General features: G+C 39.8%; 1 protein-coding gene across 1 annotated transcript; it reads left to right on the plus strand.

The window, feature by feature from the left end:
• Positions 1 to 14,657: 14,657 nt before the first annotated feature.
• LOC148023280 (putative calcium-binding protein At1g02270) lies at positions 14,658 to 56,126 on the plus strand. Its single transcript, XM_087696318.1, has 10 exons — positions 14,658 to 15,568; positions 15,868 to 15,966; positions 16,092 to 16,197; positions 35,823 to 36,040; positions 36,122 to 36,198; positions 36,284 to 36,392; positions 36,646 to 36,771; positions 45,594 to 45,698; positions 55,478 to 55,588; positions 55,673 to 56,126. The coding sequence occupies exons 1-10, from the start codon at positions 15,002 to 15,004 to the stop codon at positions 55,973 to 55,975; spliced, it is 1,821 nt and encodes a 606-aa protein (XP_087552444.1). The 5' UTR covers positions 14,658 to 15,001; the 3' UTR covers positions 55,976 to 56,126.
• Positions 56,127 to 72,089: the final 15,963 nt, after the last annotated feature.

Raw genomic sequence — 72,089 nt, forward strand, 5'->3', positions numbered from 1 at the left:
AAGCAGGACCCGACTCCACAAGAGCGCGGCCTGCCTCCCCTATTCTTTGACCCTAATGCTATAGATAATTATGCCATGGCTCGTCTCATGATGAGGGCTAGTCTCCTTCCCTCTTTTTGCCTAGCCCTCCTAGAGGACATGAACGACAGCCAGTTCACTAGATGCAACCACCCCTTTCTCTCCACTACCTCCCTTCATGTCCTCATAAATCTAAAAGATTACATGCAGAGTCACCAATTTTTGAGCAAGTCTCTCGTTGGGATAGCTCATCTTTCATGCAAAGGATAGACAAAGACATTATCTATAGATCACAGATACTCCCAAAGACTGTATAGAGGCTTCAAAGTGAGAGCTTGTGACAGTTTACTACTATCTAAACTGGGTATACATCAGGGTATCTACTGTCCATAGGGTTTTCTAGATTGATCTATGGTCTTCAAAGAATCTCTTTAAATGCTACTAATGCTCTATGGTGTGGAAAACCAAAGTTGCAGTAAGAAAAGTGTGCACAAGAGGGAGATGAGAGCTCAAAGTACAATAACAAAATCTTGCTTACTAAGTTGCTCAAAGTACAACTTGGGTACACTCTATCTCACACTTGATAGTGACCCATAGGTTGTTTATATAGCCTCTGCCAAGCTAGGGTTAGGGTTTCTTCTACCCCTTAAGGCCATTTACATCCATCTGCCCTCATATACCCTTGGCTAGGGTGAATTCTCGTGCCTATAGTGTAACACCCCCCCTCAATGCTAGGGTGGCATTGCATCACAAGACATGTTAAAATTCTCCCCCTCGATCAAATGGGATGCCTTTATAAATCAGGCTACAAGGATATTCATAGGTAGAGGATGTTACAAGACTCAAAAGAGTCTGTCATCTATGGATTGGGAGGCAAAGTTGGCCTCCAATTCCTTAGATACTGGTGGAACATTGGGACACTTACTAGTGATATGCCCAGTCTTTTTGCATTTGTTACACTTCATTTTGTCAAGGTATTTCTTCCAGCAATTGCTTACAATATGCCCTTTTTTATGACAGAAGGAGTACTTAGTAGAAGCGGTATGGACTAACACTTGCTCACAAGAAGTGACTGCTGATGTTCCTTCGATATGGTTTCTCTTCTCTTCATCCAGGCAAGACTGGATGCTACTTGCTAAAGTTGGGTTTGGGATATTAGTTAGGGTAGTCACAAGGTTTGGAAAAACCTTCTTCACAGACTTTAGCAGGATGGCAATGGCATCTTCATCATGGATGGGTGCTTGAATGGAGGCAAGCTGTGCCATAAGCCCCTTCATATGTGAAATAAACTTGCTTAGATCTTCTCTCTGTTTGTATTCCAAGCTGAAAAACTCAATCTTGAGAAATATCTTGGGGTTCTTTCCTGTAGCACCATAGAGCCTTTGAAGCTCATCCCACTTTTCCTTGGCACTGGATAATTGGTCAATATGATGGATTAAAGATTCATCTTGATGAAGCATGATGATGGCCTGATCCCATTCATCATCTTCTACATCAAGGTTATTGGATGGGTCAATTACTTTGGTCCCTTTTATGAAGGGCTAGTAGCCTCTTTCCATCATTTTGTATTTCACCAAGACTTGCCAAGGATGGAAATATTTTCAATTAAATTTGTGAATTTAAGGCGCCATTACATCAGCATAAGCTATGGCCATTATAGGAAGGTCTTACCAATTGCCTTAAGCAATGGCAGCGTCTAATCCTTTACAAGTGGCCAAGTACAACCGAATAATAGAATTTATAGCCAAGTTTTAAAGTTGCAAAGTTGAAAACGATTGGAAATGATACATATGCAATATCTCAAGATAGGATTTAGGAGGTCCTACTCTTCAAGCTACCCTTGATTTAGGTTTTACTATTTTTCTAGGTTTCAACAAGGTGAGCTTTGACTGGACTTTAGGCTCTTCCTGATAATGTGGCCTATTAGTGGAGTTCTTGGTGGAGCATGGCTTATCGATCAATTCTATGATCTTGGATGAATAAGAGGAGAGTACAATAACACTAATATTTATGATGTACCAGTAGACTAGTATTGGGATATGGTCTATGTGTTTATAGCTGTACACATAGCCTTACAACCAAACAAAAAGGGATAAATCTTATAAGGCACTTTGATGAATTTGATTTTTTGATTTAAAAAATAGATTGAGTCAACATCCAACTAGCAACATGATTGTACAATGCAGCATTAGTGCTTACAAGCACTCATCTCAAGGTTTATGCCACTTGAGATGTAAGATGCTGAGTTAAAGAGATCCACCAACTATAAGAACTTTGAAATGGAGCTGCCCAATTGCGTGCTTTGTTTGTTGCAATTTTGGTCTTCTATGAACCTACACATCCTGGTCAGCTTTGGGATAGGTTTATGACACCAATGGTAGAGGATATTCTGTATAAATTAAAGCTAAAACATGTGCATGTATCATCTACAGTTCTACAAAAAGTGGTGCGCAAATCGGATGTCGTATGCGTACATAGCGAGAGCCGGAAGGTTCCCAAGAACAGAGAACTCTACTTTTTCCTCAAAAACCAGGAGACAAAATTTGCACGACATGAAGCAAGAAGACTAATTGGGTACAATCTCTCCCCATACCTTGTGTGAGCGCTCCACAAAGCATGTATTTAATATATTATTCATCTCCAAGCTAAAAAATAGCCCAATTTTACAATTGGCACGCTTTAGCTTTTGTGTTTGCTTTTGTCCAAATAAAGAATAAAGCGGTTGGGCATCCAAAGAGTCGCGTTGTGCCCAAATACAATGTCCAATAACGAATATTTAAATCATGCGCCCATGCGCATACAAAATAATAAATATATGTCAAGTACTTTAATAAATAAGCACGTCAAAATAAATATTGGCGACACGCCTAAGATGCGTGCCCATCAAAAATGATAATTTCTTCTAAATAACTTGAATACACGCTATCGTCCAATGCTTCCCAACGCCACCGCCACATGCTCTACACATCAACTAAAACATTCATAATTGTTAGAAAATAATAAAATTAAACCAACAAAAGTGAATTACCTAGCAGTCTTCAGCTACAAAATAAATAAATAGGTTGGAACTCAGTCCTAACCTTAATTTATTACGAGTACGCACTCAAAACTCATAAACATCCATTAATTTAAATATGTATTTTGCGAAATCACCCGCTATGGAATCACCCACTTGCACACTAAATTAACGAGACGCCCGAAAAGGACAGGCGTCCCCATCGACTTTTTGCACAAGGAATCCACCTTGTATACGAGCCTCGGCAATAAATATAAATTTACGAAATCCACCACAAAGCCTCACGGAATCAACTATGGAATTTGCCTCCTGGCATCATACCCCCAGGGTGGGATAGCAATTTTCCATAATTGCTATTAGCTCAATGTCGACCGAGCAGTGAAGGGTAAGCACTTAAGTCACGAGCGTGCATCCATTGGGCCTCTTCAACAGGATGATTTTTAAATTTCACCAAATATCTGGAATATCTACGGTCGGTTCCAGTGGTCATAAAGTCGGTATCTAGAATAGTCTCAGGTTCAAGAATTTGAATTTCTTCTTCTAACAAAGAAGGATTTTCATAAACAGGATGGACAAGTAATTGGCCTTTGAAAGGTCGTAACAAACTAATATAAAAAGTGTTGTGGATTTTCTAGTGTTGGGGTAGTTCTAGTTTAAACGCATTATCATTGATTTTGTGAATGATTTTGAAAGGTCCATAAAATCTAGGAGCTAACTTTACAACAGGGTGTTAGTCAACACTTTGTAGTCTATGCTTTTCAATGTGTAACCAGACATAATCATCAACTGTAAAATTCATAGCTTTTCTTTTCTTATTTGCTTGTATAGTATATGATTGCTAGGCTTTCGCAATCATATCTCTAACTTCATCGAAAATAGTAGCATGCATGTGGGCAATATCATCAACAGCTTTAACTTTGTTTGACAATGAAGTAAGAGGTATAGGCAATCTATATCCATAAATGATTTGAAAAGGTGCTTTTCGTGTAGCTGTATGTGGTGTGTTATTGTATGCAAACTGAAGTAAATGCAAGTGTGTATTCTAGGTTTGTGGTTTTGAAATTGTGTATGCACGTAAAAGATCTAAGATTGTGTTGTTTGTAGCTTCTGTTTGCCCATTTGTTTCAGGATGAAATGCAGATGAAAAATCAATCTTTGTTCCTAAGTTAGCAAACAAAGTAGTCCAAAAATTATTGCAAAATCTAGAATCTCGATCAGAAATAATAACTTTTGGTAAACCATGGTTAGTGAAAACAATTTTTAGAAATAATTGAGCAGCTTAAGATGCGATTAATGTTTTCTTGCATGGAATAAAATATGCATGTTTGCTAAATCGATCTATAATAGTCCATATTATATTGTGATTAGCTTGAGTGAAAGGCAGACCAGTAATAAAATCCATTGAACTATACTCCCATGGTCTTTCAGGGATTGGTAAAGGCATTAACAAACCATATTGCTTACCATGGTGTCGCTTAACTCTTTGACAAATTAGACACTCAGATACAAAGTTAGAAATATCGGATTCCATTTGAGGCCAATAAAAATCTTCAATCAAAGTACGTAAAGTAGAAATAATACCTCGATGGCCTTGATATGGGGGACAATGAATTTCGTGCCACACAAAGGATCTAAATGGAACAGTTACACATAACCTTTTCTCATAAAACATAAATCCATCGGCATAAGACAATGAATCAATTGAAATCCAGTTATTGGTAATTAATTTATTCCAATCAACTTGAAAACTAGGGTCTTGGTCATAAGTATCTTTCATAGGGATAAGAGAATCAAAAGATATCACACAGATATTATGAATAGTCGGTCTTCTACTTAAGGCATCGGCAACAACATTTTCTTTTCCGGGTTGATATTGGATAAGTGGATGAAAACTTTGAATAAAAGCAGCCCATTTAATGTGTCGGTCAGATATCTGTGGCTGATTAAGGAGATGTTTAATACTTTGTTGGTCAGTTTTAATCATGAATTCAGATCCCATTTAATGGTGTTTCCATTGACGTAAAGCTTGTACTACAGCTAGCAATTCCTTATCATAAGTAGAATACTTGAGTTCAGAGGGTTTAAGCTTGCAGCTAGAGTAAGCTATGGGATGGGAATCTTGCATAAGAACAGCTCCTATTCCAGATCCACTAGCATCATTGACTACTAGGAAAAACGGTCTAGTAAAGTCAGGAAAAGTTGCAATACAGGAGCATGAGTTAAAGCATGTTTAAGTAAATCAAACGACTTTTGCTGATTTTCGGACCAATGTTCTTTAATAATTTTCTCAAATGTAATGCAAGTAATGAAAAATTTCTCACAAATTTTTCGTAAAAGCTAGCAAGTCCTAAGAAAGAACATAATTCATGTATATTTTTAGGTATCGGCCAATTCAAAATTGCTTCTATCTTTTTAGAATCAACTTTAATACCTTCAGATGAAACAATATGTCCTAAGTATTCAATTTGTGTTTGGAAAAATTCACTCATTTCAGGATTAGCATATAATTGATTCTCTTTCAGTAATTTGAAAACCAAAGATAAATGTTCATAATGCTCATTTTCATTCTTACTAAAAACCAATATGTCATCAAAGAAAACAATGACGTAATGCTGATGCTTCAAAAATATGTGATTCATCATACGACTGAATGTAGCTGGTGCATTAGTTAATCCAAAAGGCATAACTAGGAATTCATAATGTCCAAATTGAGTTCTAAATGAAGTTTTGAAAATGTCAAATGTGTCTAGTCGTACTTGATGGTATTCAGATTTAAGATCTATTTTGCTAAATATTGCAACCCCTTGTAGTTTGTCCATAAGATCGTCTACCCTAGCAATGGGATATCTATTTTGGACAATGATTTTATGTAGGGCACAATAATCAATGCACATCCTATAGAGAAGTTAAAATCGGCTCAGGAGTTGCTGTGTATGAACTCCTGCTATGGGAGAGATTTAGAACCTTGGGAATTTAGTCTTTATAGCTTAGAAGATTTAAGCTTGAAGCTTCTTTTTTTTTTAAATGTCTTCAGTCTAAATCAATTTGACCAGGACGGCGGCATGTCGTTTTGCCGAATTCATCGCCAGGTAGTACGTCCTCCCGCCACCGATTGATGAAAATTCATAAGCTTAAGCTTTTTAAGCTTATTAAGCTTTAGTAATTTTTAATTGACACTTTGTTTGTCTGAGAAGAATAAGACTTAGCAAAGGAACTTCCTAGGTGATCCTCCGCTGAAGAGGCTAGTCCTTCGCGATCTGAATGCGTAGCAGGGGGTTCTTCACCGACAAGAACACGCTGATATTGACAGATTGCCGCGAGACTGACTGTAGAGTTTGATTGTTCCAAGAGCTTCACCTTCACATGAGATGGTAAGCAATTCAAAGTCCTCGATCTCAGCTATTATCTGATACCAGTGGTGCACAAATTAAATGTCATATGCGTATGTAGCGAGCGCCGGAAGGTCCCCAAGAACAAAGAACTCTACTTTTTGCTCAAAAACCAAGAGAGAAAATTTGCACGACATGAAGTAAGAAGACTAATTGGGTACAATCTCCCCCCATGCCTTGTATGAGTGCTCCACAAAGCATGTATTTAATATATTATTCATCTCCAAGCTCAAAAATAGCCCAAATTTACAATTATCATGCTTTAGCATTTGTGTTTGCTTTTGTCCAAAAAAGAATAAAACGGTTGGGTGCCCAAAGAGTCGGGCTATGCCCAAATATAATGTCCAATAATGAATATTTAAATCATGCGCCCATGCACATACAAAATAATAAATATATATTAAGTGCTTTAATAAATAAGCACGTCAAAATAAATATTCGTGCCATGCCTAAGATGTGTGCCCATCAAAAATGATAATTTCTTCTAAATAACTTGAATACACGGTATCGTCCAGTGCTTCCCAACGCCACTGCCACCTGCTCTACACATCAACTAAAACATTCACAATTGTTAGAAAATAATAAAATTAAACCAACAAAAGTGAATATCTAGCAGTCTTCAGCTACAAAATAAATAAATAGATTGGAACTCAGTCCTAACCTTAATTTATTACGAGTGCGCACTCTAAACTCATAAACGTCCATTAATTTAAATATGTATTTCACCCACTATGGAATCACCCTCTTGCACATTAAATTAATGAGACGTCCGGAAACGACAGGCGTCCCCATTGACTTTTTGCACAAGGAATCCACCTTGTGTACAAGCCTCGGCAATAAATATAATTTTACGAAATCCACCGCAAAACCTCACAAAATCCACTGTGGAATATGCCTCATGGCATCATATCCCCGGGGTGGGATAGCAATTGCCCTCAATTGCTATTAGCTCAATGTGGAGCAAGCAGTGAAGAGTAAGCACTTAGGTCACGAGCATGCATCCATTGGGCGTCTTCAACAGGATGATTTTTAAATTTCACCAAATATCTAGAATATCTACGGTCGGTTCTAGTGGTCATAAAGTTTGTATCTAGAATAGTCTCAAGTTCAAGAATTTCAATTTCTTCTTCTAACAAAGGAGGATTTTCATAAACACAATGGAAAGGTAATTGGCCTTTGAAAGTTCGTAACAAACTAATATGAAAAGTGTTGTGGATTTTCCAGTGTTGGGGTAGTTCTAGTTTAAAGGCATTATCATTGATTTTGTGAATGATTTTGAAAGGTCCATAAAATCTAGGAGCTAACTTTACAATAGGGTGTTTCTCAACACTTTGTAGTCTTTGCTTTTCAATGCGTAACCAGACATAATTATGAACTATAAAATTCATAGCTTTTCTTTTCTTGTTTGCTTATTTAGTATATGATTGCTAGGCTTTCGCAATCATATCTTTAACTTTATCGAAAATAGTAGCATGCATGTGGGCAATACCATCAGCAGCTTTAACTTTGTTTGACAATGAAGTAAGAGGTGTACGCAATCTATATCCATAAATGATTTCAATAGGTGCTTTTTGTGTAGCTGTATGTAGTGTGTTATTGTATGCAAACTGAAGTAAATGCAAGTGTGTATCCCAGGTTTGTGGTTTTGAAATTGTGTATGCACGTAAAAGATCTAAGATTGTGTTGTTTGTAGCTTCTGTTTGCCCATTTGTTTCAGGATGAAATGCATATGAAAAATCAATCTTTGTTCCTAAGTTAGCAAACAAAGTAGTCCAAAAATTATTGCAAAATCTAGAATCTCAATTAGAAATAATAACTTTTGGTAAACCATGGTTAGTGAAAACAATTTCTAGAAACAATTGAGTAGCTTGAGATGCAGTTAATGTTTTCTTGCATGGAATAAAATATGCATGTTTGCTAAATCAATCTAGAATAGTCCATATCATATCGTGATTAACTTGAGTGTTAGGCAGACCAGTAATAAAATCCATTGAAATATGCTCCCATGGTCTTTCAGGGATAGGATTGACGTGGCTGCAGTAGACAAACCTGATTTTGGCTATTGGTAAAGGAATTAACAAACCATATTGCTTACCATGGTGTCACTTAACTCTTTGACAAATTGAACACTCAGATACAAAGTTAGAAACATCGGACTCCATTTGTGGCTAGTAAAAATCTTCAATCAAAGTACGTAAAGTAGAAATAATACCTCGATGGCCTTGATATGGGGGACAATGAATTTGGTGCAACACAAAGGATCTAAATGGAACAGTTACACATAACCATTTCTCATAAAACATAAATCCATCAGCATAAGACAATGAATCAAAATCTATTTTTGACAATGATTTTATTCAGGGCACGATAATCAATGCACACCCTATAAGTGTTGTTTTTCTTTTTAACTAATAAGACAGGTGCACCAAATGGAGAACTACTGGGTCTAATGAGTCCTCAAGTTAACAATTCTTCAACTTGAGTTTGAATTTCTTTCTGTTCAATTTGATTATGTCGATAAGGTGCTTTACATGGTGGTTGAGAACCTGGAATTAGGTCTATTTTATGATCTTCAGGACGACATGTGGGTGGTAAACCAGGTGGTAAGTTAGCATCAAAACTGTCTTTAAATTGTGAAAGAAATTGTGTGTGCCTAGGATGCATCTTATTTTTCTTAACTTCAATTTCATTCACCCAGATTAAATAGGATTTGCTACCTTTTCTTAATGCATGTTTAGCCTGTGTATGACTAAGCAATGGAAAATTATCAAAAGTGTGCATACCATGCAATGTGATTTGTTTCCCATGAGAATGAATCTTCATTGAATGTGTGGAATAGTCTATATCGGGATTATACTGATGACGCCAAGGCATTCCTAAAATAATGTCACTAGATTGCAAATGCACAACTAGGAAATTTCTACGTTCAACATAATCACCAATTTTAATTTCTAAGTCATGCATTTCTTGTGTTCCAGCCTTGATGAGATAATGAGTAGAAACAGTATGTAATTTCAATTCTTTGACTAATTTTGCAGAAATAAAGTCATGTATAATCCCATCATCATGTAAAATAGTCTTTTATTTACCATGCACAAAACATTTCATCGTTAATAAAGAATGGGGATTTGGTATACCTGGTAAAGTATCTAAAGTAGTGTCGTTATCATCATCGTCTTCCATGAAATCTAGCATTTCTTCATGGTCTTGATCTTTAGTCACTCCCAAATAGTTGATGTGAACAATTGGCTTTTTGGATTGACGATTCGCTGCTAGATGTCCAGGTTGATGGTATTTGTAACAGACTATGGATTTGACTTTAGACACATTATTAGTAATAGCGGAAAGTTTGGGAATGTTGGGATTTGGCTGAAGAGATGGCTTAGGATTTGGATTTGTGTTTGATGGTAAAGCAGGGGGTCGTGTCCAAGATTTACGGAATGAAGATGGAAGGAAACGGTTTTGATTGAATCTTCAAAAATTAGAATTGAATTGTTTTGTACCGAACTTACCATTGTTTGAAAATTGTTGTGGTCACTTCTCTCGTCTTCGAATCTTGTCTTCACCATCATGGGCCAAGGAAATTGCATCTTCGAGAGTCGTTGGCTTGAACATGTTCACTTCCGCATAGAAGTGACCAAGTAACCTAGACATAAACTTGCGCTTATGAGTCGCCTCAGGTACATCTTCGAGCATTCCTAGTTGCAATAAAGCATTCCAAACATGCTCGGTATATTGGGAAATAGGTTCGCGATCTCTTTGTTGCAGAAGATCCCACTGTCTGATTGCTTTTTTGTGGAATTGGGGTGGAAGGAAATTCTGCAAAAATTTCTTTTGAAAAGTCTCCTAAGTAGTAGGACAATCAATGCTTTTGCGGACAATAGTCCACCATAAGGATACCCTGTCCACTAAATGATTAGTGACACACTTAATTTTGTCTTTTTCAGCATACTGTTCTTCATGAAAATAATCATCAAACTGGCTTATAAAAGCAAGTACAGTCTTTCCATCATGTGACCCATTGAAAGTACAAATTTTGAAATTTCTTTTACTTATCTTTGTTTCTTTCCGAATAGATTACGCTTCAAGTGTTGCATTGATCATATGTCGTACAATATCTTTAGATTGCGGTCCATCTTGATCGACAATAGATCGTTGCAGACTGGCCAATTGAGCTTGCAAACTTTGACATGCTCTTCGTTTCTCTTGAAGGTGCATCATAATTAGGTGTAGTTTTCACTCCATTGTTGGTTCCGGTAAATCACCTTTGGCCACAAAATCTTCCATATTTTGATTGGTCATCCTGTAAAATTTCAAACAACCTCACACGCTCGAAATCCTGTTAGCAGGATGAGCGTAGCTCAAGTTTGGGATTTCAAGGCTTGTTTTTTTTTATTAAAAAAAGTGGCTTTTGATGATCTTTCTTTTTCACGGCTATGGAAATTGATGTTGGCCTTCTTCCAAGATGATATTTTGTCTGTGTAGATTGCATATAGCAATCTGTGTGCTAGAATTTAGCTTTATCAAAGCGCAAGTGCAAATGGGGGCTTGCAGAGAAGTTAAAACCGGCTTAGGAGTTGCTGTGTATGAACTCCTACTATGGGAGAGATTTAGAACCTTGGGAATTTAGTCTTTATAGCTTAGAAAGCTTTAAGGTTGAAGCTTTTTTTTTTAATGTCTTCAGTCTAAATCAATTTGACCAAGATGGTGCCATATCGTTGTCGAATTCATCGCCTGGTAGTACGTCCTCCCATTGCCGATTGATGAAAATTCATAAGCTTAAGCTTTAGAAATTTTTAATTGGCACTTTGTTTGTCTGAGAAGAATAAGACTTAGCAAAGGAACTTCTTAGGTGATCCTCCGCTGAAGAGTCTAGTCCTTCGCGATCTGAATGCGTAGCAGGGGGTTCTTCACCGACAGGAACACGCTGATATTGACAGATTGCCGCGAGATTGACTGTAGAGTTCGATTGTTCCAAGAGCTTCACCTTCACGCGAGATGGTAAGCAATTCGAAGCCCTCGATCTCAGCTATTCTCTGATACCAGTGGTATATAAATCAAATGTCGTATGCGTACGTAGCGAGCGCCGGAAGGTCCCCAAGAACAAAAAACTCTACTTTTTGCTCAAAAACCAAGAGAGAAAATTTGCACGACATGAAGCAAGAAGACTAATTGGGTACAATCTCCCCCCATGCCTTGTGTGAGTGCTCCACAAAGCATGTATTTAATATATTATTCATCTCCAAGCTAAAAAATAGCCCAAATTTACAATTAGCACGCTTTAGCATTTGTGTTTGCTTTTGTCCAAATAAAGAATAAAGCGATTGGGCGCCCAAAGAGTCGGGTTGTGCCCAAATACAATGTCCAATAATGAATATTTAAATCATGCGTCCATGTGCCATACAAATTAATAAATATATGTCAAGTGTTTTAATAAATAAGCGTGTCAAAATAAATATTGGTGCCACGATAAAAAATGATAATTTCTTCTAAATAACTTGAATACACGCTATCGCCTAGTGCTTCCCAGCGCCACCGCCACCTGCTCTACACATCAACTAAAACATTCACAATTGTTAGAAAATAATAAAATTAAACTGACAAAAGTGAATACCTAGCAATCTTCAGCTACAAAATAAATCAATAGGTTGGAACTCAGTCCTAACCTTAATTTATTATGAGTGCGCACTCTAAACTCATAAACGTCCATTAATTTAAATATGTATTTTGCGAAATTATCCGCTATGGAATCACCCACTTGCACATTAAATTAACGAGATGCCCGAAAAGGACAAGCGTCCCCATCGACTTTTCGCACAAGGAATCCACCTTGTGTACGAGCCCCGGCAATAAATATAATTTTACAGAATCCACTGCAAAACCTCACAGAATCCACCATGGAATATGCCTCCTGTATTTTTTGGAGGGTGGAATGATATGCTTGCTTTTTTACAGAGATGTATCTATTGAAATTTAGCAGCTTTGTAGTCCCTGCTTGGCACATATTTGAAATAGCCTTTATGCTATGTTTGATTGGCATATACTCAATGGTAACTAATTATTTCTTACACTATGTTTAAGTGTTTGCTCAACTTTTGCATATGCCTACTCCAAGCTGGGGCTATTATCTAGCTTCTAAGTATCAGAAGGAACTGTAGTGTATCTTACGTGCAGTAACAACGCATGGTATTATAAGAAGAACGCTTACAAGGGTCATTGAGCATTTATATGATGATGTCAATATAAAGATTTTACTTCTAGTTTTTATTGAGGTGGTGCATTGTGGATATACTCATTATTTTCGAGTGCATATGGGTGAAGGTGAATAGGATAAGAGGTTTTGACGATCTTACATTGATAGAATACTAAGGGGTGGCCAATGTATGAATTTAAATACCTCGGTTATTTTGTGACGCTACATCAAGCTATGACAATGTCTACTGACTGGTTTGTGGATGTGAGGCCAGGTATTGCTATTCTAATGTAAAGTAATCTTTGTCAATTATTAGAAGTGTTTACATTTATGTTGTGGCTTTCTAAAATTTTAGGTGCATGAAAGAGAGGAAAGACTATCATGTCCCCTATACCATCACCAAGATGAAGAGTGGTGACAGGACTTGCTTCACCTAGCCATGCTATGTTAGAGAATGTAATTTTTTCCATTGATTCCTCAAAGAAAAGAAAGCTTCATTTTGGTTAGGCTCCATGGGAAGTTTCTAAAATTTTGTAACATTTGGATAAAGATGCATAGTCACAATCAAGGACTAACACTTTGTGGTTTGTTGATACTTGACTTTGTGGTGCAAAGTTATTAGTGCAGTCTCTATAACAAACTTTGGTTTCGGGCTCTACTTCACCTATGTGGATTATTAATACTAACAATATATTTGTAATGCTTGGATACACTTAGACTTTGTGGTGTATTTCATGTATCTTTCATTTATGGTTCATTTTAGCGTAGCAATGTTATTTCTCAATGTAACATCCAAGGATCATATAGAGCTACTTCTAACTATTGCATAGAGCAAATATGGATACAAGTTTACAAGTTTGGTGCATGGTCATTGCATGTATATATCAGTCTATTTACTCCTAGATGCAAATGCATGTCCATCCTTTTATACACACACATGAGAGAGAGAGAGAGAGAGAGAGAGAGAGAGAGAGAGAGAGAGAGAGAGAGAGAGAGAGAGAGAGAGAGAGAGAGAGAGAGCTAGCATTTGTGCGACTTGGGAGAATGCAAGTAGGTGGAGAGAGAGAGACATTTGGGATTATTATATAGTTGTCGTACATGTTTGGGTTCATGTTTGGAAGATGGTCCATTATAAGTTTATATAGTTATAGATCTATATATAGATATAGACAAATATATGCCTAATTATCATGCATATAGAATATAGATGTGGATGATAATCTAGATTAGTGTTCATGGAAACCAAGGAAAATTTTTGGTAGAAAACACAAAGGACTTTGAAGGGTTTTGCACAAGGGCATAGTTTCTTGTTTACCACCTTTGTCGAAACTATATTCTCACTCTCAACTTTAACCTTTGAGGGTGGATTTGCTAAATTGTGCCCATAAAGGTGCCAGAGTGGTGGAGAAAATCCATCATTAATTGTAGCACCGTTTTCGTGCAAAGAGGCTCTTTAATATTAAATCTAGAAGGATTATGACATTTTTGCAAATTCTTCTTTGGAGAAAGGATGTAATATATTAAGGAAAGGGAAACCATATTGAGAGGTGGCTTTTTATCGTGGAAGCCTAACCAGAACATTAAAGAATGTAACAAAATTTGGGAGCTTTGAAAAATTTTGTCTAACTTTTAAGTATAATTTACATTTATAACCGTTTTAGAACCTTGATTTTTGGTTCAAAATATGACTCATAGTGGAAAACCTCTAAGATTAATATAATTGCACCTTTGAATTTTGAAATTGACCTCTAAAACTAAAAGGGATAGGTGAGGAAAACTTTAAAATTTGAAGGATTTTGGAATAAAAACCTTTAAATAAAGGCATTTTACCTTAGAAAATTTTCACGGAGAGGTTTTCCACCTTTTAGGAATTTTTATTTTATTCGGAGCACTGAATTTTCGGAGTCAAATACGACGAATTTAAATATTCAAATTTGACATAGAATTTTTAAAAACATTGAAATTGTTTGTGTGCTCTCAATCAACGAGCGGAACGATGTTGAAGGAATAGAAAATAATTCATGGACAGATCGTCAGCATCAGGGATCAATCATAAGCATCTGATTCCCTCCCTGGATCCATCCAATATGCTTTGAAGAGTTAATTTCATATCTAGACCAATAAAGATCATCAGCATCCAAGCAAAGATCTTCCATCAGTGCCTCTCTCTCTCTCTCTCTCTCTCGCTATCAGGTTCTGTGTCTATCCCTCAATCTACTGAGAGAGAGGAGGGGGTAAAGGGCAGAAAGGGCGAATTGCAATCATAAATCATAAAAGAAGATAAAGAAGAAAGAAGAAGAAGAACAAACAGAGGAAAAGAAGGGGAGGTTGAGGAAAGAGAGCAAGTGCCCTGTGTGGCATCTGCCTCATATCCTCCTTTCACTGATGTGGGCATCTTCCTTGCATCTTCTGCAGCCTTTTCACGTCTCTTCTGATGGTTGCTCACCTTTGGACCACTATGCCAACTCGGCCAGAATGGCTTCATATGCCCCGTTCCATGTCCTCAGACAGAGCCGTTCATGCTATACAACTGCAAGGATTCTCGCCCATAGACAGAAGGTTGCCATGGCTCCCTTCCCACCCTTGCAATCAGTCCACTGTTCCTTGAAGCACCCTGAATCTGCCTCGGAACACGATCAGCAATTCGGCAGGAGCTCAAAGGATGCAGAACATCTTCAGCCTTATCAGACCTGTCATCATGGAACACACATAGGTATATGTCGCACGACCCAAACGCATGTCGGCAAACATCGTCCTATTCCAGCTGTTCATGCTGTGGGCAGTAGACATGTCGGCAAACGTTGTCCAATTCCAGCTGGTCGTGCTGTCTGCTTTCGGCAAGAACCCTCGATTGCACAATCAAACGCTCCTGCTTCATCCATTGCAGATACAGTGCTATCTTGCACTACATTCAACATATTGGCACCCATCTACAAACGCATCAACAATGAGGTGCATGTGTCGACAGCATTAATTGGTGTGTCAAAAGGATGCATAACAAATGTGATACATGGTTTGGCAGGATTGCATTGAAGAGTGAATTATGGTATTTATCAAGCTTTGCACAGATTTTTGATTGGGCTGAGAAATGGCAAGGATTGCATTCTGACAAAGTGTATTTCTAAAATGATAGATCGAACACAACCTATGTTTACTTGCTTCTTTTGAGAAGTGTCTATTGCCAGTGGTAGAAAATCTGGGATCAGTATTTTCTCCACTCTCACCAAAATTGTATTGTCTTTGTTTCTCAGGGTTGTCGAGAAAGTCAGTTTCGCGACTGCTGGATGAATAGAAATCAAGGAATTCTTGAGATGCTTTTGATAAATGGGTCATCCATAATTTGTTTGCAGGCAAGCACATGCTGTGCTGAAAATAAAGTGACATTGCAGAATGTCTGTCTACATATCTTCACATACTGCTAACTTGTATTCATACATTGCTCTTATGTTTTCACATTGCTTTCCTTCTGCTGCAGGAGTTTTGGCTTGGAAATGATGAGTTGGTACAATTGTATGATGAAAGTTTGGCTCGTGCAGGCTACCAGACCTACAAATTGGTTCGAACCAATAATAGAGGGGATGGTGTGTAAATTGTGATCTGTATGGATGCTACTTAGACTGTGGGAGAACATAATACTTGCCTATTAAGTATCAAGAAATTGTAGACATGCAAATTTCCTTGAGATAATTTAAGCATATGCTTGGTAACTTGATGTTCAAACTTTGATAAGTTAACCACTAGTGGTTCCTTTGAAATAACTTAGGATGGATATTACTAGTAACAACTCTTGGTGTTCCAGTTGTCCAAGATAGCTTAGGTAGTCTCTTCTAGCTGCAAGGATATGCTGTCAATTTGGGAGACATATTCTTTGCTCTATATCTTGTCGCGTTGAACCTATAGGATGATCCTTTTATTAGCCTATGTTAGGTGTGCAGCCACATGAGTGCTATACACGATGCATGGTCAAGAGGTGCATGATACTCTTCAAGAATTTGTAAATAGAAAGGAGTGCCTTACCTAGTTGTCAATGTGGATGGTCATCCTTTGATGTACTAGTGTGCAAACTTGACCCTTCACTGCTATTATTGAATGAGGTGATTATAATCATCCCATGGAATGTGTTATCATGGGGAGAGAAAGAATGCTTCTTCTTCTTCAATTAACAAATTAGAAGGCTATAATATTCTTGGGGATATTAAGAACCAAGTTCTCAAGTACAATTGAGAAGATCACATCAACAAGGAGATGCGTAGGAATGAAAATTTTAGCCATGTAGTGCTAGGGTCCCTCCCTCTTAGATCTAAGTCTAATATGCTTCAAATGTGGTTCAAGTCTTGGAGACCAAACCATTGAAGTTCATGGCCTCACTTGAAGTTCACTTCTCATGATTGTGGTGGTAAATGTCACTAGGATGTGAAATCTTCATTCTTTGCTTAGGAATACTTGGGTAATAAATTGAGCTAGCCAATTTAATTGTTGGCTGGTCAGATTATTTTTTTGAGCATGAAATAATAATAATCTGAAAATTAATTTAATAATGCAGGAAATTGCTGGAAAATGGATCAAGAAGGCTGCAACTTGGCAAAACTTGCCTAGGTCAAGTAGGGAGAAGGCTGGTGGGCTGGGAGGAGCTCATTCCAGTTTGTGGGAGCTAAGAGAGAGGGAGAGAAGGCTGTACATGCAGTTTAGAGGCTGTAACAGCCATCGGCTTAGCCCTGAAGTAGTAGGCGACAGCCCTATAAGACCCTAGGACAGCAGGCGACAGCTAGGGAGGCTGCTAGACCAGTGGTGACTACAAGTTGGGGTCGGTGACAACCATTTTAGGCCTCTTGGCAGTGACTGCAGGAAATCTAAGACATGGCGGTAATTGATTTAATCAATTTTTGGCAATGAAATTCTGAGTCTTCTCTCTCTATAACATTCTCTCTCATCCTCCAGCCATTTTTCATCCTTCCTCTGAGAATTCTAGTAGTTCTAGCCATGGGAGGTGGAGATTTTGATGAATCTGCTGCAAATCCAAATTCACAATAGAAATTGTGTTTTGACAACCACCTTGGGAAGTGCACTTAGATTTGAAAGCCTAGAGACTTGAATTTCAGTCATTTAAATTGGGAGATTTCAGGAGATTCAAGAGGCCATTCAACAATAATGATTTGAAGCTGGATCTGTCATCACCAAGGACCATGGTGAAGGCCAATTCCTTGAGCAAACCAAGGGGCAAGTTGGTTTGAAGGCTTGCTGGTCATTTGTGATAGCTAGAGGCAATTGAAGAGTGAAGCGGATTTAGGGATTCTCAGTGTACTCCACGAAAACAGACAAGAGGGAAGAGAGATGAAGAGACCAATATCACAAACACAAAAGCAATGGAAACTTGAACATACGGAGAGATAGGGTTGAAATCTTCTCCTTCTTCTTTCTTCTTCCACACGAAGGAACTAAGTCTACAACATGATAAGAGACTAATATGAAAGCAACACAATGTATGTACATGTGGTTACTAAGTGTGAACTTGCTAGGAGAGAAGAGGTTGCACAATAAATATGCCATAACCAAGGATGGACTACGTGGGTATAGTCTAGTTGTAGAATCATTGGCATATCCTTATGTCGGCCACCTAACACGCCAGTGAATAATATTGTGCCACTAGTCTTGAAGGGTTGAAGCTTCTCAGCTTCCAAGGCCATGGTGAAAATATTAGTAGCTTGATTCTCTATGTGATATAAACCAAGTCAATATTACTTGCCAAAAACCGCTCTCGAATGAAATGATAATGGGCCTCTATGTGTTTGGTTTGCACATGATACACTGGGTTTCTAGCCAATTAAATGCTACTAAGGTTATCACAATAGTTGATAATCTTCTTGTTCACCTGCACTTCCAAATCACCAAGTAGCTTGTGTAACCAAGCTATCTCACATGCTGCAATTATAACACCTTTTTACTTTGCCTTTGTACCGGACAAGGCAACTGTTGGTTGTTTCTTGTTGCTCCAAGTAACAACACCACTGTCAAAAGAAAACATAAAACCATTGGTAGATCTCGTGTCTAAAATACTACTAGCCCAATCTATATGTGCGTAATCATGCAAGCTCAATGGTACACTTGTACTATAGAACAAGGCATAGTTAAATGTGGACTTAACATAGCGCAATGTGTGTCACATTGCATCCAAATGTGGCTTTTGTAGAAGTTGCATAAATTGACTCTCCAAACCAACTGTGTAGTTTACGTTTAGTCTAGTGATTGTCAAATAGATTAGGTTGCCCATAATCTTCCAATACATGGTGACATTCTCAATCAAGTCACCATCATGTATATTCAGCTTAGCATTAATATCCAAAGGTATAGAAATAGGCTTGCAATCAGCCATACCATACTTTTTCAACATATCCAACGCATATTCTCTCTATGACAATCATATACCCTCTGGAGTCTTGATTATCTCTATGCCAACATCACTCTTATACATAGAGTGAGTGATTAGCCTGTGCTTCACGAAATCCAATGTTGACAAGATATTTTGCAATTTTGTCATCCCATGCTCTAGATGCTTGCTTCGGCTCATACAAGGCCTTATGAAGCTTGCATACATAATCTGGATAATTCTCATTCAGATAACTAGGTGGCTGCTCGACATAAACTTCCTCTTGCAATTCCCCCTATAAGAAGGCATTCTTAACATCCATTTGATGCATGATTCAACTTTTTGATGCAGCCAATGTTATGAGAGTCCTTATAGTGGCTATTTTAGCCACTGGAGCAAAAGTCTCCTCATAATCAATACCATGAGTTTGTGTATACCCTTTGGCAACAAGTCATGCCTTATAGTGCTCAATAGATCCATCTGACTTATACTTAACCTCGTAAACCCATTTGTAGCCAATAGCTTTCTTGCCTTCAGATAAGGGCACCAACTCCCATGTGTCATTATCTACAAGTGCAACCATTTCTTTATCCATAGCACGATCCCAATGCTCATTACCCACTACATCCTTAAAATAAGTGGGTTCCATATTCTACACAACCTTAGCCATATATGCATAGAGATGAGCTATATAGCTATCATATGTTAATCGATGCATTGGCTTTCTTACTCTACTTGACCTGTGTGGACCTGAATCACTACTAGGTGCTTTAGCATCCTCTTGTGCCTTATACACACCAGGTGCTTTAATAGATGGAATCCCAAACTTCTCATCCAAGCTCTGCTCAGAGCCATCTAAATCAATATCAAAATGAGAGAAGCCTAATGATACAATAGGTGAGCCCCCAACTTTCTCTTTACATTTTCTTGACATTTGTGACGTACTTGGTGGAGTAACTTGTGACATCAATCTGCCACTCAAAGGTCTGTGAACAGAACTATGACTAGGAGACTCTTATGGTTCACTCAATGTCTGTGACTGCAGACCTATTTTCTGCACAACCACACTCTCATGCTCATCAATCCCAACCGCGTTCTGCACATTACTATACTAGCTACTCATTTCATAAAAAAGATCCGTGCTAACTCTCTGTTCATGTGTAACAAAATTATAACATCTATATTCCTTTTGCTCAAGAGAATGTCCAACAAATATATATATATTTGCTTTGGGATCCAATTTACTGCGCAACTCACTACGAATATGCACATAAGCTATATATCCAAATACTTTCAAATGGGACAGATTTGGCTTTTTGCCCGTAAACTTCTCTTTGGGTGTTATACCGTGTACTGTAGCAGTAGGCGTTCTGTTTATAATATATACAACAATAGTAATTGCTTCAACCCAATAGTAATGAGGTAAGTTTCTTTCTGAGATCAATGCACAAGCCATCTCTGCAATATACGTGTTTTTTCACTCAGCAACTCCATTTGGCTACAGAGTACATCGATATGTATACTAGCTCTGTATACCAATTTTTTACAAAAAATCAGAAAACTCATTGGAGAGATATTTTTCCCCTCCATCTGATCTTAGACATTTAATATGCAGCATTGCCTCATTCTCAACCAAAGCCTTAAAGCTTTTAAAGTAAGTGAACACCTCACTTTTCTTATGTATGAAGTAAATGCATACTTTGCAAGTATGATCATCAATGAAGAAAATATGATACTTGCAATCACTCAAAGTTGCGGTCTTTGTAGGATCCCACACATTAGAATGTATTAATTTTAGTGGCTTCTTGTATACATGCTTTTCATGTGGAAACGCGTGCCTTGCTTGCTTTCCAAGTTGACTTGTTTTATATACTTTGTGCATCCCATCAACTCTAAACTTAGATAAGCCATCCACATTCTATTTTGATTGCATGTCTTTCAGCTGCTGTACATTCACATGACCGATTCTCTTATACCAAATTTCAATATTAACTCCAACATTTGAACCTTTTGTAAACATGGCAAAATCCATTTTAGGTAGACTTACATCAAGAGTAAATAATCTGCTAGGATGTTTTTCTTTTGCAATCAACATGTAATTATTTTTTAGATCTTTTACATATCAATCATCAGATGTGAAACGAATTTGTAATTCCAACTTTACCATCTGACAAACAGAAATAATTTTCTTTGTAATATTTGGTATATGCAGCATATCAGCCAAGCACTTAGTTTTGCCATTCTACATACTCAAAGAAACATTTTCAACATGAGTAATGGGACGAGGTATATCATCCCCAGTCTTCATATAGGCTAGAGACTTTGAACTACGCATCTTTCTAAACCATTCTCCATGAGAGGTCATGTGGTTAGAGGGACTTGAATCTACATACCATACATCATTCTTTGATGAACCATCATCAGCCATAGTATTCATAAAGTGTTACATGACAAACAAATGTTTACTTTTGTTATCATTGTTTCTGCTACTACTGGATGCATAGCTACGTTGCCACTTTTTTTCATTTCTAATTTTAACATTCTTTTTGAAGCAATTTTAAAAAATGTAGCCGTTTTGGCCACAATGCTAGTACACTTTGTTATCACCAGAAATTTGTTGTCTATTAGATTCTGCAGCTTGCTCTCTTTGGCTTCCCCTTTCTCAGGACTATCCTCCTCTATTTTGTTGTGTATCATAACCTTGACCACGACCACTAGCTTGACCTTTGTTATGACCTTTACCTCTGGTAGTAGAGTAAAACACCTGTTCAGACTTGTTTTTGCTTTGAGAAGAAGAGGAATCTAAGCCAAGGTTCTTCTGCTCAAGTATCAACATAGAAATCAAGTCTACAAAATTAGGGATGTCATCCCTCGTATTCATAGATGACCTAAAGCTCTTGTATTCATCTCTAAGTCCATCTAAGCATGCAAGTAGAACATCATCATTATCAACTACCACACTGAAAGATCCAAGAGCTTTCACAATACTCTTGATCTTCAAGGCATAATTATTAATGGATAGGTTCCCTCTTTTCACTTGGTTTAGCTTTGACTCGAGCTGCAACTTTTTGGCCTTTGTATGTACTTCGAATAGCCTTACCAAATTCTTCCATGCAATAGCAGGGGTTTCAGATTTTTACAAATAGCCCATCATGCTATCTGTGACATTGATAGACAGCCAATACAATATTTTACTCTGTGTTTGCTCCCATTTTTTCTTAGCCTTTAACTGTTTTGTAGTAGCATTTCGTGCAGGAACTTAAGGTGCCACTGCCATGCTTTCTTCAATGTAATTCCAAAAACCTCTGCCCTTAAAGAAATTTGCCATCTTGAACTTCCATGCATGATAATTATTCTTATCAAGCTTCTCACTAACAATCTGGTTGAAGTTGTCAGACATTTTGACAAAATTGAAAACTTGCAATCTGCAAGTAAGCTGATACCAGGTGCACCACAACTAAACACGGAGTCCTGCCGAAACTATAGTATATCTAAAAACTATTGTCGGGACCACTTACAGGTCCAAAACGAAGGTCCAACTGACCTCAAAATGTAAAAAATCGCACCTCTGCAATATATACACCATTTTTCTTGCTCACCAAGTTTCACTACAATCAGAGATTGCAACCCTGTCAGCCTCAGGAACCTCTTGCGGCTATAACCTAAGGCAAATCAAACAAGGTGGAAGATCTTTTTACTTGTTGCTTGCTTTCATGCTCCAACGCTTTTACTTCAGTTTTCAATTGAGCTTCGTGCAACTGTGGGACGGCTTTGATACCATGAAAACAAACAAGAGGGGAGAGAGGTGAAGAGACTAAGAGCACACACACAAAAGCAATAGAGACTTGAGAACACAGAGAGATAGGGCTGAAATCTTCCTCTTCTTCTTCCACACAAAGGAACTAAGTCTACAACATGATAAAAGAGTAATATGAAAGTACCACAATGTATGTACATGCGGTAACTAAGTGTGAACTCACTAGGAGAGAAGAGGTGGCACAATAAATGTGCCATAACCAAGGATGGACTGCGTGGACGTAGTTCAATTGTAGAATCACTGGCATATCCTCATGTCAGTTATCTAAGATGCCAATGAATAATATCGTGCCATATCACCAAGGCACATAGTGAATGCCAACTCATGTAGAGCTCGACATCTCAACACTCCATTCAGATTGCAATACAAGATAAAGAAATATCGCAAGGGGTGCTAGTTTTGGGGCCTATAGGTTGTCCATTGTCCAAGTTTAAGTGGCAAATTTGTATTTTTAGTTTATGTGGATTCCAATCTTGCTTTAATTACTACCCTATTCAAGAAGGAAGGCTGGTTTCATGGTTCCATTATAGGGACACCATTAACTCCCTTAAATTGGTGGGTCTGAGGCATGTGATTCAAGGTTAGAAGCTTTGATCTAGTGCTGAAATTGTATTCAGCCGAGCAATTACAGCAAGGATGTCTTCTTACAGTGAGATGGGATTAAGCAGTGATGATGCATCTCAATCTGAAAATGCACATAATGAAGGGAGAAATGCAATGCCTAATCTTGGAGCCGGTTCGCATTATGAACAACAAGAAGAAAGTATGGGTATTGACCAAGAAATGTGTCCTTCTAGGCCACAAGATGCTAATGACTAGTAAAGAAGTGAAGAATATGAAAGGCTTGGTTGAGGGCAGTAGTTGACATCTTTGTGTGGTTGGCTAAGGATCCACAATTTTAGAGATTTTTGAATTTTCCAAAGAAGGACAACAAGGGCAAGAAGAATATGTCATCCTCAAAGGCTTTGGGGTAGCAAGAAACTCCCAAAGAGCAGCCATCTTAGCCTCAAGTTGCACGAAAGATTGGTAATGGGCAAAAGCAATTAATGCTAGTGGGGCTAAATATGCAAATGCAAGGCCATCTTGGCAGTGTTTATCCAATCGGTTTTGGATAACAAGGCATGCATGCAAGTGTGAGAGGCAGCCAAGATACTTTGGTGATGGTACTATTTTTCATGCTATGATGGGTCAAGGATCGCATACAGGAATGTATGGCACAACTCGTTATGGTATGTAACAACTAATGCATGGAATGTAAGATCCAATGTATCCAAGAATGGCTCGTGTCAGAAGTGGATGCGAGTATCCAAGTATGATTGGTGTCGGAAGTATATATCCAAGTATGGTTGGTGTTAGAAGTGGATGCAACAATGGAACCATAAGAAACATTGTAATAGATTGTGCAACACGAGAAAAGTGAAAAAAGAAAAGCTGCAAGGCAAATAAGAACATTGCACAAAGAACTCAAGAAGAAAGAGATGCTTGGGAAATGGATCCATATACCAAGACATGCATCTTATCACGAGGACGTGAAATTTTGAGATGCTTTAATCTTGCTGATAACGTTTGATTAAGTTATTAATCAAATGTGCAAGGTTGTTTAGCACATATAATGCACATGGTAGTTATTTCATGGTAACAAGTCAAGGACCTTGAAGATGTAGTGGGTGTCAAAGGCAAAAGTTGTGACAAGGTAATTAAATGCAGGCTGGAGCAAGCAACGGGCAGAACTTAGGGTTTTCTCGTGAAGAAAATTAGATTTCTCTCTCATCTTGGCTTTCTCTCACCTTCTCCAACCCATTCTTAGGAGATCTTAGCATTTCTTAGCCATTTTGAGTAGATCTCAGCTAAATTTAGTAGTTAGTAGAGAGATCTCTGTTGTAAACCCTAATTTTTTGCAAAAATTAGGGTTTAGCAGCCACCTTGAGACCCGTGCCAACAAAAGGTATTGTACACTAAAATTAGCACTTGAAATTTGTGGAATTGACAAGGATTTCAGATGCTAGGCCATCCATTGTGAATTGGGCAACATTTGGCCAGTGCTGGGTCCATTTGTGCAATTCTTAGGTGAAAATTAAGGGGCAATTGGCCCAAATTACTTGCTGATTATATGTATAGCAAGGGGCTTTTGGATGAGCAAAGGAGATTGTGGAATCTCAACTTATACTCAATCCATTAGCAATTAAAGTTAAAGAAATACAGAAATGGCTCCAGTTTTGGGATCAAGTGGGTGTCTATTGTCCAAGATTGTTATGACAAATTGCGCATTTCAATGTATGTTTATTTGCTGATTGCTGTAATTAAGTGCTTAATCAGGGAATTACCACCCTCTCCAAGAAGGAAGGTTGGTTTCACACCGCTTGAGGGTTATGATGTATTGCTTTGGTATGCCTTGGTGCCATTATGTGCATGCAATGATTGACTCCCATGCTAAAGTGATCACTACTCAGAATAAGAGCAAGGCTCATATATTGGATGCAAAATTGAAAGGAAAATTTGTCATTGTTGTATCAGTCGTTGCCATTTTTAAAATAATGAAAAATCACATTTCAGCATACCTAGTTTTCAATAAGGATAAGGTTGGTAATAAAAATGTTGGGAACGTGTCTAACTTGAAAAGGGATTGCATTTCATTTCTGTAATTATTTGTTGATTACTCTTCATAGTCACTTCTAGAGCAACTATTGCCTGAAAGGCCCGAAGATCATGGTATAGATCTCATTCCTAGAAGTAGTTCTCCTAATAAGCCACCTTATAGGGTCATGTAGCTCAAGAGGAGATAATGAGTTGGTGAATGAGGTGTTAGAAAAAGGGCTGATTTAGCCTAGCTCATCTCCCTTTTGTTCTCTAGTACTTTTGGTACAGAAAAAGAATGGCTTATGGTGTATGTGCATTGACTATCGTGCTTTGAACAAAATCACGATAAATAATCGATTATTGATCCCTTGGATCAATGATGTCTTAGATAGATTATAAGGGGCAGCAATATTCAATTTTGTTGATTTAAAAAGTGGATATCATCAGATCCACATTAGATTGAAGGATGCTCCAAAGATAGCTTTTAGGACATCGTTTGGGTTTTATGAGTTTCTTGTCATGCCTTTTGGACTTTTGAATGCTTTTGCCACATTTAATTAGATGATGGGTCATATCTTTTCAGGCTACATAAGGCATTTGCGGGCACCTTCTTTGATGACTATGTATATAGATGGGAAAAAGAATGTAATGATTGATGTGCAAAGAGATACCCTAACGCAGAGAAATATCCTAACATAGAAACTCAAATACAATCGTACAACAGTATTTAGGTTATTTTATTTGAGATGCTACTTTTGATAGTCTAAGCTTTTCAAATTTAATGTATGGGAAGTTGGAAAAACCAAGGCATGAAATCCATGAGGAGTAGGCCTAGCATAAGCTGATAGAAAGCCCAAAGCTAGTCACTAACTAATTGTTCCAACACGACCAAGCTAAAAAGAACTATCAAAGAGGTTATCCTAAGTGGTTGTCTAAACTACCTACCTACCTGAGGACAACTAGACCAGGAGCTCCTACTAGGCAATAACTCCTATAGCGTGAGAAAGAAATATTGTCTTTTAGAGCACATTGTCCTTTTAGGCTTTTATTTTTCATACTCGAGTGTGTAAGAGAGAGAGAGAGAGAGAGAGAGAGAGAGAGAGAGAGAGAGAGAGAGAGATTCACAAAATTTCACAACAAAACTCAAGTTCACCTTAATAGGGAGAAGATCAAAGTAATTATTGATAAACATTTGTAGAGTGCACATTAGGACAAATCAACATCAATTCTTGATTAACATAGAAGTGATAGAAGAACATAGTTAGGGTTAGGGTAACTTACAGACAATGAATACAATGAATTAAAAACTGAATGAATTTAAAATAAATACAATGCTCATGTAGTAAACATGCTATGCAATGAAGTCTGAAGAATATTGAGCCCCTTGGGGACTGGAGTGGTAGAGAGTATGAGTTGGAGAGAGTGTTGGACTTTGATGGATCTTGAAATGTAGCAAGGCACTCACTATAGTTATTTGGTAGAAGTAGGCAAACACAGTTGTGGATAGTTGGATCAGTCAGATAAGTAGAGGAGAGAGAAAAACAGCAAACACAGCCATAGAAGGTGTTGAATAGTCAAGTTAGCAGTAGTCTGGGTCAAAAACGCAAACTCCAAGTGATGCCAAGGTAGTGGTTACACAGATGAAACGCAAGGTGGATGAGGATATCAGCTATAGGTGTTGGGAAATTTCAGTGTAATATGCTTTGCTTTGATGCATTGTAGTGCAATCGAGGATGATTGCAAGGATTTCAAGGGGGTAGTTACTTTACAATGTGGGACGTAGGATCTTGAGATATTAGTTGGTGCCAATGGAAAAAGTTATAATAAGTTGTGTTTCACAGGTACTAAGTGGTGCATGGTATCGAAATTGGTCTAGATCACTTAATTAGCCTTAAGTGTTAGCAATGACATATGATTGGGCAAGAGTTAATTATTTAATGCTTGTCCAGGGGCTAATGAGTGCTTTGGAATACTTGGGTAATAAGTTGGCCTAGCCAATTTAATTGTTGGTTGATCAGATTATTTTTCAGAGCAAGAAATAATCATTAAATTAATTTCCAGAAGTAATATTCTGAAAATTAGTTTAATAATGCAAGAAATTGTTGGAACATGGATTAGGAAGGTTGCCACTTGATAAAACTTGCCCATGCAGGTGTAGAGAAGGGTTGATGGGAGGTTGGGAGGAGCTCATTCTAGTTTGTAGGAGCTGAGATATGGGGAGAGAAGGCTGCACATGCAGTTTAGAGGCTATAACAACCATCGGCAAGCTTTGAACCAGAAGGTCACAGCCCCATAGGATCCCCAGGCAATAGGTGACAATTGGGGAGGCTGCTAGACGGCACTTGCGACAGCCATTTTAGGCCTCTTGGCAGTAGGGGAATGTAGGAAATGCACTCCAACACAGGGCAATAGCTGATCTAAATAGTTTTTGGCAATGAAATTCTTGATTTTTTGTGGCTACAACATTCTCTCTCAAATTCCAGCCATTTCTCATACTTCCTCAATGAATTCCAACAATTTTAGCCATGGAAGGTGGAGATTTTGATAGCCACCTCGAGAAGTGTGCTTAGATTTGAAGGCTTAGAGACTTAAATTTCAGTCATTAAAATTGGGAGATTTTAGGAGATTCAAGAGGCCATTTTTCCAATAGTGATTTAGGGTTGAATTTGTCACCGAAGAAGCATGGTGAAGCTCAATTCCTTGAGCAAATCAAGGGGCAAGTTGGTTTGAAGGCTTGTTGGTCATTTGTGACAGGAAGAAGCAATTGAAGAGTAAAGCAAATTTAAGGATTCTTAGTGTATTCCATCTAGATTGCAATACAAGATAAAGAAGTACCGGCGCCAGTTTTGGGGCCAATAGGCTGCCCATTGTCTAAGTTTTAAGTGGTAAATTTGTATTTTTAGTTTACATGTGTTTTAATCTTGCTATAATTAGTGCTTGATCAGGTTAATTACCACCCTATTAAAGAAGAAAAACTGATTTTAGTAATTTATGGCTATGTCCTCAAGGATATAGAGGATCATCCTTCGCTATAATTGGTTTCATGGGTGGGCTTCGTGGGCTATCCTATATGAGTGTCAATCAAGATCATCACCCTTTTCTAGACATGACCTAGGGCCATATTGGTTACATTATGGGAAAGTATAATGCTTGACTATTAGGCGTTAAGAAACTACAGACATATCAGTTTTCTTGAGTAAATGTTGCATTTTTAGTTTTCCTTGTTTACTCAATGTTCGAACTTTGATATGTTAACCATTAGTCATTCCTTGAAATAACTTAGGATGGAAATTACTAGTGAGAATTCTTTGCATTCAACTCTTTGAAGATAATTTTGGTAGTCTCTTCTAGTTGCGTTGCAAGGATAGACTTCAATGGTTTCAAATTTGGTGGCTGGGCGTTTTTGAGAGGAAGCGGTGTGTATGTTCTTTTATATTTGGTCTCCTCGACCCAAGAAAAAGATCCGTTTATTAGCTTAGATTTGGCATGTAGCTACATGAGTGCATACGTGATGTATGGCAGAGCGGTGGCATTATGCTTTTCAAGAATTTGTATACACAAGGGAATGCCTTCCCTAGCTTGCAACCTGTTGGAGCAAGCTTCTCATAGCTGATGGAGAAACACTAAATATGGCTTTCCCAGCCCAACATCATTTGAAGTGAGTTTTAGCATTTCTTAAATCTTGGTTTGGCTTGACACTTTTTTTCCAAGTTTAAGGCCTAAGCAATCAACTTCCACTTAAGCTTAAAGACATCTCTAACACGTTGATAAAATTGGACACGACACGTATTTAGAATTTTGATTCGAGTCAATATAGTTTTCTGGTAGAGGCTCGTTTTTTGTATGGGTAGCGGATAGGTGGATAGCCCATTAGGCAAGCAGTGTCGGGCAGGTTAGACTATTATGTTGAGATGGTAAGCTCAATATGTGCGGATATTGATGATAGACCACTTGGCTAGATGGGTCCGCACATCTACACTTAGCGCGTCGGTGGTCATTATGATTCTCACATGGCCACTGACTTATCGCTTATTATTTTTAGTTTGTTACACCTACCTATAGTTGGCATAGTTATAGTGTAGTTGATTAGTATAGTCAGTTATACATTTTTTGACTTAGTAGGTCACTTTTCTTTATGTTGTATCTTATCTATATTTTGTGTACATTGTATTGTGTGAAAAAGAAGAAGAAACTAGTAAGAAAACGTTTTGTCCTCCATCTCTCTTTTTGTGTTTTTTAGTGAGCTTCCACTTGTGTAGATGGTATGTGTTTGGCGCAATAGCTCAAGCAAATCCCCCCACAACGTGATTTATGACATGGTATTAGTGGCACCATTGAGAGGCTAGTTTTAAAGGATGAAGTAAAGGAGAAGAAACAAGGATTCGAGCAAGCAAGCAATAGATAAGAACCTCTTCCATTCTTTCACTTTCTCTTGGATAGTGCTTGTGGAGACATTGGAAGCAGGGCAGGGTGAAAATCTTAGATTGCTATGAGATTTGGTATGTGAGCAAAGTACCATATATTCTGTAGATGACCTTTAGAGCTTTTCCGCTGCTTTTTTGGCCATCTAAGGTAGTTTTGGGCTCCATTTTAGATTCTCAAGGTTGTGGACAATAGTTTTAGGGTATATTGCGATTTCAATTGTATTGACCGAAAGTTGGTGCACAGGTTACAAATTTCGAATCTGTTAAGTTTTCAGATGTTTGCCAGGATTGCCAGGTAATAAACACAAGTTTTATTTGCAGATAGGTTGCAGATTACATATAATATTGAGCACTCAATGAAAAAGGTTGCTTTGTGTATTGCTGTGCACTTGTAAAAAGTTGTAGAAGACTTGCTTACTGTTCTATACTAATTTTGTAATAATGGTAGAGAACAGTGGAAACCCCATCATTGAGAAGTTGGACAAGAACTACTATTCATCATGGAAGTTTCGTGTAACAAATTTCCTTATTGGAAAATGTTTTTGCGAGTTTGTTTTAGGTGAAGATTAGGAGCCAGAGCTAAGTGACCCTCTACGACTGTAGATGAATTAAATGTGTGGAAAGAATGGAATGGAAATAACAAAAAAGTGATGTATTAGCTATTTGTAGTCTTTGATAATACTATGCTAGGTTATATTAAAAATGTAAAAAGTTCACATGTAGCTTGGACCACTTTTAAAAATATGTTTTTAGTTAATACAAAGGCACAAAAAAGCAAGAGTTCAATACTTTAAAAAAAGAAAAAATGTTTGTCAATGAGTATGTTTTGAAGGTGAGGAGTATCGCAGACGCTTTGGCAACGATTGATGCAATGCGTGATGATGATAATTTGCTATTATCTACTTTGGGTAGTCTTAATAATGAAAAGGTTTGAAAATCTTTTGTACTTTTGTATATGAACGAAAGCTATGTTTAGTTTTTGATGAGTTGATCTTTCTCATGATCACTGAATAGATCAACATGCAGGGTGAATCATCTGAAAGTGGTGGTGAACGGGTCGAAGCATTTTACTTAAGTTTAGGAAGGGGATGTGGTAGATCCTCTTTAAGAGGCCATGGTATGAGACGTGTTGGTTATAATCAGCAAAACATGTTAAATCGACAGTTGGGTGAAATGCAGGTTTTAGGAGGCTATGAAAACTTTAGAGGCAAGGGGAGCTCTAGAGGAAGAGACGGATGGTAGAACAGAGGTTTTAGTAATTTTGGTATTGTTTGTTATTATTGTGGCAAAAGAGGTCATATTGCAGCCCATTGTTATTCTAAGAAGAATGATATCCATAGTGGTAAATTGCAACAAGAAAAGTATGCATTGACTTCACAACAGAATGGAGACAAAACTAAGTTTGTTATGTAGCACATGATGAATGTTGTTACAGGAAAGAGAATACATGATAATGTATGATATGTTGATTTAGGTACATCTAATCATATGACTAGTCGTTTTGAATGGTTTGGAGAGATGTAGGATTTATAAAATTCTAGTTATGTGTAGACGAGTGATGATTCTTGCCATCAAATTTTATACATTCAAAAAGTTTCCTGGTTCTTGCATGATGACCCGGACTAAGAGTATGTCAGATGTATTACATGTGCCATTAATTATTAAGAATTTAGTGTCTGTTGGCCAAATGATAGAGGAAGGGTTGCATATTCGATTTAATGCAAAAGGCTGTTTTGTAGAAGACTTTAATGATAAGTGTAGATTCGTCACAAAAGGAAGTAGAGTTAATTACATGTTCACTTTAGATATTGAAATTCTTACTATAAATGTTACTATGTATGCTAAAGGAAAAGAAGTGGTTGCAAACATTGAAATATAGCACAAACCTATTGGACACACAAATGTACAAATGCTAAAATTAATGTAATACGAATGATTGTTTGCTTTTACATGGTTGCTTACTTTTAGATTTGTAAAATTTCATAAAGTGTATGAAATATATCGGTTTGGTAAGCAAGTAAGGCAATCTTTCTCACATGATAGAGATGTGAGTAGAAATATACTTGATGTTATGCATATAAATGTTTAGGGGTTTATACAAAACATATCCCTTGGTGGTAGCAAATATTTTGTTGCGTTTATTGATGATTTTTCAAGAAAGCTATATATATATTTCATGAAGAAAAAGAGAGAGAGTACCTCTCTAATGAGTTTAGTGACTTTTTGAGGTGTCATGGAATAAAGAGACAATTTACTTGTAGGTATATCCTATAGCAAAATGGGGTTGTGAAAAGGAAAAATGGACATATTGCAGAAGTTGTATAAGTATTGATAGATGAAAAGAATAGGTCAAAATGCTTTTGGTCTGAAGCTATTTATATTGCTCTATTAGAACTTTCACAACTACAGTTCATGGAATGATCCTTAAAAAATGCTTTGCAAGCAAGAAGTCTGATATGTCACACTTGAAAGTGTTTGGTTGTATTACATATGTTCATGTGTCAGATGAGTTGCAAAAGAAGCTTAATCCAAAGGCTGAAAAGTGTATTTTTATTGGATATTCTTTAGAGCAGAAAGGGTATCTTTGCTATAATTTTGTCACAGGTGAGTTGAGAGTGAGTAGAGATGTTATTTTTGATGAGATGAGTAGTTGATATGTGTCTAGTAGTGATGATTGGATGATGATGATGATGATGATGATGATAGTTATGTATAGAAAGAAAAGCGAGAATCATGGAGCCTTAGTGAACCAGAAATATTATGGTACTACATCTATACTTAACCCTTGGTCTAGGAGACTAAGGAGTAGCTCCACATCTTTAGGTACATCTACAAGTGTTGTAGGTAAAAATAAAGGAAAGAAGAAAGTGTCGAATAGTAATAATGCATCTTCTAGTCATTTGGGATTTGATGAAGATTTCAGTAGCAGAGAGTTTGGATGATGAGCTTGGTATCCCTTTAGTTAGGATACTAGGTATACAAAGAGCATATGGTAATGTAAAGACTCCATTGATTAATTCAGTGGTACGCATCTCTTGCAAGGTCAGATATCTTGTTAAAAGATTTGGTTTTTAAGGTTATGCAGCTCATCATTATGCTTACATGATAAAGGTGGTTGAGGATGTTGAGTCTACTTGTTTTGAGGATGCTGTTGGTCATGCTCATTTAGGATTTGATAGAGATTTCAGTGGGGCAGAGAGTTTGGATGATGAGCTTGGTATTTCTTTAGTTAGAAAGCTAGGTATACAGAGAGCATATGGTAATGTAAAGGCTCCATTGATTGATCCAGTGGTACGCATATCTTGCAGGCTCAGATACCTTGTTAAAAGTTTTGGTTTTGAAGGTTATGGAGCTCATCATTATGCTTACATGGTAAAGGTGGTTGAGGATGTTGAGCCTATTTGTTTTGAGGATGCTGTTAGTCATGCTCATTGGGATATAGCAATGGATAAGGAGATGATTGCATTAGAAGCCAGTAAAACTTGGAATCTAGTCTAATTGCCTAAGGGTAAGAAAGCTAATGGCTGTAAGTGGGTTTACAAAATCAAGCATAATGTAGATGGTTCTATTAGCAGGTATAAGGCTAGGTTAGTTGCAAAAGGCTATGCTCAAATATACAACATAGACTATGAAGAGACATGTCCAATTGCTAGAATGACAATGGCTAGATGTGTGATTGCTTTGGTATGCCAAAGGTTGGAGTTTGCAGCAAATGAATGTCAAGAATGCTTTATTGTATGGTGAATTACAAAATGAGGTGTATATGGAGCAACCAATATGTTACGAGAATTTAGAGTATCCCACATATGTGTGTAGGTTAAAAAAGACACTCTATGGACTGAAGCAAGCACCTAGAGCATGGTATGACAAGATCAAAGAGTATTTTGTCAATATTGGCTTTTATGTTTTTGATGCTAATCATTGACTTTATGTGAGAAAGGGAGATGCAAGCTCGGTTATCATAGTCATCTATGTGGTACAGATCACAGTGAGTAGGATTGTTGAAGTTAAGGACTTTTTAAAGAAGAGCTAGTTTCTTGTTATTGAGGTGATGAGATGTGATGATAGTATATGACTATCCCAAAGGCAGCATGGCTTAGATATGTTGTCCAAGTATGGTATGATAGTATGCAAGTCTCTTTCAATGCCATTGGAGCAAAATGTGAAGTTGAGTACTGATGTTGGGGATAAGATAGGAAACCCTATGTCAGGAGGATATAGGGAGTCTGATTTACATAACTATCACAAGGTCAGACTTGAGTTATGTTGTTGGCCTTGTCAGTTAGTTTATGTAGATGCTTAGAAAGCCTCATTTGGATATAGTTAGATGCATATTGAGATATGTGAAGTTCACTTTGCATTATGGAATTTTTTATGAGGCAGGTAAGGATATACAGGTGTTTGGATATATAGATGCAAATTGGGCTGGTAATATGTTTGATAGAAGGTCTACTAGTAGATTCATGTTTTCCCTTGATAATACAACAATTATGTGGAGCAGCAAAAGGAAACCTATGATTGCTTTATCGAGTACAAAGGTGTTGCTATGATAGCATGTAAGGTAGTATGGCTGTAAAAGTTATTGGGTGATTTAGATGTACAGGGAAATGATCTAGTTGTCATTCACTGTGACAACATGAGCAGCATACGACTAGCTAGGAACCCAGTGTTCCATGCTATTACAAAACACATTGAGGTGCATTACCACTTTGTGAGAGAGAAGGTACTTACAAGAGAGATTGACTTGTTATATGTTAGCACACAGGATTAGATAGCTGACATTTTCACAAAGGGATTGGGTGTAGAGAAGCTTCGAAAATTTTGAAGCTTACTTGGAGTTGCAGAGATACGATTGAGCTTGAGGGGAAGTGTTGAGATGACAAGCTCAATATGTGCGGACATTGATAATGGACCGCCTGGCTAGATGGGTCCGCACATCTATACTTAGCACATCGGTGGTCATTATGATCCTCACATGGCCATTGATTTATCACTTACTATTTTTAGTTTGTTGCACCTAGCTACAGTTGGCATAGTTAGTTGATTAGTATAGCCAGTTATGCATTGTTTGACTTATTAGGCCACTTTCCTTTATTTTGTATCTTATCTATAATTTGTGTACATTGTATTATGTGAAAAAGAAGAAGAAGAAACTAACAAGAAAACTCCATCTCTCATCTTGTGTTCTTGAGTGAGCTTTCTCTTGTGTATATGGTGTGTGTTTGGCGCAGTAGCTTAAGCAAGCCCCCATACCATGCGATTCATGACAAGTTAGGTAGGTAGCACATGTCAATAGACAGGCGGGTAGTGCAGTCAGGTTGGGCAGCAGCAGTCTACGGTTAGGTTTGGCAACAATTATTTGATTGATGGTTGCATGTCAACCGTATTTACCTAGCCGACTGGAGATATTTTGTCGGCTATTTATAGGCTGCTGATCACATGGTCATATAAATTGTTTGGTAGAGCGATTGTGAAGTCTATTGAGGTTTATACGTCCTACCCACCGTACTCTGCTCTAGATTTCAGTCTTCAGCATTTACTCTCTTCAGAGTTTCTCTCTCTTTCTCTCTCTCTCTCACACACACACACACACATTTCACTCTTCATCTCAGGCTGTGCATCCACCTTTGCAACACTACACACTGACATTTTCTTGACTTTGAGCCCTTCATCCTTATGTTCTAAGCTTTGCATTGACCATTGTGATTTTTGAGGACCAAGTGATCAACTTCCTTCAAGTGAAGTAGATGAGGATAATGACTGTGCATGAAAAAACTGGAAACGATACACACATTCTGAATCTTGGTTTGAGTCAACAAGTAGTTTTTGTGATAGTATGACAAGCTTTATTATAAAGTTTTAACTGCTGAAAACAATCATCTAAAACAAGAAAACATGACTGTAGTTGTTTTGACGGTATATATTCAGTTAGTGATGGATTGACTGCATGTATCAAGATGGGATAGAACATTTTTCAAGATTATTACCAATTTGACTGAATTTGGTTTATGTCACACATGGCAGGCCTCCTTACTGCCATCAAACATGACCGACTTACAGTCCTCAACTATAAAAAGCTCGTGTTTAATGACTGTGGTGATCGAGTTGCTCAAATTTTTCATCTTCAGTTGAGGGTGCCGGATTGTAAAGAAAGTCAGAATTCACAATTGGAGCTTCTAGTTGTGAACACACACCTGCTGTTCCCCCATGACTTCAGCTATTGTCTCATTCGACTGCGGCAGGTGTGTTCTTTGGGAGTTTCTTGCTTAAGAAAGGATGGCTGTGAGCTGTAGAACTTTATTGAACAAGGGGCTTTGGAGCAGGTGTACAAGATCATGGAGTGTCTACAGCAGTTCAAGATAGAGAATAAAATCGGTGCAGTTCCGGTGATCCTTTGTGGGTACAAATCTTGTTCTTTTATCTGTTCTTATTTCCTGATGGTTTGTCTATTGGTTTTATAGCTGAGCACTCTGCTGCCAACACAGTGATTGGAATGGAAGCAAGCGTGGTCGCGTGTATAAGTTTTTGCGTTCTCAGGGTTTCTTGTCATCCTTTGAAACTGCCCGTGGTTATACAGATGCTGATGCTCACTATGTAAGAGAGAGATTACATCAGACTTGCATGTGTGCCGTGTCAAATGGACTTTTATTCAAGCCTATGCAATTCTAAGTTTACTGATTAGACTTTTAAAGCAAGAGTTTCTAAACTTGCTGTGTCTGTCATGCCATCATGCTTGCCTTGTTGTTCTCCTTTGAGTGCAATTGCAGTCCCTAATTTTAATTCTGGATTTTTTGAGTGGGCTTTTAATGTAATAATGGTCTCTGAAAGAACTTCATTATTCTTACAGTGGATTAGTCACCGAAACCATCTGGGAAATACTTGCGAAGTTGATTTTATTTGGCTGTTAGCTTCAAGTGTGCATCAAAAGTCCCTTTCAGAGAGCTGGATGGAGGCTATGATTGGCACAATAAAGGTTTGTATACTGAACTACTAAGCACTACATAGTTTAGGTCATCCTTTTGGCCAGCTTATGTTTTTGCAGAGCAATGTGATTATCTCCACATAGTTTAGGGAAAGATTGATTAAAGTGTGAGCTGACCTGTGTTTTCAACTGAAGTTGACTACTCGCAGTGGTGATCATAAATGTATGTGTGAATGTGAGTATTTTAGAACCTTATGTGCTACTTGAAGAAAACCTTCAGAGTTTGTAGTATTTGGTGGATGTTAATTTTAATTTTAGGCAGCACCTACACATGGAGATGTTTGGTCTCATAAAGGACAATATATTCTTGAGAACACAAAGTTTATGTTAATTTTGTTTGTACTGATGTGTTACCCTTTTGAGGTTATGGGATTCAGCAAGATGGTAAAAATTTGTTTTAACTACTTGTTACAAAAATGTAGTAGTCACTTTCTGACTACATAACATTCTTTGTGCTGCTTCATTTGCGATAGCCAGGATACAGGCAGACTGGCAACAGTGCTCGGGAAGCAGGCCAGGTCAGCCACACTGTCTGACCAGTCTGATCAGAAGCTACAAGACAACAATCACCACCAAACTTAGTGAAAAATGGGCTCTCCTACTCTGCTACAGTGCTGGAATAGAGCTGGTGCTCTGCTGTACTGCATGAGAGCCAATGGACACTGAGCATCTTTGGAAATTTCGCTTAGGACATCTTGGATACAACTCTCTTTATGAGTTGCTGCATCGTCAAATGGTTGAGGGCTTTCCATGCTTGAAGCTATCTCAAGATATTTGTAAAGCATGTCAACTCAGGAAACAACACCATACCCCATTCCCTCAGCAGTCCACACATAGAGCTGAGGTGCTTCTTAGATTGATTCATGTTGATATTTGTGGATCGACATCCATTGCCACCTTGAACGATGTGTTGTGCTTCTTTTGATAGTGCATTCTAGATTCATGTGGGTGTACTTTCTTAAGCATAAGTTAGACACATTTCTTTGCTTGGGTGTTGCTAGTTCATAATCAGAATGGTTGTTGTGTAGGATGCATGAGGAGTAATAGTGGTGGCGAGTTTACCTCCCACAAGTCTTTTGAGTTTCTATAAGACTATGGCATCTCTCGCTAGCCTACCTCTACCAACTCCCCTTCTCAAGATGGAGTCATAGAACATAGAAACTGGACCATCATAGACATGGCACTCTCTATGTTGTTCGCAACAGCTCCTTGAGTGCCTTTGGGTTGAGGCTGTTACCACTTTGGTGTACATCCTGAACGGGTGCCTTACTGTGGCTATCCCTTAGAGGACTCTATATGATGCATTTTTTGGCTCTTGGCTTGTCATTTTCCACTTTAGAGTCTTTGGAAGTTGTGCGTACATGCACATCCTGAAATCTCACTTCTTTAGTTGATCTCTTGATTTTTGTAGATCTCTTGATTTTTGTAGGTTACTCCTCCAAAGTGAAGGCATGTCGTTTGTTCGATCCTTTGACAAACAAGGTGATCTTTAGGAGAGATCATAGTTGCCTTCATACGATGTACAGACTGGTTTGTGCCATACATACTTGTATGGTACCGAACGAATTCGTACGTGATTTTGGGTGGCTTTTTTCCACCCATCATGCAGACAAAAACCAGTTATGCAGCATGATTTTGACGCATTTTCGCGGGGGCTTGGGGTAGCGTTTGGTGAAAATGGACGGGTTGTGAACTTGGGGCTCATTTGCATACTCTCTCAAGTCTTACCCTCTCCTCAAGGCTCATCCCCACCCTCTTGTCTTCAAGCATCAACCTCCCATCCCCTCCCTCTTCAAGTATCATCTCCTCTTCCCCCCATCCCCTCCCTCTTCATTGTTCTTCCAAGTTTCCCCATCCCCTCCCTCTTGAAGCATCATCTCCCCATCCCATCCCTCTTAGGTCTTCAAGCCTTTAAAGTTCTCACTCTCTCCTCTTCCTCCCATCCCCTCCCTCTTCAAGCATCATCGTGATTGTTGATCGGAGTGATGAGTCTCCACTCTCTTCTCTCCATCGGGCCTTGCCTTGACGCGTTAGTATCATGACATGCGAGAAGTATGAGGCCTTCAACTTGCATGCCATCCATGTGGAGGACACAAAGAAGTCCGACTTCCACCATTGGACATGTAAGTATTGTGGGAAGCGCTACACAAGTAGTGCGATCCGGCTTCTTTAATATCTTTCCAAGGGGGGGGAGGGGCAAGTTGCCGCATCCAAGGTGACCCCTCAATACATTGTAGAGGAGATTTTTGCCAAGATCATAGGGGGATCCCCTAGAGGAGGAGGAAGTGGTGTATTGGTGATGGCACCCACACCTATGTCTACTCGTGAGGAAGCCTCAAATGTAGACATATCTTCAACTGATGCGGGTGAGGCCTCCACCATTGGTGGTGCCAACTACACATCTGCTTCCAGCTTTGACATTGGCAAAAGGCAAAGATTTGAGGCTCATGCGGCACCGGAGATGCAATTCTCCCTCTCTCTCTCGCTCTCGGTCATATGCTTGGATTGGTTGCCTTTCTTAGAGAAAGGCAATAACAAGTGGACATTGAGATTACATACATGGTGATCGAGTGCAATCTTGCATTCAATGTCAACATACTCGTTTTATGTCTACTCACCACATATTTTTTGCGGGCCGTAGACATTGGCAAAAGAGAGGAGGAAAAATGACTGGCACATTCATCTATCACCGCATTCGGCAAGCTATCATTGAGGTATACATTGTCTTTTTAAATTTTAAAGTTGTTACTTTTATTATTATAATTTTTAATTCATGTCCCCCTAAATCTTTTCTTATCATAATTTTGAATTTTTCCATGTATGATGTGGTTGTAGGTGGGCCTATCAAATGTGGTGCAAGTTGTTATTAACAATGCATCCAATTGTCGGTGCATGGGTTGCTTGCTTGATGCCGAGTTTCCTTTGATAGTGTGAACTCCATGTGGAAGTCATTGTTTGGACTTGCTCATGAAGGACATTGGGAAGCTCAAATGGATAAAGAGGGTGGTGCATAAGGCTACATCAATTATTACCTTCTTCACAATGAAGGTGAAGGTGCTTGCGATGTATTGTGAGCATAACATGCTTGAGTTGAAGAAGTCTTTTTCAACTTGCTCTGCTTATATGTGGTTGTTCTTGGAGCGTCTTAATGAGGTGCGGTCCTGCCTTACGCTAGCACATGGTAGTGTCTACTCTATGGAATGAGTGGGATGAGGATGAGAGGGAGGAGGCGAAAGCCATGTAGTGCTTGTGTCTCGATGAGCAGTTTTGGCAGAGAGTCCGTGGGATCATGATTGCCATGACCACTTTTATAGGGTTTTACGTATGAGTGATTGTGAGGGGTCCAGCATGGGCCTTCTCGTTCACTTCTTTAGAGAAGCATTGGTGGAGGCACGGGCTTGCGTAGTGATCATGGAGTCAGTGTACACATATCATTGATCTAGTAGAGAAGAGATAGGCATGGATGCGTAACCCCATCCATGGATTTGCAGCACTATTACATCCAGCCTATAAGTCTCCAGTAGTTGTGGATGATAGAGAGTTATATTCTAACCAGCTTGCATATCTCACTCGTGTGGCCCCCGTGGATGACCACAACACAGTTCTAGAGGAGCTTGGATACTATATGGATCAGAGAGGACGTGTGGCTTTTGCTTCTTCCACTTGTTGGAGAAGAGAGTCACTTGTGAAGCCTCTCTTTTGGTGGCAGAATTTTAGATATGCGCTGCAGACTCTTCAGTGCTTGGCCATGAGAGTCCTTGCTCAGGATTGCTCTTTGGGTGCATGCGAGAGAAATTGGAGTGCCTATTCTCTTATTCACACAAAGATTCACAATTAGGTTAGCACACGACAGTTAGAGCGGCTAGTCTATTGTTGCACTAACTTGTACACGATGAAGGCCATGATGACCATGGGTAGTCCAAAGTAGGTAAACACTTATTGTTTTGGTCAAGTCAAGTTCAAATTTGTTGTTTTCAATTTTATACAAGTTAACAATTTAGTATTTATAATCTTATGTCAAGTTATATGTATTGTGTAGATGAATGTCGATACATTCAAGTTGACGGATGACACTTTTTCGAGTGTACACCAAGAGATTGATGTGAAGGAGCTGATCTTTGTGGAGCTCTATAGAGAGCTCATAGCAGCAAACACTCGTGACACTCACAGTTAGCATGCTCGTGGGCGACGAGTTCGAGTTCGAGTTGCAACAGTTGCTAGCAAGGGTATGGTCATTCGGCGCCCTCCAAGATCAATGAGAGGTGGTTCGAGTGGTTTGCAAACATATGTGAAGCAGAGCTCTAGTAGCTCTCATCCCTTACTCGACGATGACATTTCCCCCTTGCTTACAGTTACACAACCATTGCCTAGGGGGCCATCATTTAATGATGATGGTAACCTCATCAGTAAGGATAAGTATGAGAGTGTCTCATTATCCGATGCGGAGGGATCATCTTCAAACTCTTTCGATGACGCTCTAATGATGATGATGTATGACGTATCATTGATGATTGTATCCAGATTGGTAGATTTCACTCTTGACTCTTGAGTCTATCGTGACTTGTCAAACTCTTGATTCCTATGACAGTTGTATGATGTATCATGTATGATCATTGATATCATTTTGTAATGGCATTGCTGTAGTCTATATTCACTTTAAACATGTGTCTTATCATTTATAGTTTAAAAAAAAAGTAAGATAAATTTTTTTGTACTAATATCGTACTGTACCTTATAAAATCATAAGGTACCATTTAGTACCGCATTTTATGGTATTGTACTGTATCATATTTTTTGTACGACATTTAATTATACCGTATCTTATAAAATCGTAAGGTACCATCTAGTACCGTATTTTATCATACTGTACCGTACCATATCTTTCGTACCTAACAACCATGGAAGAGATGTAGTTTTTGATAAGAGGGATATCATACAGTCTTCTATATCAGACTTTGCACAATTTGCTCAAATTATTCCATTGGAGATTGTGCCTTTTAAGCCAGATCTACTACTCCCTCATGACCTTCTTGCTTAAAAACTTTGATCTAAGTATATGTTCCAAATCTATTAAACAATCCTACTCCATAAAGAAGACATGATTAGCTTGAAAAAATATCATATTACACACCTCTAGTAGTGTAGTTACCATTGCTTTTTTGATCTACAAGTTCATAAAAGTTAATGTCTCGTTTTTGTGATTAGTTGGCTGGTATGAGTAGACCATGCAGGATTTAGGGATCCTTTCACCAAATTCGACTCTAGAGGGCTCTACAAGATCTACTCAGCTTGCATCTCAGGCTTCATTTGCATCATTGTTTATAGTTGATTACATAGCACATATTGAGCTGAATAGTTGGTAGGAGGCTCTTTAGAACTCCAGTAGTGGCAAGATGCCATGGAGAAGGAGCGAGAGAGTATTGACCGAAATGAGACTTAGACTTTGATGGATCGTTCAAGTCACAAGAAAGTCATTGGAATGAAGTGGATTTTTGGGACCAAGCTAAAAGTTAATGGGACTTTAGACAACAATACGGCTCTCCTTGTAGTACAAGGGTTTTGATAGAAGTAAGTTATTGACTATGAAGAGACATTTGCTTCTATTGTGTAGTTGACATCATTTTGTTTGTTGGTTGCGCTAGCCACTCACCATGGTTGGTTGATCTATTAGATGGATATCAAAAGTGCATTTTTGAATGGCTATTTGGAGAGAAGAAGTCTATGTGGAGGAGCCACCCAGGTTTTCTTTTGTTAATTGAAAAGATAAGGTCTTTTGCTTGCGGCACTAGAAGCTCTTTATGGGCTGAAAAAATAAGGTCTTTCGCTTGCGGCACTAGAAGCTCTTTATGGGCTGAAGCGAGCGCCGTGGCCTTGGTTCCATAGGATGGATGAGTTTGAAGAAACTCATAGATACCATTCTACCTCTTATGACCTGAACTTATATGTCCATATCACTTTAAAGAGGGTCAACTATATCTTGTTGTACATCGATGACTTACTCATCACACTGGCTAAGATTCTGTTACCATAGTGGAAATTAAGATCAATCTTTGTACTACATTTGAGACGACAAACCTCGATTTGTTGCCTTACTTTTTGGGAATGGAGGTAGTTTGATTTGGGGGATGTATTTTTGTGTCACAATAGAAGTATGCTCTTTATTTGGTGGATCAGTATTTCTAGGATCAAACATGGCTTGTGGCCATGCCTCTCGATTCCACTATTCGCTTATCTAAAGATACCTTGTGTCAGCCCTTCGATGAGTATACCTATAGATTTATAGTAGGGAAATTGCTTTGATTGATTTATACCAGGCCAAATTTTGTATACTCAGTTAGTTTGCTCAGTTGATTGCCGAGCTTGAGAGATTGCTTTTTTGCCATTGTAACTTGCACTTGATTGAAAATTAAAGTTACACACTTGAGCCAAAGCAAGTAAATGTAGATAAGATTGATATAGAGAAGGCAAATGACATTCCCACCATTCCAGAGGAGGAGATAGACATCTACAATATGCTTTACGAGGAGATGTCTGCACTTGCACATTGGACACAGTCTAATAATGTATCATCTAAAGTGAGAGAAGCTGGACTTCGACATGCAGTCGCTTCTATCTTCACAGCTGGAGTGTCGGATGATGATGATGATGATACCTCCTCTTCCTATGTACTAGTGCTCCTCCTAGTAGCCTTGAGGACGAGACAAAGGACATGCCTTTGGACGATGCTGAGTGACTCTCATTAGATGATGGATTATGATCATAGACTTGTACTTTGTAGACTTGTTGTTAGTTGATTATGTTTATGGTTCATTTGCATTTGGCTGAGATATTGTAGTCTGTCATCATTTGAGTCTTGATACTGACACATGATCATTGATACATCATAGTTGTATTTATTTTTCATGTAGTGTTTACCGAGTACTTTGTTTTTGAGTCTATATGATATAATACGAGTCTATGGTTGTTCATTGTCGAGTCTAAATTCTAAATCTTGATCTTGAAAGGTTTCTAACCTCATGGATTATGATTTTACAGTCTTATAGTTTTAAATCTTTTGTAGAATCATGTATACTTGTCAAATCTCTTCTAAAGTTACACGTATACACTATATTGTTGAGGAATTTAAGTGGTTTGGTATAGATGTTCAACATGTAAATGGTATCGCCAATTTATGTATGTCTAATATTAAAATATTCATTGAAATAAACATAAAATTTGTTTCCCTATTTCACTGCTTTGCCCGGAGTTTTGGCCTCCCAAATGCGTTTCTTTTTCACCGTTTTCAAAATTCCAGGCAACTATGCTTGTAAGCCTAGCGACCCTCGTGACATTGCTGCATTTGATTGACCAGCTTCCACCTAGTACCTTACTGTGTTTTGGAATCCATTGGAGTATGACACTCTCTCCATCTCATTACCTTTGCCTCGGTCCTTGAGACACGAGAGTTTGTGATACAATATTCATTCACTGCATAATATGTTTGTTGCATAAGCATTGTATTATTCAGATTCATTCATTTATGATTTTCACTGTGTTCATTGTCCCTAAGTTACCCTAACCCTAACCGTGTTCTATTCAGTTTGTGCTGTCATACGATTGTATTGTATTTTTGCATTAGGGTATTTCTTTACAGAGGTCTGTCATGGGGACATGTATTTTCGATACTTAGCTTTGGCATTATTAAACAAACAGCCTTAGAATTGCATCGCTCAGCCCAGACAAGATTGCCAGCACCAAGACAGCCTTCACCCTGCTGAGATAGATCTGCCATCGCCTGGCCAAAGATAAGCCATTGCCAGCGTTAAAACAGCATTGCCAACATTCAAACGGTATCACCAATCCCAAGGATAGCATTGACAGTGCCATAAGCAGCATGGCCAGCTCTAGGAACAGCATGATCAGCATTGATAGGGTGGCAGCCACATGCTATTTGATAAGGCTGCCTGATAAAGTGGGAGAAGAGTGGTGCACCAAGCTGCCCTCATCAGAAGTGGTCATTTCTTGGGCAGGTCCAGATTCAAGTTACATGACTGATGAGTGGGTAGGATGTGAAGTGGAAAAGGCAGTCAGGCTCCCAGGCAGTTGGCAGGCCCCTCTCTTCTAGGTGGGCCAGTTAGGGGGGACTATAGGTACTTCCCTCCCCCCAAGTCACTTATGAGGAGCTTCTATTTCTGGGCAAAGCTTGACCTTGCTGCCTATTAAATTCCCTAACTTTTAGGAATACTTTGATCAAACACAGAACTATGTGCACTTCTGTTCAGATTTAAAAATGTCTGAATTGGAAGTTAGGGTTTGTAATGTGTGGACATTACTGATGCCATGTCAGCCCTGAACTATTGCATATTATACCTATGTATAATTCGGGAAACAAAAAGGATAGCCATGAAAAGGGCAAGAAAATTGATAAGTCAAGAAAAGAGAAAATACTGTAAAAGCATTGCTTGATCATTACGAATGTAGCCAAGATTGTATGTGTTGTTCTGGATTGTATTTATATTCACTTGAGTAGTGTTTATGCTTTGAATGTGTAGGCTTAAGTAGACATCTTGAGTGGCTCTTCTTAATTTGGGACAGATTTGCTGTTTTCAATTCTTTGTCCCATCACAGGCTCCATTTCTTCTTGAAGAGTTCCTGTTGATAATGCTGGATGTCTTTTGTTAAATTTCATGTTTGAATGCATGTGGTGCGTAGGAACTCTTTATGGGCCAGGTGTCCAGTTCTTTTGTTGCTGTTTGCTCCAAGTAGGAAAAACAATGTTAACTGTCAAAATTTAGGTGCCTTCATGTTTTTACAAGGTTGCCATTTTGATGCAGGCTAAAATGTGCAAAGTGGGACTAGCAGGCAAAGATGGTTTTGTATTTTTTCGCCCTGATGGAGATTCTCTCACCTTCCATGCATTCTATCAAGGCTTAAATGATGTATGTCTATCTCTCTTTTCTCGGATGGTTTTTATTTCTCCTTTTCTTTCCTCTTTGCTGTATCTATATGACTACAAGAAACTAGGTATTTATCCAGGTAATTATCGATTCATAGTGTCAATTTAGTTCACCTTACAAATATAATGGCTTTCCTTTAACTATAATAAGTTATTTTAGTGGGAAAATCATACAACTAGCTTTAAAGACCATAGCTTTATGAGAATAGAAAGTGATAATTTATAAATGTCATGCTAAATACAAAAAAGTAGATGCTCATTTGGAGGCTTTTCCCATCATGATACCACAACATTGCGGGACTGCTATTACCTCTTTTGAAGGCAATGTTTACTTCTCTAGCTTGCATAGAAACTTCTTCGCTATTCACTATATAACCACTTTATACATACATAGTGCCAATTCAGAGATTTTACTCGAACATGCTAACAACTCCTGTAAGCTAAGTCCATCCACAAATATCTATTAAGTACAGTTCTCAAACATCCGATGGAGTCTCTAGAATGATAAGAGCCATTGAGATAGATCTTTCTTTTGGGACATATCTAATGGATCTATTTCCTTTTCCTTAGCCTTAACTTTTTGCATTTGATGACCTTTTCTACTTTTGGAAGAACTATAGTTTCTTTTTGAGAATAACAGGAAACTTCAAAAACTCAGGTACAAGCTGGTCTTATTTTAGGTGGCACTCTTGATATGTAGAAGTCCGCTTTACAATTTCATCTAAATAAGACCAAGTACTGGTGTATAAGAACATTTCAGGGTCTTTTTCCAAACTATCTTTTGTTGAGGTAAAAATACATTGCAAACTGATTAGCTGTTGCGTTTATTGTGTTAGTGTGTTTTAGTCATGTTTGTACATTTTGTGTTTTGTCGGTGCAGACCCTAGCTTAGCTTCACACGGTATTGTTTGTTACTTTTTTTGGGGGGGGGGGGGGATGTTGGAAGAAGAGCACAGTTGAGAGAGATGGAAATCGAGCAAGAGTGAGCATGAGAGTGTGACGGCTGAAGAGAGAGTGAGCAGAGTGAAAAGTACCAACAAAAATGTGTTGGTACACAAAGAATAAAATGTATTTATACTTAGGGTACATAAAGGGTGCATTAACATGTACAATGTGCGTGTACTATACACGGGGGGATTAAAACGGGCCTTTATCCCAACAACCTTCCACTTAAAAGGTCCGATGTGAACCTCTAGCTAACCAACTCCAACTAGTTGTGTGCAATTGCTCGTGCTGAGCTTTGCTTAGATTTTTAGTGAGAACATCTGCATGGTTGTCTTGTGTATAATCTTGGTGAATGTGAGTTGACCATCTTCCAGAATCTGTCTGATGAAGTGATATCTCACATCTATATGCTTTGTGCGTGAATGATATATGGCATTTTTAGCCAGATACACAGCACTCTGGCTATCACATCCCAAAATTGCAGTATCCATACACATGCCGAGATCTTTTGCAAGTTTGCTCAACCATATAGCTTCCTTAGAAGCTTCAGTAGTAGCTGATATGTATTCAGCTTTAGTGGTACTCAGTGCAACGATGTTCTGCAACTTGAAACACCAAGAAATAGCTCCACCAGCAACTGTGAAGACATACCCATTGGTGGACCTATGAGTGTCCAAGCTACCTGCCATGTCTGCATCACAATAACCATACACACTAAGTGCACCTTGCCCATAGCAAATACACTTTCTTTGTGTACCCTTAAGGTATTGAAGAATACACTTGATAGCCTCCTAATGTGCTTTGCTAGGATTTGACATAAACCTGCTAACAACTCCCACTGCACGAGCAATGTCTGGACGAGTAGCAACCATATCATACATAAGAGAGCCACAAACTGATGCATAAGGAACTCCCTTCATAGCATTTGCTTCCACGTCATCTTTCGGGCTGTTGGCTTTGCTAAGCTTGAGGTAAGGAGATAAGGGTATCCCAAAAGGCTTAGCTTCAGCCATGTTAAATCTGTCCAGTACCTTTCCAATGTACTTTTCTTGAGATAAAAACAACAATTTCTGCATTCTATCTCTACGAATCCTCATGCCCAAAATATGCTATGCATTCCCCAAATCTTTCATGGAGAATGCTGATTTCAGCTGATTTTTGAGAGCATCCAAGCTAGTCTTCCTTTTCCCAGCTAGTAACATATCGTCCACATACAAAACAAGTATGATGGGGCTGCCATCTGCATCCTTTTTCATGTACAAGCAATGATCTGCATGGCTGCATGTAAACTCATGCGATAGCATAAAAGTGTCAAACTTTTTGTACCACTGTTGTGGTGCTTGCTTCAACACATATAGGCTGCGTTTTATCTTACACACCATCTGCTCTTTTCCAGGAACTACAAAGCCCTTGGGTTGTTTCATGTAGATTTCCTCATCAATGTCACCATCCAAGAAAGTTGTTTTTACATCCATTTGATACAACTCTAAGTCCAATACAATAGTAAGAGCAAAAAGCACACGTAGAGTGGTCATCTTCTCAACAGGTGAAAAGACCTCTTGGAAGTCAATCTCTTCCTTCTGTGTATACCCTTTGGCAACCAATCTTGCCTTGTACTTGGGTTTCCCATCAATTGTCTTTACTTTGTATACCCATTTGTTTGGAAGTGGTTTCCTTCCCTTGGGCAATGACACAAGATCCCAAGTATCATTTGCATATAGAGATTTAATCTCTTCCTGCATAGCTAGCTTCCACTTACTATTGAACTCACATGACTTGGCCTCTTTGTATGTAAGAGGCTCACCCTCATCTGTAAGCATCACATAATGCAAGGAGGGGTTAAACCTATGTGGTTGCCTTCTTACGCATGTAGACCTGCGTACCCAATGATCAACATTTTCAAGAACTGGGTCTACATCAGGAGGTATATTATTTTCAGCATTTATTGGTTGCTGTAAAGCCATTTTCAGCATGCTGTTCATGCTGTACAACACCTTCATTTTCATTTCCAGCACCTGCATTTTCATAGCCAGCAAGCCTATCTTGCTGTCCATGACCTCCTTGTGCTTCTATTTGCTGTTCATCATTATCTGGCTCAAAAATAACCGGTTGATCATCAGTTTCAGCCTGTGGTACAACACCATGAGGCTCATTTTCTGAAGTAATAGGTGGCTGCAAACTTTGAAATTTCACCTTTTTCATATCTTCATTAGAGGCTAAAGTACCTATAAGCAATTTTGCCTCATTAAACACAAAATTACGGCTGCGAATAATTTTCTTGGACTGAGGTAATTACACTATGTAGCCAAATTCACCCTCATCACCATAGCCCATGAAAATGCCTTTGGTGGATTTTGGGTTGAGTTTGTTTCTTAGCTCATCTCTAACATGCACAAAGGCATCACAACCAAATATGCGTAAATGGTCATATGAGGCCGATTTGCCAGACCAAATCTCCTCAGGGATGTTATTCAAGGACCGGTTTGGAGAGCGGTTGCAAATGTGAACCGCTGTTTTGAGTGCCTCTCCCCAAAACGCATGAGGGAGATTAGCAGTGGACAACATTCAGTGCAATCTTTCACATAAAGTTCTATTATATCTTTCAGCCACTCCATTTGAAGAAGGGCTATAAGGGACTGTAAGCTCCCTCTTAATACCATGCAAGTCACAAAAGGACTTGAATTTAGTCGATGTGAACTCACCCCCATTATCAGTTCTCAAGCATTTCAACTTTCTACCTGTTTGAGTGGTCACAAATGCATGAAAAGTTTTAAAAACAGCAAATACTTCACTTTTCTTTTTCAGTAAGTACACCCAAATCTTCTTGGAACAGTCATCAATAAAGAAGACAAAATATGCAGCACCACCCGACGATTTCGCGGGCATACTATATACATCATAATGCACTAAGTCCAAGACATTTGACTTACGAGAGACACCAGAGTAAAATGAATTTTTTATTTGCTTTCCAAACTGACACTCATTACAAAAGTCAAGTTTAGAGCCTTTTTCATCAACCCTCTTCAGAGAGGTAAGGACATCAAGTCCTTTTTGGCTCATATGGCCTAATCTCTTATGCCATAACTCCAAGTGGCTGTAAATTTCAGCAATTGCAAGAAACTTGCCATTCAAGGCTTTACAGTGCAAACAATACAAAGTGCCCTTCTTGTTTCCTTTTGCAATCAGCATGGAACCCTTTTTTACTTTCCACAAACCATCACCAAACAGTGTGTTGTAGCCATGCAAGTCAAGCTGACCAATAGATAGTAAACTCTTTTTAATGCCAGACATATATTTGACATCGTTCAACACAAGCTCTTGATCATTTTCTAAAGACAAGTGTATAGTGCCAATCCCATCAATGCTGTAAGCATGGTTATTTCTAAGATATACCTTTCCATAATTGCCTACATTGAACATAGCAAAACACTCCAAGCAAGGAGTTACATGGAAAGAGGCCCCAGAGTCTACAATCCAAGTCTGAGTGACACTATCATCAACTGACAAGAGTGCATCAATCACATCAGCCTTGGTAATTTGCTTATCCTGCATGTGACATACAAGGGCATCATAATCAACTGCACATAATACATCAGCCTCTGTATTTGAAAGGTCCTCTATGACCACACTAGAGGCCACATTGGTCTTTTCTTTGCCTTTGGTTGTCTCCGATGCATCTGTCTTTTCTTCCTTCTTTTTATTTCCTGCATTCTTCTTTCTCTCTTGTTCCTTCTTGTAATACCTACAATCAGGTTTCTTGTGGCCCTTCTGACCACAGTAATAGCAAGTAATGTCACTCTTTTCCTTTCCTTTGCTCTTGCTTCTGTTTCTGTGTCTTGCATTTGCATTTTTCTTTTCAGCCCTGTCTCTTACATTATAAGCTGAGTTGCTGTTTTCTCCACTAGACATACTTCTAATTTCTTCATTCAAGATAGAACCCCTCACCCCATCATATGAGAGATTGGGGTTATTGCTGAGTGAAACCACCAAGGTCTCCCAAGAGTCAGGCAGTGCCATGATAAAAAAGATCGCCCTCAACTTATCACATCAAAGTCCAAATTTGCATCTTTGAGCTGATTTAAAATCCCTGTAAATGCACTCAAGTGCTGAGCTATAGGCTTTGACTCATCCAGACGCATACTCACCAACTTGCACATTAAATGCACCTGATTAACATGTGTGGTGATCTCATAAGTAGTTTTTAGCTTCTCCCATATTGCATAACCTATATCTAAACCCTTAATGTCAGTCAAAATGTCATTAGTGACACCCATCTTCATGTAAGCCACAACCTTTTTATTTATTCTGGCCCAATCTGCATCAGACATTAGTGCAGGTTTATCTTCTTGCAAAGCATCCTCACAATCCTTTAGGAACAAAATGCCTTGCATACGATCTTTCCAAAGGTCAAAGCCATGACCATCAAACCGTTTGATCTCCATCAAACTCTTGATGTCTGAACTGGAAGAAGTGCAGCCATTTTATCACGAACACAAGAGTAAATGCACTAATCTGCAGAAGCACAAGCTGAAACCAGCAAAATACATTGCTATTCTTTCTTAACCAAAAATAAATCTCTGCCGTTTGCACATGAAACAATCACCATACGGGCAAAAATGAAAAAATTTATCAAATTTTTGCGTAAATCCCCAAAATTTCAAGTCCAAGATTGCATAAATCTCAGCCAATCTGACCCAGTTGAGCAAAACTTTGCCAATACATGAAAAGCCCCAAATTTTTGGGATCCAATGTCAAGAAATTTTACTTAAAAGAGCGAAATTCCAACAAATCTGGCAAAATACCCAATTTAATTGAGTTCACCACATGCAATGTTTGCAAATTTTTGACTTGAAAATCATTGTCAGGCATAAACGAGGTCAAATTTGGGAAAAGCCCCAAATATTTGGGCTCGAATTTGCACAAATTTGTGGCCCGTGCTCCAACGCATGAACCCTTGTCAAAGGGAAAGAATTCAAAAGAGATTTGAAAGAAAATAAAGCTTTTAGCTTTAAAAAAAAATTTACGGAATGACCGGGGGGGGGGGGGGGGGGGGAGGGTCCGTTGACCATGCCTTGTTACGTCTGACGCTTGCCCGCCGGCATCGCTTGCTCGTCGCTTGTCATGCGACTGCTGCGCCTGCCCACTGAACCCGTTGCATCAGCTGCCCGCCTTTACTCCGCCTTTCGTTGGTTTCTGTCGCCAGTTCGCACCTGTGGACACAGGTCCGTCACGCCTACTGTGCTGTCGTTGCCTGCTCTTGTTGCTACACGCTTGCTGCCACACGCTTGCTACTGCAAGCCCAATAGTCGTCGCTTGGATCTTGGGAAGCGTGCAGAGTCTTGGCTCTGATACCAGTTGTTGGAAGAAGAGCACAGTTGAGAGAGATGGAAATCGAGCAGGAGTGAGCGTGAGAGTGTGATGGTTGAAGAGAGAGTGAACAGAGTGAAAATTACCAACAAAAATGTGTTGGTACACAAAGAATAAAATGTATTTGTTTATACTTAGGGCACGTAAAGGGTGCATTCACATGTACAATGTGCGTGTTCTATACACGGGGGGGTTAAACCGGGGCCTTTATCCCAACAAGGGAGCCTTGAATTTTACTCACGTGTTTTAGTTTTCACCTTTCATTTCTGGCCTTCAAATTCTGTTTTTATTGCATGCATTTGCATGCTTGCTTCTCTTCATTAAAGCCATCTATAGCCACTTGTGAGAGGACACATGGAGTCACACAAAGATTCCGGTAACCATGAAGGTAGTATTAACTCTCTAACTCTTGCCAACAACCAATAGCGGACTAAATATTGAGTGCACTGTGTATATTTGATAATGTAAGCATCTAACATATCAAGGTTAAAGTAGTAGCTTATCTAAATAATCTTCTAACTCATGCTAATAATGTAATCTCTCTCCTAAGATTAATCATTATCCACAACATGTTGTAGAGATTATATGAGGTATTGCACATAGTGAATATTGAAAGCTCAATCCTAGTCTTTCTTTCACCTCTCTCTCTTTTAATTGGAAAAAAAAAGACTCAAAGAAAGAGGAGTGCAACATTGCGAGAGTGGAGTGTTGTGGAAGAGGACACTATATATATGTGTGTGTGTGTGTGTGTGTTACAAAAAAGGGAGAATTGAACCCAAGTCAATGGGTTGGTTAATAAAAACAAGTGGCTTACCGCTAGGGTAGCCACTTGAATATATATGTGTGTGTGTGTGTGTGTGTGTGTGTGTGTGTGTGTGTGAGAGAGAGAGAGAGAGAGAGAGAGAGAGAGAGAGAGAGAGAGAGAGAGAATTGAAGAATATTGAAGACTACAATTCAGGCATAATACATACAAGGAGTTGGTGTTAGAATATGAACTCAGCAAGAACGTCACTTTCAGTGTTGACAGATATAAGATACAAGAACATGTGTCGAGGGGACTGCCTAAATAGGCTGGTGAGGCACCAAATAGAGGAGCAACTCAGCTAGCATAAATTGGAGTGATGGGAATATGAAAAGTGGTAGATTGCCTGCTTGGTAGTCCAGCGCCCGGCTGTCTGGTTGTCCACATGTTGCAGTTGCCTGTCCACGCTGCCCAAAGGCTACCCACTTGCTTGTGCCTATCTGCCTACCTGAAGGTTATCTGCCCTGCCCACTACATATTGAGGAGGTGTGAAGAGATCTGGGCCATCCATGTGGTAAGATTGAAGGTATCATCAAAATCAACTCTAGGGTATTGAGCAAACCCTTTGGCCACCAATTGGGCCTTGTGCTTCTCCAAAGTGCAGTCACTATGATACATGGTCTTAAAGACCCACGTCACTCCAATCACTTTTTATTTGGTTGGTCAAGGCAGTAGCTCCGTGTATACCATTCTACTCAATGGCTTAAAGTTTGTACTCTAGGGCTCTATGCAAATGATCATGTTGTAATGCTTCTCCAGTGGATGTGGGGTCCTTGTCTACCATTGCATGGATCATCAACTCATAGTTGATTTAAAGAAACTCCCCTATCTATGCATAATTACAATGAGAGCTTCATAGCCCTTCTTGCCACTCCCACTCCTTGTGGTACAATTGCTATCTCAACCTTCCAATCCATCTTCCCTCACTCCTTTCTTGGGATATGGACGTATTTGTCACACCCAAAGATCTTGAAATAAGATAGCATCAAGTTTAGCATCAAAATACGCCTCAAAAGGTGTCATGCAGAGAATTGCAGGCGCCGGGGATCTGTTAAGGATATGCATGGCCGTTTTGCTCCAATACTCCATTTTCTTGTAATGTTGGTATTGGCAAATTCATGGTGTATCCGTTGATCTACAGTGAATCAAACCATTTTATTTGAGAGGTAAACTCCCCACCTTTATCAGGTCTAATGACTTTCAACTTCTGACCATATTGATTTTCCTCAAAGATCAGCCAATCTTGAAAGTTTGAGGTAGTTGCTGACTTCAGCTGCAAGAAGTAGGCCCAAGTCATCATGTTAAACTCGGCAACAATAAGCATGAGATACTTATTCCCCTTGAGGAGTTCTTATCTCATTAGTCTGCACAAGTTGGTGAAGACAAGCTCGAAGATGGCTTTGGCCCTTTGCCACCTTGTTGGGGATAGAATTGCGCTGCTACTTGCTTTTGGTTTAGGATACTCCAAGGGGGCTTTGGCCCTTGAGATGCCTTGCGACAATTGAACACAAAACTTGAGATAAGAGAGGCCATATTTGTTGAGCAACCGGGCTAGCTAGAAACTTACTATGAGACAAAAATTCACAAAAAAATGGTTGGGAAAAACAATGAGGATGTGATTGATCGATCCAATTCTTGGTCCATGAGTTGGCATTCTTAGGTGCTCCTTCTTTCATGTCTAAGCCAAGTTATTCGACTTGTGCTCAAGAGATAGTGATCCATACATTGATAAGGAATGTATAGATTTAAAACATAAGTATTATGAAAGTCGTTGAACATTAATCGAACCAAAAGGCATGACTAAAAAGAGAGGTCTCCTTAGCTGTAGTACAAAAACCATGAGCCATTTGGAACGGTGTGTTTGGAGAGGGCTACAACAAGTGGGTGACTACACAACAACATTCTCCAAATGAAGACTTTGCATAAAGGGGTTGTAGTGAGCCATCCCACCATCAATATACATTTCCACCAAGCCTGCCCTTACAGAGACCCCACAAAGAATTGCCCTTATCCATTAGCCATGCATGATCCTTGATGAGCAAATGATATATCTAATTTGCAGATGTTTGCTCTAAGATCAATTGACTGTAAAATTTTCCAATCCTGCTAGGGGTGTTTTGAATCCAGGGAAGGGAAGGGTTTGCAAACAAGCAAAGAGTCCGAAATTGTTGCCCGCACCCCCCAGGGCGGGAAAAGGATTACTGCCATGATTATTCATTGTTCACTGCAGTTTAGACTCTGTATGATGCATCAGATTGCAGTAAATACTTTCTATTGCCTAATTCTTGAAGAAATATTAGGTTGAGAAATGGCAAGTAACATCTGTATTCTTGAAGATATAGCATTATTTGGAGGTTTGTATTGTAAAATTTGATCATGTCATGTAGGTAATGGAGAAATAGGGTTATTTCTTTGAATGTTAAAGGTGTACAAGTTCCATGACCCATAATTTTTGTTATGTGAAAGAAACACTTTTCAAACATTTCCTAGATTCAGTACTATAGAAAACTTCTTTCAAACTTGTTTCATCACACACACACACACACACACACACACACACACACACACACACACACAGAGAGAGAGAGAGAGAGAGAGAGAGAGAGAGAGAGAGAGAGAGAGCTTTGTTTGAACTTTTGCCTATGCAGCTTGGACTGACGTCATCATGTTCAGAAGGCTTCACTAGAGCAGAGGTAGAAGAATTGATGCAAACCATTGATGTAAACAAGAATGGACTTATTGATTACATCGAGTTTAAGGTCAGTGCTTTTATTATTGTTATTATACATCTTTCATTTCCATGGTCTTGGGTTAATGTGGTTTCAATTATGTTATGATTGCAGAGCTTTTTTGATCTGGACCCATGCGCGTCAGACACAGGTTCAGACAGTCACTCAGGACTTCCAGTGGCATATCCTGCTCTCACAGCAGTGGCAGAAGGCATATCAAAAGTAGTATCAGGAGAACCACAGGTGGAATTTGATAGGGTTTCTCAAACTCAGAAGGGAGTTAAAGACTTTGCTATCAAAGAAGCCTTTCTTTTCCCCCTGGAAGCTGAGCAAGGGTTTTGGCCTGACAGTTACTCTCTTTCAGACCATGCTGCTCTAACAGCCACTTTTACATTGCAAAGCTGTGCAGTGGTCTGAGTCACAATCATAACTCTCTCAGTGAGGCATAAGGATGTTGGGTAGGTGTGCAAAAGTTCATGTTGTAAATAGAATCTACAGATTCTACCTTTGTAGCTGTATTATGGGATGTAAAAGTCCTTAGTTTCAATACATCTTCCCTTTTCAGAAATGCGGCAAGATTCTTGTTGAACCTATTCTACCTTTTAGGGTCGCAAATGGAAAACTGGGCATTCACTCAGCTTAGATCATGCAACCTTAACCTGACATCTGTGCTCCAAAAAAATGTAAATGCTTTTGTCTTGGAACCAAGAGAAACTGGTGTCCATCATGCAAGACTCTGAAGTTACAGTTTTCAATTTGTTAGCTTGGTGAAAGAAAAATGTTATTGCTGTCCTTTTGTCAAATTGGGAGAAAAAAAACTAGGCAAAGAACTTGTCCACCATTGTGTTCTGGTAATGCTACACAATATGAAGGAAAGAGTGTGGCGTGTATGTATATCGATAACAATTCTATCTATTCTAGCATTGATGTCAAAAAATAATGGTGGCAATCTGTCCTGCACAAAAACAAGGCAAAAACTGCACCAAAAGAAAGGAAACGACCAGAATCCAAGTAAAGCTTTGTAACTGAAATGTCATTGATTATGGAAGTGGTAGCAACAGGAAGTAGAAAAATGTTGTGAAGAAGCCCATGGACATGGAGAAGGACCCAATTTCCAGTCAAGGACACCCATCTTGCAGAAGGTGATCAAGATTCCAAAAAAAGGGTACAAAAACTACCTTGAAGAAAGGGATCTTGGACATGAACATGGATGTTTTGCAGAAGATGATCAAGAGTTAGAAAAGTGACAAAAGCTATGATGAAGTATGGGACTTAGCTGAACATTCTTGGCTTCATTGAGCTTGCATAAGATGGGAGGGGTAGTTGAAATTGCAACTGCTACTGTGATTTGATTATCCATTGTAGTTACTCATGGGTTGGAGCAAGTTTAGAGGTAAAATATCAGCTTAACATATAAACTGGCTCTGGATTGGGCACCTCCAAGTGCTTCATAGTACTTCCATGTGAATGACTCATGGAAACCACAAATATAGGCCTTTGTGAGTGATCTTCTGAGTCGTTTGCAAAACAAGCTACATTATTTCCCAGACAAGTTTTGCATGGCTTTGATATGAACGTGCTTATGTTTATCAGCCATAATTACCACAATTAATGCTTAGTGTGTATAAATAGACCTTTCATAGAGCTGAAAGTTCAACAGTGCTGCTAAAGTTTGTGACAAGTTGTAGCTATATAGGTACTCAACAAGGGAAGATCATCCATGATTTTACACAAGTAATGAGATGGAAGAGTGTTCCACTATCGAGAAGTCTGATTTCAGATGACCAAGCTGTCGATCACCAACATCATGTTCTCTAAATGCAAACAGATAGATATCCTTTTTGTGGAAGCTCATTACGATTATAGAAACAGCATAAGCTCTATCTCTTCTCGGTGCATATTTCTTTGAGACATTTGAAATATTAGCTACCAATGGAGAAAATCAATGGCTTCTGATGTTTGAAAGATGCTACCATCACTGCCTAAACTGGGGTGCAATGATTTATATCCCCTTGATGACTTGTGGGTTTTTCTGTGTTTTCATGAGCCATTCTTAAAAAACCAAGGATGGCTATTTATAGTTCTTAGGAAAAATCTGGGCTCAACAGGAAGGCTTAGAACAGTGCTGGATCTACATCATGCAGATGCAAAGCCTTTTGAGACAGTTTGGGTGGAATAGGAGAAAAAGCGAAGGTGGGGGAAGAACAAGCTATGATATCCCGAAGTGTGAAAGAACAGTTGTTTGACCCCTGCCGGTGCCACAAGACTCCTTGGAGCTACTCTCAACATTTTCAAGGTGAACTTTTAATAAAAGATGAGAAGCGAACGGGACGGCCGACATTCAACTCTGTCGAACATCTGGTGTCGGGTTGCCCCCCTGCGCGCTCTCTTGATAGCCGTCTCTGATCTCTTTGCACCCCTGCCACCAGGTGGTGATATTTTTTACAGTTGCTTTTCTTATTTACTTATATAAATATTTTATTTTTCTTTTCTTTTGTTGTTGTTGCTTCTTACCCCCAGAGTTCTCTTGAAATAAGCCGGGATCTTTATATGGCCAGAAGAGGTAGCCATTGGGACAAATTGGACTAACGGTTTGTTTGAGGTTTAGGACTGGTTCCTTATTGAACGAGCACTGAAGAATAGAATGCCAGTGGTTTGGGACTGTGTGTTTAGCCATTGGAGATGGTGTAAGACAATGAGCTTGACCAAGATAGGAGTTGTACATGTGAGAATGCTCACGGAATAAAAGTCACCGTAACTGAGCCACATTATACTTTTTGATGTGGTCACAATGATAAAAGTTGCTCAGAACAACTCGAGGAATGCAGGGGTCACAATCTCTAAAAATTAGGGAGTTACTATTTTTGGACCCCAGAATCTGTCTGCGTCATTATCTTCGTTTTTGCAGGAGGATTAATTCTCTAGCGTGCCGAGGTCAAATTTTGCACCGATCATGGAGAATTTTAGACCAGAAGGTGTAAATGGAAAAATTGTTACATGTATGCCATGTGGCACAAATTCGAGAGAGAGAGAGAGAGAGAGAGAGAGAGAGAGAGAGAGAGCATTAAAAAAAATTCGTAATTCACTCAAGTACGGAGGTAGAGTTTGCTCTCTCTGATAAACTCTCTCTCTATTCTCAGAGCAAATGCTTCGCATGATGGGCTAATTTCATCAAAGGTACAATTCTGTGTTTTCTTTGAAATTCTGCACATGAATCATTGAGTATTGGTCACAAAAAATGCAGGACAATAAGAACAGTGAATTCAAAGATCTGCAGATTGTAATTCTGCACACGAATCATTGAGTTTTGGTCACATGCTGAACAGTAAGAACAGTGAATTCTGCACATGCTGGACAGTAAGAACAGTGTGCTGTGGACAATAAGAGCAGTGAATTCTGCACATGCTGGATAGTAAGAATAGTGAACTCTGGACATGCTGGACTGTTCTTTTGGACAGTAAGAACAGTGAATTCAGGACATGCTGGACAGTAAGAATAGTGAATTCAGAGATCTGTAAATTGCAATTCTGAAAAGGAATCATTGGGTTTTGGTCACAGAAAATGCTTTGCTAAAAGGGATGTTGATCTGGATATGCTGTACTATTCTTATACAGCTGGGATTTACTCAGAAGAGATGAAAACCAACTGTTTATAGATTATGTATTTTGGAACATTATCATTTTTGTAATTTTCCATCTTTTAATTGATAAAGAAATACCGAGAGGAGCGCCGGTCTTCAGGGCCAATTTGGTGTTGAGCAAGGGAGTGAGGTCTCTGCTTATGTATGTGTGTGTGTAAAGACTAGGTGTTAATTGAAGGAACTACCGCTTTATGTGAGTCATAGACCGGTTTCATGGTTCCATTGTCGTCTAGTCCGGTTAGGATATTTGGCTTTCACCTAGGCGACCCGGGTTCAAATCCCAGCTATGAACGGTTTTCAAGTCTGGCCAAGAGACAATTGCTTCTATCTGTGGAGGATTCATCTTCACACCATCTTTAGAAACTATGTGCCCAAGGAAGTGAATCTCTTTAAAAAAGAATTCACTCTTCTTACCATCAATGAGCAATCTGTTACTTTTAAGCTCATTAAAGACTGTAAGTGTTTTCTATGCTCCTGTTCATTCTTTGAAAAGATAATCATATCATCAAAGAATGTGCAAATGAAACTTCGATAAGGGCGGAAAATTCTATCAATCATCTTGTTAAACGTAGCAGGAGCATTGGTCAATCCAAACGGCATGACTAAAAATTCGTAGAGACCAAATGTCGTTCTAAAAACAGTCTTATGGATATCCTCTTGCTTGATTCTTATTTGATGGTACCCACTTTTCAAATCTATCTTGCTAAATATTCTTGCTTCCTATAATCAATCAAGAATGCCATCTATCCTCGGAATCGGAAACCTATTCTTGATCGTATTCTTATTCAAGGCTCTGTAGTCAATATACATTTGCCAAGAGCCGTCCTTTTTTTGAACTAACAACACAGGTTAACAAAACGGAGAACTACTAGGTTGAATTAGTCCCTTCTCTAAAAGCTCATTAACCTGTGTCATAATCTCTTTCTGTTGTGCCACACTGACCCTGTACGGTGGCCTATTAGGCGGACTAGTCCCTGGAATAAGATCTATGGTATGATCTTCAGGCCTCTCAGGGGGTAACTCTCCTGGTAATGAATCTGAGAAATAGTCACTGAATTTATCCAAGAAAGCCCTTCTACTTTTATCTAGTACAGACACATTACTGTCAACTTCATTAACTTGCTTTGCAAAAACCAAGTACGCAGAAATATGCTTTTTCATTACAGAAGTAATTGCAGAAGGAGAAACAACTGGGACAGACTCTTTTTCAAGCTTCACATCTAACACATGAGTCTTGCCCCTATGTACAAGAGTAATCGTTCTATTGTAAGTATCCAAGATAGCGTGCTTCTGTGGCACCATGGTATACCCAACAGAACATCACAGCCCTCTAAAGGCATAATATGGAACTTCTCTGTGTCCATATAGCTATGAATATGCATACGAAGTTTTCCAAGAATGGGAGTGACAGGTTCTGTCCTGGGCATGCCAAATCAGCCTACTCAATTGGTCCCATTTCCTTGGGACGTATACCCAGCTTAGCTACCAATGCCGGTGAGATAAAGTTTGCACGAGTTCTAGGATCAAAGAAAATAAGCATTGTGGAATCTCTGATCTTTCCCTAAGCTCTACATAATTCTGTAGCATCATCAGCTGATTGATCTCCCACCATATTAGGCACTAAGCCAATGCTGGGCTTCTTTTTACTTGGCGCATCTTTATTCTCCGCATCTTTAGAAGATTACTGTGGGCACTTACAAGCAATATAGCCTTTCTGTTCACATATAAAGCATTTAACAGCCATCATTAAAGCCTTTCTTTCTTCAAATGATTTGCCAAAAAGTGGCCTCTTTTGTCCTTTACCGTGTTTAAAAGAAGTCTGAGGTTGCTGCTGAAATCTTTTCTTTCAAAAAGACTTCTTTGTAAAGTTGGTCTTTTGTGGAAATTGCTTCTTCTTCTTGCCAGGATCCTGCTTAAACTGAGAATCCTTCTTTTCAGTGCCTTTAAAGCTGTCATCTTTTCCTTTCAACAATGCATTTGCCACACCAGTATTTTCAATTAATTATACCATATTTGTAACCCTAGTCTTGGTACAATAATCTCTGATGGCTTCGGGCAAGCTGCAAGAGTACTTTTCAATTTGTTCTGACAGGGGCAATGTCCTGTAAGAACTCATAGGCAAAAGTGTTTCCCAAAATTTCTTATTGTACTCTTCTAAATCCATACAATTTGCTGTGTCCAATTTATGCCATGCAGTCATGACATCTACTTCGAACGTGTTAGTTAACCATGAGGCTGTAAACAACTGTTTAAAATGGACCCAAGTGGCAAGTGCATATCCTTGCATCAACAACACCGCTGCAAAGCATTATCTTTCAAAAAAGTTGTAGCCTTCCGCACCTTAGAAGTCTCAGTGAAATTCCCTCCTGTGTAAGCTACATCAAACTACTGTATAAATGTCAAAGCTTTCAGCTTATCTTGCATACCACTGAAGGTTTCAAACTTTATTGCATGGCCACCCTCTTTATAGTCTTTAGGCTTTGCACTTTTTGGTGTCAGGTTGTCATAAACAGGTGGTTGTAAAAAGGGGAAAATGACTACAGATCTAGTACTTATTTTGCTAGATCTGTCTAAGCCATTTGTAGTGCAGTGTGATGTATGTGGAAACAACATTGGTGCTATATTAATGTAGAATGGCTGAGTTGTGGCATACTAGAGTAGAGTACTTTCTGTCATTGAAAGGACTTACCAAATTTATGAGAAAGAATTATTGGCTGTGATCCATGCACTCTCTAGTTGGAAGCCCTATTTACTTGGTGCTGATTTTGTAGTGCAAACGGATCATCAAACACTTAGAAACTTTCTCACATAGGCTAAATTGTCAGAGAAACACATGCGTTGGGCAAATTTTCCATCTATGTTTCATTTTCAGATAGTGCATGTGGAAGGCAAGAAGAATATAGTTGCAGATGCTTTATCTCGCAAGGTGTTAGGTGTTTCAATTCCTTATCACCATGAATTGGATGATATGAAAGAGCAGTATGTTGATGACTAAGATTTTCGTGAAATCTATGAACAGTCGATCAATGGCCAACATCATGATCATTATGCGTTCAAAGAAGGCTTTATCATGATGCATGGAAGACTATGCGTTACAAAACAGTTAAGGCCAAAAGTTTTATTGGAAAGTCATGCTTCACCGTATGCAGGACATCATGGTATTGATGCTACAGTCAAAGTAGTGGAGACTTTCTTCTATTGGCCATCCCTGAGATCTAATATTGATGCATATGTCAGATCTTGCCTTGTATGCCAAAAGGTCAAATTTGATAGAAAAAAGGCACCAGGGTTATTGCAACCACTGCCTATTCTAGAAAGGCCATGGGAAACTATTGCTATGGATTTCGTTTTTGATCTTTCAAGAACTTCTTTAGGGAATGATGGAATCTGGACTATCATTTGCAGATTTAGTAAATAGGCACATTTCATTCCTTTAAGGAAAAAGATTAAGTCAGAACACATGGTAAATATATTTATGCAAAATATCTTCAAGTACCATGGAATGCCACGGTCAATTGTGAGTGATAGAGACCCAAGAATGACTAGCTTGTTTTGGAAAGCATTGTTTGAAAACATGGGCACTACGTTGAAATTTTCTTCTTCTTTCCAACCACAAATTGATGGACAGTCTAAAGAAGCAAATTCGACTTTTTAGATCTATTGAAATGTTATGTTTTAGATCATAAGACTTCTTGGGAACACTGCTTCCCATTGGTTGAGTATGCATACAATAATACTGTGTACTCATCTACTGGCAAAGGACCTTTTGAGATTGTGGAAGGTGGAAAGAAATTGCCTCCCATTTTGCAGACAAAAGATAACATCTTTGAAGCTGATCGTTATGTAAAAGATTGGGAAGAAGCATATAAAAATGTCAAGTATGCCCTAGAAAAGTCACAAGCTAAACAAAAAAGAGCTGCTGACAGTCATCGTTGGGAGCTCTTGTTCAAAAAGGATGATTGGATCTTATTGCATTTTGAAAAGGCACATTTGGGAAAACAGAAGGATAAGGAACGTTTGTTTTCAAAGTTGAGTATGCGTTACTATGGCCCTTTTCAAGTCTCAGAGAAGATCAATGATGTAGCATATAGGTTGAAATTGCCAGAGAATTGGAAAATTCATAATGCATTCCATGTGAGCCTATTGAGGCCTTTTATTAGTGAAGTGCTGGAAGATATGGTTCAAGAGGAACAGCTTGAAGTAAAGGAATTAGATGAGATTTTAGTTTCTGAGCAGTTCCTGGCACATAAGGATAGGAAAGTGAAAGGTAGAGTTATAAGAAGATTTTTGGTGAAGTTTAAGAAGAGGCTGATTTGGTAGATTCGCCTCAATTATTGCAAATTTACCGAGAAGCTTTCTTACTGGAATCTACAGTGACTTAGAATGCTTTTTGAAGCAATGTACATTCTCTTTTGTACAGTTGAATACTGCATCTCATTGAATAATGCACAATGTATGGTTTACATTAAGCATTAACATGTATATCATTGAATGAAATCTCAGTGCTTTGAAGTTGTATTTCTTACACTTAAGTTGAATGAATATGCATGTTATGACACTAATAGTTTACGCATACGTGCTATCACCCTGTGTTGCATTCGGAAACATGTATATTAGAAAGGCTCCTAGTAATCATAGTTGGATACAAGATGCAATCCTCCACCTATGTGAGACTTAAACTTGCAATGACACAAATGGTAGTGGGGAAACCATCGCCCTGTGTCATCTACTAGCAAGTGATACATGTGATGGCACTAATAACACTGAGAATCTTGTTATCGCCCTGTGTCATCCATTAGCATGTGTGGCATGCAATTGAGGTCACTTGCTTCTTTCAAGAGGGGGATATGTCACTAGGTGGTGATACTTTTTACAGTTGTTTTTTATTTACTTATATAAATATTTTATTTTTCTTTTCTTTTGTTGCTGTTGTTTCTCACCCCTAGAGTTCTCTTGGAATAAGTTGGGATCTTTGCATAGCCAGAAGAGGCAGCCATTGGGACAAATTGGACTAATGGTTTGTTTGAGCCTTAGGACTGGTTCCCTATTGAATGGGCACTGAAGAATAGAATGCTAGTGGTTTGGGACTATGCACTTAGCCATTGGAGATGGTGTAGGATAATGAGCTTGGTCAGGACAGGAGATGCACATGTGAGAATGCTCACGGAATAAAAGTCACTGTAACTGAGCCACATTACACTTTTTGATGTGGTCACAATGATAAAAGTTGCTCAAAACAACTCAAGGAATGCAGGGGTCACCATCCCTAAAATTTAGGGAGTTACTATTTTTGGACCCCAGAATTTGTTCACATCATTATCTTCGTTTTGGCACGAGGATTAATTCTCTGGTTTGTACCGAAGTCAAATTTTGCATCGATCATGGAGAATTTTAAACCAGAAGGTGTAAACGGAAAATTGTTATATGTATGCCATGTGGCACAAATTTCCAAAAGAGAGAGAGAGCATTAAAAAAAATCATAATAGACATAAGGAGTAGATAGGAGAATAAAGTTTGGAGGAGCTGAGGGCAGATTGCTGCAAGAAAATCACCCATGGAGAGTACTTCTACGTCTCTGACTCAAGTACGGAGGTAGAGCTTGCTCCCTTTGATCAACTCTCTCTATTCTCAGAGGAAATGCTTCGCATGATGGGCTGATTCCATCAAAGGTACAATTCTGTGTTTTCTTTGAAATTCTGCACATGAATCATTAAGTATTGGTCACAGAAAATGCAAGACATGCTGGACAGTAAGAACAGTGAATTTAGAGATCTGTAGATTGTAATTTTACACACTAATCATTGAGTTTTGGTCACATGCTGAACAGTAAGAATAGTGAATTCTACACATGATGGACAGTAAGAACAGTGAATTCAGAGATCTGCAGACTGCAATTCTGCAAAGGAATCATTGAGTTTTGGTCACAGAAAATGCTTTCCTAAAAGGAATGTTGATTTGGTCATGCTGTACTGTGCTTATGCAGTTGGGATTTACTCAGAAGAGATGAAAACCAACTGTTCATAGGTTATGTATTTTGGAACATTATTATTTTTATAATTTTCCATATTTTAATTGATAAAGAAATACCGAGAGGGATGCTGGACTTCGGGGCCAATCTGGTGTTGAGTGAGGGAGTGAGGTCTCTGCTTATGTGTGTGTGTGTAAAGACTAGGTGTTAATTGAAGGAACTACTGCTTTTTATGAGTCATAGACTAGTTTCAGCCCTTTCCTTTGATCAACCTCTCCCTCTCTCAGCTTCATCTCGCAGGCTGCACTTCAAAGCTCCTCATCCACAGAAAGAAAGACTTTAATGTTTGCATTTGACATTCACATCCCCAGCGCCTTCGGATATTGAAGGATTTCAAGGAGGAATTTTGCTGCAATGGGACTGTGGTAAACGATCCCAAGCTTGGCCAAGTCATCCAGCTTCAAGGCGATCGGTGCAAGAACGTCTCTAACTTCCTTGTACAGGCTGGCCTAGTGAAGAAAGACCAGATCAAAATTCATGGTTTCCGATATCTTTAATCGTGAAGGCGATATATGGTGGACCCCATTGGCAGGTGAATCAATGACCTTGTACCGCATTGGCAATCCTGATTGGGCTTGTGGAAGGGACCATTCTAAGTAGCTATTGACCTCTTGTGGTGGTGTCGCCCTTTGCCTCACGCACGAAAGACCTCCCTAGTTGACTTGCTCCGATGCCTCTTCTATGTTGCACGTTCATACCACTAGCAGTCGTTGCTCTCTCCGTTTGTAGCAACATTTCCCCCGGTATCACAACAGCTAGATTGGTAGCCCCTAGTAGTGACGCACAATGGAAACCTCTGGTTAGATGCCGGAGCATTCTGTGGGTGCCCCCTAGTCAAACACCTTGCGTGTCGTCCTCTCTGAGGAACAGCTCATTTCCATCCGTGCCACAGAGCTAGAATTGAAATAAACAACAATCTATGGATAGGTCGTAGGACACCCTTCATCCAGGGCCTTGCTTCAGGATTGGCTTCACTCTATGCTACACATTGGCACATCGCAGATTGCGGAGGTAGTTCTCATGGGTCAGGGGATCTTCATGGTTTGACTCACCTCTGTGGATGTAGCCCGTGAGCTAGTGGATAGCTCACCTTATGCCTCCACGAAGGGGGTCATCTACATGGTTCCATGGTATAGTGGCTTCACAGTGGAGGAGTTCACGCTCCACAATAGGTTTTCTAGATACTCGATCACCCTTCTATTCCCCCCGGATTGGTAGTGGAGTACCGTCAGTTAGTGGAGGACTTTAGATGGCTTTTCGGCACAGTTCTTCCTCCCTCCTTCGCAGATGCAGTGACAGCCGCAGGAGTCCCAAAGATACGGGTGGCTGTAAAAGATACAAAGAACATACCCAAGTTTCTTGAGATTGAGGTAGGCAGACACTCTTTCAGGGAGTAGGTTATTGTGACAGGGTAGCTTGGCCAGTGCCTGCGATGCCATGACTTTGGGCACTAGGCAATAGATTGTACACATTTCGTAGCCAAGGCGGCTCAACTGGCAGAACCATAGGTGGATGCTGACGGGTTCACATGGGTCCAATGACGACAGAGGGGGAGACGACAGGGGGGTCTTAGCCAGCCGTCAGACATAGCCACGACAGCAGAGAGCAAGAGGACGGGCGACGGGCCCCCGTTAGAACACCCTGCAACATCCGCCCACTCGTCCCACCCAACATGATCATAGGCCTCTATCCCCACCACCCACTGAGGCATCTCAGTCCCCCCCCACCCGAGGTCCCTTAGTCCCCATGCCCCCCCCCCCCCCCCCCCCCCCCCCCCGACCCTATCCGAAAGCCTCCCCCTTCTGGGGACACTCGCCCCCCCTCACACCCGCCTCATATATCCGATCACCCCACCACCCCTTACTCGTCCTCTCCCCCACCTTCTTCCCCCCGATCAGCCCCCTCTATCCTCACCCAGTACATGTGTCCCCTCCCCACACAGCCACCAGCTCATCTGGTCCAGCTGCCTGTCACACCTTTCCTCTACAGGCGCAATTACTTTTCCAAGAGTTTTTCCGCAGTGGTTCATGGCCTTATTTGAGAGTTGCGGAGCGTGAAGAGTTTCCACTACCTCCAGAGGTGGGGATATTCGTGGTCCGCAAGTCAAAGAGAGGCAAGATCCATTTACTTGCACCACTGGATGGATCAAACTATGATTTCTTCTTTCAAACCTCTCATTCAAGAGACTAGATGATGACATAGATAGAGGAGGAGGCGAGGAGCCAAGTTGTAGGCCACATCCCCCAGTGGATGCGAGGAGGACTAGCACTCTTTTCCCAGCAGTGGCCAGGGTGCATGATGGACATTAATTGGTGGATTGGAGCCGAGGTCCCACATCTGAGCATTATTTTTTGAGCCCCTCCATAGTGGAGTTCATCGATGGATGTGATAGAGTGGTCCCTTGCACAAACTGCCTGCTTCTACCAGTGTAGAGAGTCACGCCTCTCAGCTTGGTTGATAGATGCCTTGGTGGTATCGCCTGGAGCATCTATTACCCCCATAGTCCTCTCGAGAGCCACCATGGGGAATGGAGTTCACCTCCCAAGGCTGCGGCTAAGTATATTCGCATGTCCCATAGCTCTTCCTCTTCATTAGTAGCTTCCACACCGAACAAATGCTTGTTCTTGGCCAGTCACACAGGTTTCCCCATGAGTCTACACCTAGCATCTTGGAACGTGAACATCCTCCACTACAATGGGGCATGTGGTTCTAGGAAATTGATTGTTCGGCAAGAGCTGTAGCCTGCTCTTGCCGGGCAGATCAATATCTTACTTCTTCAAGAGCATAAGCTCATCCCCTCCCAGGCCCATTGGGTAGGGAAGGTACTTCCAGGCAGCTCACACACCTACTAGGAGTACTCCATTAGTGCCCACAGTAGGAGTGGAGGTGTATGTACCTCTATTGGCTTGAGTGTCACCTCATGTGTATGAGACCACGAGACGATTGTGGCAGGGTGGGTCCTATGGATCGGATTGGATATATGGGACTCATGTCTTGGAGTCCTCAATGTTTATGCTCCTACTGAGGTTAGGGCATGCAACAAGTTCTGGGTGGAGATCGTTGGCAGGACTCCGAGAGGTGGACTCTTGGATTGTTGGAGGAGACTTCAACAACATGGAGGCCTTAGAGGACTAGCAGGGCATAGGTAGAGATTACCAGGGTATGGCAGGGGAGGAGCAAGAGGCACGGGAGGTCTTCCTCCTCGTAGTAGAAGCATGTGATGCTTGGCAGGACCTAACTTTCCATAGGAGGGAGAGGTCACTGGACTTCTCTTGGGGATACAGGCGGCTAGGCAGAGCTCTTCTAGAGCAGCTGGATAGGTTCTATGTGGGAGAGTGGAGGTGCTCTCAAGGAGGCCAGGTAGGGTAGTTGGTTGGTATCACTTTGTTTGAACACTGCCTAGTTCTTCTCACTCTTGATGCTCCCGCTTCAGCCCATGACACGTGATCTTATTGGATCCCAGACTCAATCGACAGGAGGGAGGAGGTGAGGAGACATTGAGCAGCTCTAGAATAGGGAGTGGGCCAAGGGGGACCAGATCGCAGAGAAGGTTGCAGAGGCCTTAGTCGAGTCGAGCAGGATCTGCCAAGAGACAGCCCTACAGGCCAGGTAGCAGAGTTGGGAGGAGAGAGCACTCCGACGAGACCTAGTAACCACGCACAGACTACTCCAAGAGGCACCAGGGGATCCCACTCTCCACACACAAGAGGTGCGTGCACGGGCAGCCCTCGCACACCTTGAGGGTAGACGCTTTGAGTTCTCCTTCTGTATCTTAGCAGCTTTTTGGGTGCGGAAGGGGGACACGATGTGTAGGGAATTTTTTCAAGTGCATCAGACTCGCACCTCAGGTGACCAGATTCGTAGCCTTCATGATCAGCACATGAGGATTCGGTCTAGCCCAGATGAGGTGTTGGACATTGCCACCACTGACTTCTACAGACAGCTTTTTCAGCAAGAGGCATTCTCAGCCAAAGTACAATGATGTAGACAACATGTCTGGAATTGCATTCTGCCCGTGGTTATAGATAAGACGGGACGCTCCCTCCTAGACCCCTTCACAGAGAAGGAGCTAGCTGAGGCTTTCAATGCACAAGATGGGAAGAAATGCCCAAGAGAGGATGGTTTTGTCTAATGCCTTCTTCACCACCTACTGAGAGGTAGTGAAGGATCCCCTACTACTAGCCTTTTGAGGAGATTTTCGGCTTAGGACAGATGCCAGGGAGTTTATTGGCAGGTCTTGTTAGTCTCCTCCCCAAAGGGGGAGATCGGTTGGATCTATCCCAGTGGAAATTAATCACCTTGTTGTCAGTGGCCTATAAGGCCCTAGCCAAGATGATTGGGAGTTGACTCCGTTTGTGCTTCTAGACATCATTCATGACACCCAAATAGGTTTTTTTTCCAAGATAGGAGCATCCTAGATAGTGTCTTCACTTTTTTTGAGGCGACAGAGTGGGCTCAGCGCAGTGGTGGTCAGGGATTGGCAGTACTCCTGGACTTCAAGAAGGCCAATGATAGGGTTGATTGGGACTTCTTAGAGGGCACCATGGCCAGACTGGGTTTCCCCCAAGCATGGATCTGTGAGGTTTTAGCACTTTACAGATCAGCCACTAACAAGGTTCTCATTGGTGGCAGGAGGGGGGAGGAGTTTCGGCTAGAGAGATCTGTTCGGCAAGACTGCCCTCTTGCCCCATATCTGTTCCTACTCTTTGCAAAGGCAATGTCTTATTTCCTCCGCTCATGAGTGAGCGTGCTACGTGGCTTGCAACTTTCGGTGACGGAGGAGACTGAAAGTTGAGAAGAATCGAAGCTTGCACTCGAGAGCTATGGCGTGAGAGCAAGAGCAAGAAAGAGAGAGACAAGAAATGGGAACTCCAACAGTCATAATGTGTGACCAAGCCTTCCTTTATTCAAATTGTCACTAAAAGAAAAAAGAATAAAGTGACGGTGACGGGCGCCCGCCAGCTGCAGTGTGCAGTGGCGATGATTGTCAATGTAGAAATACACGGGCGGCTAGGCAGAGGTGCCTTTACCCCCAACAACCTCCCACTTAAAGGTGAATCTGCCCTAGTGAGGACTGAAAAGAAAAAGAAAAAAAGATAGTACAACATGTATACATGTACAACAGGATGAGGAAAGACGTCATCTCATCCCACGCCCATCAACCTCCTGAGGAAGGCAAAGCGCTCTGTAGAGAGGCTTTTCGTGAGCAGCAGGATTCTGGTCAGTGGAGATTTTGACAAGATCAACAGACTTGTCCTCAATGACCCCACGTATGAAGTGATACCTCACCTCAATGTGTTTCGTCTTCGCATGGAAGACTGGATTCTTGGCTAATTGAATAGCACTCCTAGAATCCGAATGCAGTGTAGGGGTAGCATCAATACCAAGGTCAACAACCAAACGACCCAACCAAATGACCTCCTTGCAAGCCTTAGTGTGACTGCAACATACTCAGCCTCTGTAGTAGAAAGGGCCGTGCATTTCTGCACCTCGGACATCCAAGAAATAGCACCTCCAGCATAGGTGAATACATAGCCGGAAGTGGACTTCCTACTATCTGCATGTCCTGCATAATCAGAGTCAGTGTATCCCATGACTCCTGTATCCTGGCTGCCATAGCATATGCACATATCTGCAATGCCCTTTAGGTACCTCATGATACCCTTCACGGCATCCCAATGCTTCTTGCCAGGTATAGCCATACAGTGTGCCACAACACCAACTGCAAAGGCAATATTTGGACGAGTGGCAATCATGGTATACATAAGACTGCCCATTGCGGATGCATAGGGAATCTTGGCTATCTCGGCCCTGTGCTCATTTGTCTGCGGACAATCAGCCTGTGATACCTTCACATAAGAAGGCAATGGACAACCAATAGTCTTTACATCTTGCATGCGGAAGCGCTCAAGGACTTTATGGATGTACTCCCTCTGTGACAAGTAGAGAAGTCCCTGATGCTTGTCGCATCTAATGCGCATACGAAGTATGTGAGCGGCCTGTCCCAGATCTTTCATCTCAAAGCTCTTCTTGAGTTGAGCCTTAAGAGCATCTAGCTCATCATGAGCTTTTCCTGCTATCAGCATATCATCCACATAGAGTACCAAAATCAATAAATAACCATCACGGGCTTTCTTCTGTAAAGACACAAATCCACAGCACTCCTGCTGTAGCCCTGTGACTGCATAAAGGCATCAAACTTATGATACCACTCCCTAGGTGCTTGCTTCAAGCCATAAAGACTTTTCTTCAATTTGCATACTAGGTGCTCCCTGCTAGGTTCTGCAAAGCTCTTAGGCTGCTCCATATAAATCTCATCATGCAAGTCCCCATGTAAGAAAGCCGTCTTGACATCCATCTGGTATAAATCCAAGTCAAGCTGAGTAACCAAAGCCAAGAATAAGCGCAGGGTGGCCATCTTAACCACAGGAGAAAAGACCTCATCAAAGTCCACACCATACTCTTGCTTAAAACCCTTTGTTACCAGTCTAGCCTTGTATTCCGGCTTGGGGTGTCCAGGGTTACTTTTGAGCTTGTACACCCACTTGCATGTCAAAGCCTTCTTGCCCGTAGGCAAGGCAACCAAATCCTAAGTCTCATTCTTATGCAAGGAGTCTATCTCAGCTGCATAGCCCTCTCCCAAGAGTGATTGTCATCCCGGTGCATAGCCTCATCATAAGTAAAAGGCTCTCTTGCATCTGCAACCAAGACATAATGCATCGAGGGCTGAAATCTATCAGGTAGACGTCTGTCTCTAGTAGACCGTCTCACGGTAGGCTCTGCTGCCTGCCCAGCTGCCTATCCAACACCCTGACCATGAGCATCTGTTGCAGCTGTAGGCTGTCTAACTGGCTGTGTGGGAG

This window comes from Lygodium microphyllum, chromosome 16 (assembly GCF_053477565.2).
Source record: "Lygodium microphyllum isolate KBCC chromosome 16, Lygodium_microphyllum_v1.1.10, whole genome shotgun sequence".
Lineage (NCBI taxonomy): Eukaryota > Viridiplantae > Streptophyta > Polypodiopsida > Schizaeales > Lygodiaceae > Lygodium > Lygodium microphyllum.

Coding starts and splice junctions, on each gene's coding strand:
- LOC148023280 (XM_087696318.1), top strand. CDS start 15,002: ATGTGGGCATCTTCCTTGCATCTTCTGCAGCCTTTTCACGTCTCTTCT. Junction 15,569..15,867: donor ACAAACGCATCAACAATGAG/GTGCATGTGTCG, acceptor TTTGTTTCTCAG/GGTTGTCGAGAAAGTCAGTT. Junction 15,967..16,091: donor CATCCATAATTTGTTTGCAG/GCAAGCACATGC, acceptor CTTCTGCTGCAG/GAGTTTTGGCTTGGAAATGA.